Below are 72,089 nucleotides of genomic sequence, written 5' to 3'. Positions count from 1 at the left end.
CCTGCATCTTGTCCTCCAAAGGGGCCACACTCACCTTGTTCCGAATAACTTTATTTCTGATTTTACCTAACGTGATATGCCCGCATATCCATTTTCTAACTGCCCGCACAGACAGAAAATGAATTTTTTAAATATGTCATTAAAAATGGAACAAGGGTCGATACTTATTAAAAGAGAAAAGGAAAACTTGACGAACATTTCTTGATTTGAGCAAATCTAAGAGATGTTTTAGGTTGATTTCATTTCACTTGGCATAAATAATTAAGCATTAGTATGAATTAATTGCATTGTTATGAGAAGGGACGCATAAGAAGACACTATTTGCTCCTTTTGTTTTCGTTTTTGAGTTTCATTATTAAATTAAGGAAAGGGAAGGGGATGCTATAGCTACATGATGATCACCCCAACTATGAAAAGAAGGAGCTGACCTCAACCCTCGCTATTCGCTCCCTTAACTTACGAAATACGAAGAAATAGGAAAAGAAAAAGAAATCGTAATTACCAAATTTCATATATATATAAACACTATTTTTAACGTATGTTGTCTTGAAAAATAATTTCCTATTGTTTTGATGGTCAAGAGATTTTGTGATAGTCATATGCGTGAGAAGATTTCTCAGTGCCTCAATTTCCATAATTTTTAGCAACATATATATGCAGTAGCTTATATGATTGTAGACTTTTGGAGGCATTAGTAATTCATTGTTGATTTTTATATATTTATTGCAGATAGTGATGTGGGTAGCGATTCCAGATCTACTGGAGAAAGGATCTATAACAACAGTGATGACAGTGTTGTTAATAATGTTTCTGTTTCAGTACCTGCCCAAAATCTATCACTCCGTTTGCCTATTGCGGCGGATGCAAGGTCTCTCCGGCTACATATTTGGCACTGTTTGGTGGGGAATTGCTCTCAACTTGATCGCCTATTTTGTCGCTTCCCACGTAAGTACATACCTATTTTCTTTTCTTTTCACCACTCCCAGGACGCAAGTATCTACTTACTTAGTATATATATTACTTTATGATTATTTATTGAAACGTTACTCTCAATATATAATCATAATTCATATGGTATTTCTCGCTTGTTGATAGATGTATTCTCACGCTAAATCGAATTAGATTAACATGTTTTAAAATTAGTTAAATAACAAGTCATATGCTGCAATATAATTTTGCTCATAATTAAATTGATAAAGAACATATATATTTTAAGACTTTGGCCAAACTTCTATAAACTAATTTCTCGGAAAGAAAAAAGTGACAAATATTTATTCTTAAAGCGTCATATCGCATCCTCCTTTAACACCAATCTGCTCGTGAAATCTCATAGGCCTTTATCAAGATAGAGGACAATCTCTTTTAGAAAAAGAATTGGACATTAAAAGAAGAGAAAGAAAGATTACTGCTTAGAGTTGAAGATAACAGGAAGTTTAGTCAGGCATGATATATGGTCTTTTTTGTGGTCCAAAATAAGTGATTTTTCCAGATTTCAAGAATGAATTAATTATTATTTTTCTATATTGCCCTTGGAGTAAATAATGTTGGTGTATGTGTTTGGGGTGTTTATGTGAAGAGATAGGAAATGTTAATATGGTCAATTTCATTGTTAATTAAGATTAAAAGGTGAATTTCTTAATTTGTATGAAAACATCCAAAAAATCACTTATTGTGGATAGGAGGGAGTAGTTATTATTTCTCGTTTCTTATATCTACATTGGGCTGGACTATATCGGATATCACTCCGCCTAACCCATTAAAAGCTTCAATTTAGTTCGATAACCGATAATTAATTGTGTAGGGAAAGTTCAAAGGTCAATATCTTTTAGCAGGTCAAAATTATTAGAGAATTTGGCATACCATATATATGTTGGAAAAGGATATCTAACCGGGCTCGATTAGTCGGTTAAAGAATCTACTTTTCTTCATTTCCAATAATTAAAAGTTAGATAGTATGCTTTCAAATGTTTATCAGACGGAATAGAATTACGTACAACGGCCATATTTCTTAAATTTCCTCATCTTGCATCCTACTAGAATTTGTATAAAAGGAAATAATGAATTCGTGCTATCAAGAGCAATCAACTGCGCATATAAGTTAACTTCAGTATTATATATTTAACCTGTTAGAATATGCTAATTACTAGTTTAGCAGCGTACAAATTAGTGTTTATCAGTAATATTTATTTTATTTATAATTTATCTCATTAGTTAGTTCATGATTGTATAAATACTTGTTAAACCATCAATATAAGCAAACTAATTAAGACTCCATTAATAGGGGTCATTTGATTATTGGTATTTACTAAAACCGGTATAATTAACTTTTATACCATAATCTTGGTATTATCTATCTCATATACATATAGGATGCTGGATTATAATCCCGGAATATCCTTGTTCTGGACCAAACGACCCCTTATTCATACGCTGAAAAGGAACTTAACTATAGTAGTATATAACATGGGCAGGCTGTGGGAGCATGTTGGTACTTGCTAGGAATCCAAAGGGCTGCGAAATGTTTGAAACAACAGTGTGAAATTACAAAAGGTTGTGGCCTCAGAATGTTGGCCTGCGAAGAGTCAATATATTATGGAACAACTACTCTGGTGAAGCACAAAAGTCGACTCATATGGGGTGAGACCAAACTTGCTAGATCGACGTGCCTATCCTCTGAAGAAAGTTTTGACTATGGAGCTTATAAATGGACTGTTCAACTTGTCACTAATGAAAATCGTCTTGAGAAAATACTCTTTCCCATTTTCTGGGGTCTCATGACTCTCAGGTATTCTTATACAATTAATCAGCTTCTTTTTCTTTAATTATCCCAAAAAATAATTTTCTAAATTTACTCGGTAAAATATAGTTGAAGTGAATTAATCCAGTATATTGTGTCTATACGGATATTTTACAGTACTTTTGGCAACCTGGAGAGCACAACAGATTGGCTAGAATTAGTATTCATAATCATCGTTCTTACTAGTGGGCTACTTCTGGTCACCATGTTGATTGGTAACATCAAGGTAATATTAATTAACTCTCCTAATTAAACACACAGGAAAATGCTATAATTAAGGGTCTTGTGTATATATATGTTGGTACATGAAATATGTGCAGGTTTTCTTGCATGCAACGACATCAAAGAAACAGGCAATGCAACTTAAGATGAGAAATGTAGAGTGGTGGATGAGGAGAAGAAGATTGCCACAGAATTACAAGCAAAGAGTGAGAAACTATGAACGGCAAAGATATGCAGCAACGCGTGGAGTTGATGAATGCGAAATGATACATAACCTTCCTGAGGGTCTTAGAAGGGACATCAAATACCATCTTTGTTTGGACTTGGTCAGACAGGTAAACTTCTCATTGCTTTAATTCGGAGTACAATGTATATGGACAGTATTAAACAAATAGGAGAATTCTGTCAAATAGAATAGTAATGAGGTAGATTAGGCCATTCTTACGCCTTGCGATTTGACTTTCCGACTATTTTAATCATATATGAAATTGATAAACGGACTATCATCCCAGCAATCATTAGGTTAGACGGTTAAGTTGTCTCCTTGTAGGTCACGAGTTCGAGTCGTGAAATTAGCAACTAATACTTGTATCAGGGTAGATTGCCTATATGGCTATATCACACTCCTTTGCAAACGCGAAATGCTTTATGCACCGAACTATACTTTTTTTAATTATATGAATCACTAGATAGATCTTTTAAAATCTTAATGATATATTGTGTAAAAAAGTTCGTCTCATAAATGCATAAACTTGAATTGTATAAAAGTTTATAGTAAAAGTAACATTTACTTGCAAGAATTGATTGGTGAGTGTATTTTTCGGATAACACGATAGACCTATTTTGGGCCATATCGGTCCATAAATGTTGCCCAAACTAACTTTTCTGCACATACTTCAGGTTCCTCTATTTCAGCATATGGATAATTTGGTCCTGGAGAACATATGTGATCGCGTGAAATCCCTGATTTTTACAAAAGGAGAAACAGTAAGTCCAAATGTCATGTAAAATTTAGACATTTGTATTAGGCAATACATACACTATAAAGAACGGGACTAGGAGTTGAAATATGTCTCATACCCACTACTACTTATGCATTACTCTATATAAAATCTCCATAATCTCCCCGTCTAAGATATATTTGCTTTTCTGATAGATAACTAGAGAGGGCGATCCAGTTCAGAGAATGTTATTCATAGTGAGAGGCCATCTCCAAAGTAGTCAAGTACTTCGAGACGGTGTAAAAAGTTGCTGCATGTTAGGTCCCGGAAACTTCAGCGGCGACGAACTTCTTTCATGGTGCCTCCGACGACCCTTCGTGGAGCGACTGCCGCCATCCTCATCATCATTAGTGACTCTTGAAACCACTGAAGCCTTTGGTCTTGAAGCTGACGATGTAAAGTATGTAACACAACATTTTCGGTACACATTTGTGGACGAAAAAGTCAAGAGAAGTGCTAGATATTATTCTCCAGGATGGAGAACTTGGGCAGCAGTTGCTATTCAATTGGCTTGGAGGAGATATAAACACAGGTTGACACTCACCTCGTTGTCGTTTATTAGACCAAGAAGACCATTATCTCGATGTTCTTCACTAACGGAGGACAGACTCAAGCTTTATACGGCTTTGCTTACTTCGCCAAAGCCTAATCAGGATGATTTTGATTTTTAAAAACAACAAAAGATTTACTTGTGGAACATATGTGTGGTAATATAGTTTGAATGTTCTTGTTACATCCCCCTCCCACTTAACTTCCTTCAATTGTCCCAACCTTACACTCTCAACAGTTCCTAAGCAGCTAAAATTGATGAGGATTTACTCACCTCGTGAAGTTACAACAAACCCAGTAATTTCACACGAGTGAGTATGGGGAGGGTAAGATGTACGCAGACTTACCCCTACCCTGAAAGGACAGAGAGGCCATGAAGTTATAATTTACTTGTTATATTTTCTTCTCGAAAAAATCAAAGAACCACTAAGGTAACACTCCAGCCATTTTTCTACTTTTACATGAAGAACTACATTGCCCTTCTCCAACATCCTTCCAAAGAAAGTCAAGTATATATAAAAGGTGTGGATCTGATTTTACATTACTATTCTGGCAAAAGATGAACTTACATAAAAACCCTTTACTGCTTTACACTGAATCCACTGCCTCAACCTGTTGCCGGGCAAGATACCTCTCCCTCCGCTCCTTCTGTAAGCATAGTGAGCAAAAACACATTGTTAGAGGAATGAAGTAGGCCAGGAATTAGAATGATGTCTTTACACAAACATCAGATATGCTTACCCATTCATCTACTATTAAACCTTCTCCCACAACTTTCGGACCTGTGTCAACTGGAGGTTTCTTGTCAGCTTCTGCTGCAGCCTCAGCTTGGGCCAACTGACGTTTTAGTTTATCCAGTGCCTTCAATCATTCAAATTACTTTGGTTGGAGATTGGACATTTGCACAATGTACAACAACAAAATATAATATGTCTAACTCTTACTGGAGAAGGGCGTTCAGGGTCCAAAAACACCACCCTTAGAGTACGCTCAACAGTAACTTGATCCTTTTGTTCATCGAACTGCATAAAACAACCAATGGGGGTTACACCACTAAAGCTCATTTTGCTCATCAAACTGCATAAAATAACCAATGAAAGTTATACCACTAAAGCTACAGTAGTACTGTGATACAGAGCAGATATTTGATATACCGGCAACCAAAAGCACACACCCCGTATATAATTTTGATACAGAACAGATATTAGATATAAGGGCAACCAAAGCACAGACCCTCACCTATGTTTTACCTCTTACACTGTAAAGTTTCTCCCAGGAATAGCACCCAGGTCAAATATAAGAGTCATACGGTTGAACCAAGACTATTATCCTAGGAGTATTGAGTGATGATAAAAGGAAAAAAAATATCGTAGATATGCAGAATGATAAAAGTTATGGCTGAACAAATTGGAAAGAAATGGATTATGTATGAAATTATTATCCTTCTCACTTTTAGGAAATTGAAGAGCAGGGGCGGATTTAGAGGGGCGGAAGGGGGTTCGCCCGAACCCCCTTTGCCGGAAAATTACACTGTGCATATAAGGTAAAATTTATTTTGTATCTCTATATATTATATTTTGAATCCCCTTGACACAACCCAAAAGCATAGCTTAGTGGTCAAGGGGTTCAAAACTTTTGTAAGGTCATTAGTTAAATTCCCACGGGTCACAATCTCTTTTATTTTGAACCCCCTTGGCGTTAATCCTGCCTCCGCCACTGTTGAAGAGGTGGAAATTTTACACTTTGGAGTTGCATGCAAAAGCAACTATACATCATTAAGTTTTAGAAGTTTCTAATCTCAACAATCAGCACTCTGTTTATCACAAAAGCCAGTGTTAAGATTTTAGCTGATTAAACTTTTGAGATTAGCCCAAAAAAAAAAAATAGATTACAAAGAAATTTATCATAAAGAGAAACTTCACAACAAGCATATCTGTCAGAAGTTTTGTCATCGTAGACATAGTCAATAATCGTTTTTCTGGGGCAAAGAACAACACGAGAATGTAGAGAGCAGAGAGGGAAATGTCCTGATTTAGATTAAGATTATAAACATATCTCTATGAGATTTCATCAATGCATTTTCTTTTCTGGAAATGAGTCGATACGGACATAGCACCCTTTCAGCCGTCACCCACAGAAAAGAACCTCTGCAGCAGTCAACGTTTTTCTAGAACCCCAACCAAGTGGAGCAACTCCTACATAAGTGAAGGGAAAAGAAGAAGCAATCACGCCATGCGAATTTAGCCAGCACCAATTATATTAGATTTAGATCCTCTGTGAAACGGATTTGTCTCGGAACAAAAGGGCATCAAATCCAGAGCTTGTACCCTCATTTAACAAATTACTAATATGTTTAATTGTAGATGGAAAGAAACGAAGATCTAATAAGATGTCAATATGGCCCAGCAACCAGTAGAATATTCAGTCATTAAACTTGACAGAACTCTCTTACTGAAGACTGCGCGAGCTATTTGTCTTAGTCATTGTTACTAAAATATATTTGAGCAAATTGGATTGGGTTCCATCCAAAGAAGATGCATGGAATAGAAAGACAAACAAGAAACTTAATGACTCTCAATACGAAGTACATTTAAGTCCACGATATAAACAATCCATCTAGAAATTTTCATAAATTCAAGATTGAAAATTTGCATTGCATGGATACTAATAAACAGGATTCTGTCAGTGACAAGTTCAATGTGTAACATGCGCCGAGAACAAAGTACACAAGCATATTTGCCAATGAATAGGGATGACACCGAATCATTTTTCTGGTCATGGAATGCAATATAAAGAAATTTGCCATTTTTCAACACCTAGTAATTTGATTAACTTACCAACTCAGGTACATAATCAGTTCCTTCTTTCACCTTCAAACTCACGATCTTGAACTTTACCTTGGTCTTTTGATCTACTATAGGCTTCTCATTGTTCTCAGGGAGCTCAATAAACTTGAAGACTGTCAACCAGATATATAATAGAAAATAAATGGAGGATGTACACTGAAAACAAATGAGATATAAAATTAATTGAAATAAAACTGAGGAAAAGTGAATACCAGTGGCAATCAGGATTTCACCAGGTGTAAGAATACCTCCAGGAGGTCGCATGTAGCAGCTTTTTGGTGCAGTAGTTTGAAACTAAAACATTCAAAAGGAACAACAAATTTAACTTAAAATTCGAAAGGAAGTGGAAACTTAGACTGCTGCTTATATTGTGTCATCCATATCAATTAATGATTTATGATGAAGATAACAATACAATATCTTTGAATCGAATTTTGCAAGATACATCACCAATTTTAGAACTTAAGAAAAGAAGTTATAAATCACTAAGCTTCCACGCGAAAAAATGGATCCAGAAAAGGTGAAGTCATTACAAAACAATGACACCTCATATTCAATGTCCGTTTTAACTAAATGTATAAACTTTAAAACTGCATTTGTTATGAATGCCAAAAGCTTCAAAGGTTGCAAGGATATATAGATGAAAAAAATCAACTAGCACAAAAGCGCTGAACAAAAATGGGGATTAGTAGTTTACCTTGAATGCAACATAAGATTTGCTTGTGTTCTTCATCCTTACAGCACTCTTCGCCTGCTTTCCGGGTTCATCTTCAGAACACAAAACCAAAAACAGGAACCAATATTCTCTGTCATTGTCAACATTACATAGCTAAACCAAAATTCTTTTTCCAGTGTTTGATTACCTTAAATTGTGGAAATACTTCTCCTAAAAAATTACTTTAACTAAATACCATTATCTTCCTTTCACGTATGGGCACGAAACCGTTTTGCTTTACAAATATCACAACTCTTACTACATATCACATGATACTATCATATACTTTCCTTCATCCCATTTTGTGTGATACTATTTTCTATTTAGTATATTCCTAAAGAATGGTACATATTTATATTCAGAAATAATTAAGGTTTAAACTTTTAATTACCGTTAATTAAATGATGTATAGGGATACAAATTTCTATGACTTGCCGCAAGTTTCAAAAGTTTTTTTTATTCACGTCTAATGAAACAACTTCACATAAATTGAAACAGAGGTAGTATCATCTCTTCATATAAAACGACCTAAAAATGGAATAACGAGAAGAAGTAGTAAACATGTAAGTAAATAAAGTCTACTCACAAGGAAAGTAGAGTTTGCTAGCAGGATCAAGACGGAGCCTACGCCTAAGCCAAGCCGGAAATATTGATTTAGTGAAGGGGCAGAGCCACCCGTCGGAGGGTTGTTGCTTATGGCGGTCGGCGGTAGCCATGGCCGGAGCGTAGTGGATTTCTGATGATAATATTACAATTTCAGACCATAAAAATTAGGGGAATTAATGTCGTCGTTTATGTGGGAGCTTTAGGTTGGTTGTAGAAGACTTTTAAGGTCAGAAACAGTGGTATTATATCAGTAGTAATAAAAGAACGGAAAAAATCCTTTGTTCACTTTTCTTCCAAATGAGATCTGAAGGAAACCTCCCAGCAAAATCCAAAATTTGTGGGGCCAATTTTACAAAGACATGGATTTAAAGAATTTAACTAATTTAATATTACAATTTTTAAAAGTGTTAAAGTATTTCTTGTACAAATCTTAAATTCACATTTAGTTTTAAAAAAAAGATTTTTAAAATTTATTATCTAAGATATGTTATAGGAGTAACATTTATGTGGCTATAAAATTTTTGAAATGTCATAACATTTGTGTGATTATAAAACTTTATAAATATATAATTTTAAATACTAAAAAATATCAATAAATATTTAAAAAAAGGATCATAAATACCTATTATTTACTATGCAAAAAGAATTATTTATGTCTTCTATTATACTTTCAATCCAATATTATACCTGACGTTATAGAATTGATGCAAAAAACACCTCTCCTCTACGAATATCATCCCATGTGGCCTAATATTTTACTGGCCAAAAGTTTTATCAGTCGTTGAAATTCTCTAGGTATACTAATTAAGGTTTACTAATTATTTGGTTGGCAGATCTCTTTACATATGCTATCCGGAAATACGAGGATTTCGATAATTATTCGTTCGCTAAATGAGTGTCGTAATAGGTAATATATATAGTATAGGCTGTGCCAATTTTGATCTCAACAATCTGACTTTTGGTCTAGTTATGAGTATTCCACATTGTACCCAAGCTCTAAAGTTAGGTGATTGGTTGTAAGTGGAAGTTTGTATTTTCCATCTTTCCACTTTTAGTTTCTCAATAGAGATAATGAGAGATTAATTAGGATAATAATTAATGGAGAAACTAAAAGGCAACAACATTCAGTTGATTTATCGTGATCATCATCAATATATACAGATAATGGGGAACTGAGATCGACATTACGAATTAGGCCCCCAACAGCTCAAGTACATGACATTTCTCAAAGACTCTTCAGATTGTTTCAATTTCTGCTCCCTCATCATTTTATTTGACACAAGTTTCGAAGATTGTCCACCAGAGAGTCTCTTAACTTGACGAGAATAAGGCCTCATGAGATTAGCCTTGGCATGTTGATGTAGCAACCTCATTGTATAATTCCATCTTGCAAAACCTTGATCTTTTAATGCCTCCACTGCTCCAATGCTTGTTGCCACTATCCAAGCTCTTCTTGACGAACTCATTTTGCTGCTGCTGCTTCTTGAATCTTGAAAAAGTTTCGTGTCTGATTTCTAAGTCGCTTGTGATTTTGGATGAAAATGAAGTGTTAGTGGCACTTTCTTATATAGGAGAATGAAAAGGAAAGCCGTAGGAAATTGTAATATGGGAAAAAGGCGGTTAGAGGCACCTGTCCCCTGGTTTTCAATTTTCAATGACCAGTGGGGGGTATGTACATTGAACGTGCTAAGAGAAAATGTTAAAGAATGGGCGGCGGCAAATTGTATATCTTTGTCCTCAACTCTCTTTCTTTGTTTAAGCCTTTAAGGACAGGACTGGGGGAGCAAGGGCGCACATGGTTTTCTCTTTGTCAATAGGCCTGGGGATGGATTCTTATCCTAAGAATATTAAAGGGAAAAAAAACAAAGAATAATCATATTTCAATTAAAAAAAAAACAGTCTGATGTGCTAAGTTCCTGTTATGTGCGGGGTTCGAGAAAAAGTCGGATCACAAGGGTCTATTGTGCGCAGTCTTACCCTACATTTTTACAAGAGACTATTTTCACGGCTCGAACCCGTGATCTTCTGGTCACATGGCAACAACTTTACTACTTACGCCAAGGCTCCCCTCCAATAATCATATTCCAATATCCATACTAATTTGTTTAGGATTTGTTTTTCCTTCTTATCCTGTTTCAAAAATGTTTACGTATTTTATATGTAAAAATTAATTAAACTTTAATTCTCGTTTTTTCATTGGAAAAAATTGTTATAGATTTTATTGAATACAAAATAGAGTATATTTTTTTTTGGTAATTATGCATTTTATTTATCAGGGAAAAAAGATATACAAACAAAACAAAATTCAAAAAGAGAAAGCTGAACAATCTCAGCTTCCTATAGCTTCCAGCACCTACCTCTCCCTCCACCCCCTATTTACAGCTTTACATTAATATCCTTAGGGGTAAAAATTCAAGAGTTTCAAATGTCTACATGTAAGCATAAACTTTAATGCATACCATAATCTTAAATATAATAATCTTACATATAATCATTATAGAAAACATACCTGAAGCGGAAGTGTTAATTGAAATTGGTTTCTCGCCCCTTGCCATAACTTTACGTTATCGCCGCCTTTAGTGATGGGAAAGAAGAATAGAATAGGTGGTAACCTTAATGGGTAGGGAGAGGACCAATTTATAGAGTAATTGACTTAATCTGGTACGTCCATCAAGTAACCGATCGAACAGATGAGATTTGCTCAGTAATTAAATATTAATTACTGGCCTTAAACCTATTGGGCCACCCATATACGTAGGAAAATCTTACATTCTCCCACTTGGCCCAATAATCACATAACATTAATATTTAATCATATAAACATTAGTTGCGCATAAACAAATCTCTTCTATAATGTCCATCATAAATACCATAATACGATAAACTACTAAATGTGAGTTATGGAGGTTATATATAATTTGTCTACATACTCCCTTCCATATACTACAATATTAGTAATTCATCGTACCAGGTCCATAAACTATAAAATATTATTATCCACAATAATGTCTGATTGAGACTTATCCTGTAATATTTCAAAACAATAATGTGTACACCATTATGAGAAACGAAAAATTGTTAATGTATATCATAAACACATAAATGAGCTCACAGTGTCAAAACATCATAAATACATCAATCATAAATACAGCCAAGGCTCATTCTATGTACATGTTCTTTAAATATCTTTGGTTGTAAACCTTTCGTTAACAGATCTACAATTATGAGATCAGTTCTAATATGCTCAAGTGACATTCTTTGTTTCTGAACTTCCTCCTTGACGGTAAAGTACTTTAATTCCATATGTTTGGCACATATGGAGTACTTATCGTTCTTGGAGAAGAATATTGTTGCACAATTATCACAATAAATTTTCAGCGGCTTGGTAATGGTGTCGACAACCCCAAGTCTTGAAATAAAGTTTCGTAGCCATAATGCATGAATAATGGCTTCAAAACATGCCACAAATTCTGTTTCCATCGTGGATGTAGCAATGGCAGACTGTTTGGCACTCTTCCATGGTATTGCTCATTCGGCTAATTGGAACAAATAACCAAACGTGGACTTTCTAGTATCAATACATCCAGCGAAATCTGAATCCGAGTATCCAACAACTTCTAAATTCTTGGATCTCATGTACATGAGCATGTAATCCTTCGTTCCTTTCAGGTACCTCAAGACTTTCTTTGCATCTTTCCAGTGATCAATTCCTGGGTTACTCTGATATCTTCCTAGCATTTCGACCGCGAAACTAATATCCGGTCTTGTGCAAGTCTGAGTATACATTAGACTACAAACAATAGAATAGTAAGGAATTTATTCCATTTATTTTCGTTCTACATTATTCTTAGGGCATTGCATGAGACTAAATTTGCCCCCTTTTTGAATTGGAACAATTCCTACTGAATAATTGTTCAAATTAAATCTCTCTAGAACTCTTTCAATATAGCCTTTATGAGATAATCCCAATAATCCTTATGATATATCATGAAATATTTCTATTCCTATCACATAGGATGCCTCACCCATATCTTTCATTTCAAAATTCTTCGAGAGAAAATCTTTAGTCTCATGTAATGTGCCTAAATCATTAGCAGCAAGTAGAATATCGTCAACATATAGGACCAAAAATATAAACTTGCTCCCATTGATCTTTTGGTATATACACTGATCAACGGTATTTTCTACAAATTCAAAAAAAATTATGGTATCATTAAACTTTATATACCATTGTCGTGAGTCTTGTTTGAGTCCATATATTGACTTCTTCAGTTTATACACCATTTGACCTTTTTCCTTTAGTTTCGATACCCTCTGGTTGATCCATATAAACTTCCTCCCCGAGGTCTCCATTAATAAAGGTAGTTTTCACATCCATTTGGTGTAACTCTAAATCATAATGAGCCACCAAAGCCATAATAATTCTTAACGAGCCTTTCTTTGAGACCGGTGAAAAAGTTTCTTTATAATCAATGCCTCCTTTCTGAGTATAACCCTTGCCAACAAGTCTGGCTTTATATCATTCAATATTGCCATTTGAATCGCGTTTGGTCTTAAAGACCCATCTACACCCGATTCTTTTAGAACTTTCTGGCAATTCAACGAGATCCCAGACGTCATTGCATTCAATGTATTTTAACTCTTCATTCATGACATCAATCCATTTGTCAGACTCATTACTTTCTATGGCTTGTGAATATGAAATCGGATTTTTATTAAGACCAATGTCAAAATCTGACTCTTGCAAATAAACCACGTAATCATCTGAAATAGTCGATTTTCTAACTCTTTGAGATTTTCTTAATGGCATTTCTTGTGGTTCATTTGTGTCAGATATTTGTGAGTTAGTTTCTTCATGAAGTGTTTTATCCAAATGTTGCTATGTGTTGTCAAAGTGTTCTGCAACAACTGGAAGAATATTTGGTATTTGTGTGAAATACTACAACAAATTTGATTATTAGTGACGAATTATTTTGTCACTTAAACATCATATTTCGTCACAAAAGGACTTTTGTGACGAAAAACAAATTGTCAATAGTTCGTCCCTGTGAGAGGGTCACTAAAAGTATACAAAGACAACTTAGTGTTTCGTCACTAAATAAAACTATATTAACAACAATTTTTTTCCGTCCCCAGATGAATAGTTTTAGTGACAAGCTTGTTTGTCAGAAAAAGTAAAATAAAAATTGTAGCTGTTTGTCAGTTTTTGTCACTAAAAAAATTATTAACACCGACAAAATAATTTTGTCACTAACTATTTAGCTTAATTAGTGACGAAGTCAATTATCTCTAAAATTGTGCACATTTCGTAGTTGTACATGAGTGATTTTGTCACTAAAAATCATCTTTTACATACGAATAAATATTTTGTCCCTAAATGTATGAATTAGTGACAAATTTTCTTTTGTAAAAATGGTTTATAATTTTGTAGTTAAAACTTAATTTCGTCTACAAATTTTATTTTTGCCGACCAAATAAAATTATCACTATAATTTTTTATGATTAGTGACAATTGCACTTGTCATAAAATACAACTTTAAGTTGTGCTCGATAAAAGCAATTCTCAGACAAATATTATTTTTGGCACTAGATACATTCAATTTGTGACGAACTAATATAAACATGATTGTCTTGGAAGGCATAATATTATTGTTGCTGAAAAATAAGGTTTTACGGGTATAACATTTTGTCAATACTTACAAAATTTGATGTCATTTAAATTCGTAGTAGTTCTATTTATAATTAATATACCCAGTTTTCCATTAATTGATAATTGATCATTTTACAAAGTGGAAATAACATAATAAAACATGAAAGGTAACAATAAAAAAATTCATCCATGATCATATAATTCTAAACAATTAATATTATATTTGAGATAATATCTCATTACAAAATCCATAAATTAAAATACATAAATAAAGTAAAATCTATCCAAATGAAAGTCTAATCGGATTACAAGAATAATTATAATTGTAACGATCCGACTTGTCGTTTTAAGAATTTACGCCCCATTCAGTGACTTAAGGTCCCGAGCAACTTCGTAATATGTAGTATGACTTGCTTGTACGGCCGAGTTTGATTTTCGGAAGATTTGGAATTTAATTGACAGAACAACTTTTATTTTTGAAACTTAAATGAAAAGAGTTGACCGGAGTTTGAATTTTGAGCAAATGACTCTAGAATAGAATTTTGATGATTCCAATAGTTTCGTATGGTGATTTTAGACTTAGGCGTATGCTCGGATTTGGATTTGATTTTAGACTTAGGCGTATGCTCGGATTTGGATTTGATTTTAGACTTAGGCGTATGATTCCAATAGTTTCATAAATATATGGTTATATTCATCACTTAATTCTGATTTAAATGAAAGAAATTGGGGGTTTTGCAAAATCTTTCAAAAACGAAAAATTTAGATTTGGAGGCCGAGTTGTTATCGGAATTTGATAAAATTGGTATGGTTGAACTCATATCGAAATGGGTGTTCGAATTTCGTAAAATTTCTACCGGGTTCCGAGATACGGGCCTAGTGTTGACTTTGCTTGACTTTTTAAATGTAAAATTCTAAGTCGGCGTTTTAGTATCCGGAATTATTTCTGAATTTTAATTAAGTTATACAATTAAGTTGGATAGATTTGAGATGTCCGGAGGTTAATTCAAGCAAGAAGGTGATTTTGGAATATCGGCCTAACTTCAAAAAGGTAAGTATCTTACCTAACCTTGAGTGGGGGAATTACCCCTTAGGCATTGAGTCTTATATGGATATTGTTGATTATAGAGAACAATTGTGCATATCAATTTTCTTCCATGGCTACAGTAATCCATAAGGTGGCGCGCGCGCGCGCACACACACACACACACACACACACACACACACACACACACACACACACACACACACACACACACACACACACACACACACACACACACACATATATATATATATATATATATATATATATATATATATATATATATATGTTATCGAAGATTATCAATTCAAATCTCAGGTTCATGATAGCACATGCAAGCATAAACTTTAATTCATACCAGAATCTTGAACATGATAATCTTATATATAATCGTTATAGAAAACATACATGAAGCGGAAGCCATTATCCCGAAGTGGAAGCGTTAATTGAAATTGATTTCTCGCCCCTTGCCCTAACTTTACGTTACCGCCGCCTTTAGTGATGGGAAAGAAGAATAGAATATGTGCTAACCCTAATGAGTGGGGAGATGACCAATTTATAGAGTAATTGACTTAATCTGGTATGTCCATCAAGTAACCGATCGGACGGATGAGATTTGCTCAGTAATTAAATATTAATTACGGGTCTTAAACCTATTGGGCCACCCATATACGTAGGAAAATCTTACACATCAATCTTGGCATAGCAATTAAAATATTTTTAGGGAAACTACCAGTTATGTCCATTTATAAGTAGTTTATTATAAAAATTGGCCAATTCATAAAATATTACTAATATTAGCCAATTCAGTATTTGTAGCTAAAAAAATGTTAAATGTTTGCTTTCTTTTGATGAGTGTTATTAGAATAGATTGGGTATATCTTAAGGAGCTTGAATCTCAGTTTTGAGATGATTTGATGGAGTTTTGAGGTGGTTTGAATTGAAAATTCGAAGTTGAAGATGAATATGAAAAAAATAATGTGTGTATCACATTTGTATCAAATGTGTATCACGTGTATATTCATGTATACCTATGTGTAGGATACATGTGTGATATATGTTCGATACAAGTGTCACTGAAAAAATTTTCAAACTCGATTTTAACTACGAATTTTAATACCAAATCAGTCCAAATTGCCTTCAATCTCCCTCAAATTTTGTGTATTGACTCATCTATATGTTTTCAATGAATTTCAACCATACCCATTGAAAAGTATCCCTTTTTGCTTCGATTTTTGGAATCTTGTATATATATTTTTTTGTATTTCATCACCTTATTTCCTACCTCATCCATGAAATTTTCTTTCCGTCTTGCATCTAATGTTGCTGATCACGCTTAAAAATATGGAAGGAGATCTTTGTGTGTGATTGTTGGAGAGAAAAAATCTTATTTATTTGAGTTTTTTAATTTTTATATGTGTTTGGCTAGTTTTGGTAAATCTATGATTAATGGCTAGAGGTTAGTAAGTTGGAACTTATTTGGGACATTTATGCAAGATTTTCATATTTTTATTACACTATATTATAGACTAAATAGAGTATATTTAGTAGTATTTAATATAAATTCGGTGTCTTTTTTTTATTTTCTTTATATTTTGTATTAGGTTTATAGCCAATTAAAATATTTTTATTACGCTATATATTATGTAACAACATTTCACTAGCTTTTTTTTAGAACGATTTTTTATGTTACAACTTTGCAATCTATTAATTGTAGGAAATATCACTTTAATACAATTTGTAAGTTCTAACAAGAAACCTAAAAATGTAAAAGACTCTTGTAAATTTGGAATAAGAAAAATTAAAAGATAAAGTTGGGGACTTATAGCCTGTTTGGCCAAGTTGGAGAAATCAACTTATTTTGAGAAGTGTTTTTTTCAAAAGTGCTTTTGAAAAAAATACTTTTGCATAGAAGCAGTTTGTGTTTGGCTAATCACTCTGAAAAGCACTTTTCAGCAATTATTTATGTTTGGCCAAACTTTTCAAAAAGTTCTTTTAAGTATCAAATTACGAATAAGGACATGAATAGATTTACTTAATAGTTAATATTATAAGTAAATTAATAATCTTAAAAATTTATTATTACATGCAGTAATTAAATCTTTTCATTTTATTTAAGTAAAATATGAAAATAAAATTTAAAAGTACTTAAATCTTTTAATATAAGTTAAATATATTAAAAAATCATTCAACAAATATAAAAGCATTCACCCCTAAAGTCACTATATATTGAAAAGTTATCCTAAAAATAATAAAAAATATTTATACATTAATATCCTAAGTATTAGGTTTAACGATTATTTTGGTATATACTATATTTTGTTAAGGGTATTTTTGGTAAGAAGAAAAGTCAAAACTGCTTCTGCTTCTGCTTTTGGGGAGAAGCTATTTTTCTGCTTCTCAGAAATTGCTTCTGCTTCTTCCCAAAAGTACTTTTTTCCCACAAAAAAGCTTGGCCAAACACCTCAAGTTAGGGGGGAAAAGTGCTTTTGAGAGAAAAAAAAATATTGTTTCCACTTGAGAAACTTGGCCAAACATGCCATTAGTATTGTGCCATTTTGTCACACATTCCACCTTACTGTCTTTGGTCAACTCTACCACGTTTTGATTATCATTCCAATACGGGGTCTAAACGTCAAGCACATATCACACTGACTGTGACAACTGACACCAACATTTTGCTTCAAGCAAGTATAGCAAATCACCATTGCATAAGATATTATTATGAAAATCCAGGGCATTAAGTTGTTACGCATTACATAAAAGTGAGACTAGAAGCAAAGTGGAGAAGGTGTTACTGGAAGTTGTTGCTTACATGTGCACTCTAAGAACCTGGTAATATGCCAGTAATGTAAACTACTAACACTAGATATTCTTCCGAAGGCCTAAACCAACTAGTAATGTAAACGACGAGCGTGTGCATACCTCGACTATATTATCGGGTACTTGCTACCTTCTATCAGCGGAAGTATTGAATAACTCTACTCACCAAGACCTTCAAGAGTAAAACGCCTAACTAAAGATGTGTTATGTCAAAGCCATCTGGTATCCGGAAAGTGTCAGCTGCACCCAACTTTCTCCTCTCTTCTGAGTCGTCTTCAAAATCTTTTTCATGATTGTTGTCTTTCTCTTCCTCCTGAAAGTGATCTGAAGTAGGCGCATTGATACTTCTGGATTGGCAATGTGGACTGGCGAGCATGTTCACTTGACCAAAATGGGATATTTCTATGACCTCCGTGTCATCATCCGCGGGAAGACGTTGCTTCCATGGTTCCCCATCCATCCTCATAAATGTATGCTCACCTGCACCCTTCTGAAACTCAAACCGGATTCTCTTTGCCTACAGATATAAAATAGAGAACAACATTAGCTTCTCTGTATTATGAGCACTTATTAACCAAAGAACTTAACAAAATGCACCAGAGAAACACATTGAATTGATCAAACATATTTCCATCTTAAGAATTTTTCTTGATCAAACAACCTGTGCAAGGCGTGTTCCGTGCCCTCCTGGAGTAAACAAAATAAGTCCATGCCAAGCATCTCGGAAACCAACAACCTCAAGCAGACCATCATCAACATATGGAGGAGTAAGGTCCCTCTGTTAAAGTACAAACATAAAAGCAATACAGAAAATGTTTCAATAGAAGGATCCAGCCAACTTATCTTATTAACATATGGCATTCTTATATTAGATTCGGGCATAAGGTACTTAAAGAAAATAGAATCTGACCTCATGCAACTTCTTCTTGTTAGGTCTTCCCCAAGGATTAAGTCCTCCAGAAAAGCTGGGCAAATTAAGGCAGACAATAGACCTAATGCTGCACATACAACCATGAACTATTTGTGAAGATTACCAAAACTTATGTCATCTATTCACCTATTGGAGATTTAAAAGTAAAATGCAAATGGTGCAGGTTATAGAGCGCCATATTGCTACCTTCTAGGTATGTGGAGGTCTATCCATTCTCCTGGCCTTTTCATTATTTTGACATTTGCTAGCTGTCCCATGTTTCTGCAGAAAAAACGGATTCATTCAGTGTTTAGTTTGAAATGAAAGAGGCACTGTTAGTCTGTTACAACCTCATCCTCTTCACATACTAATGGAACACAGAACACAGATCGACAAACAAATATGAATAAATTCTTTGCAGTAGGTGACAAAGTGTTAAGATGCCAAGATCATAAATGTCTTGTTACATGACTATCTGACATCAAAGGCAAAATACAAAAGCATGAGAATGATATTGAGGATTCATAATGAGACTAAAATGCTGATACTATATCACAAAGTCCTAATAACATAGACTATGATATTTTGAAAAGTCCATTTCCTGGTATTTATTGCCATATAGTTCATTAAATATCTAAAATGTTTTGTCGCTAGGTCATGAGTAATGGTTTTATCTTCCTTCTTCTAGCACATGCAAAAAGAAACCTCTTGGAACTAACTATCACTAAAATTAATTCCAAATCATAATGATGTTCATACTAGCAGGGGAGAAAGGTAATGGAATGTGTTCAAACAAATAAAGAAAGACATGATACGGCCAGCGATATATACAGGTTAACCTTGACTAGAAGACTAACCTTGAAGATGGATGCACGAAAGAAGTGCAAAACCATCCTTGTTTACATACAAGCTTTCCATAAGTTCTCTAAGCAAATCGTAAACAAAGAGAAAGGACTATCAGAGAAGATTTCAAATAAAAGTAATTGAACAAATAGAAAACAAAAGGACCACCAGTAAGAAGCATAGATGAAAAGATAAAATTGAACAAACATCCACATGATCGGGATACCATTGGTGGCAGGGCTATCTTTAATTATATAGCCATATTTGACATGTCAAGAGACTTTGTAAGCTACTTCAGAACATAAAAACAAACCACAAGTAGGGAAATTTAAATGACACCATGTTCCAAATGACAGTAAGAGGACCTGATTAACTAACTGGTGTCTGAACTTTTCTGGATGTAGCTTCCTCTCGCTGTGAAATGCATATGAAACTTGAGCATCCATTCCTGCAAGTTATGGAAAAATGAAAAAAGTGAAAAAGATGAAAAGCTTCGACTCGAGAATGAAAAGAATACAACACTAGATAATGCAAAAATTAAGTTCTTGATAAAATCATGACACATTCAAATATGCAGTGCTTCTAGGGAATGTAGACCTCATGTATAGCTTTGCATTAGACAGAGAAGGGTGTCATAAACCAATTTGTCTGGATTGTTCAATAAACAGGCCAAATGTATACCACCCCATAGAATTCATTTAAGCTTCAAGTGCCAAAGTGGAGTACTTGAATACTACAATAACCAAAAAAAGATATATTTAAGATGAGGGATTAAAACACTTACCGATGCTGAAGTAGTTCCAAAATCCTCCTCGAAATATATGATGGCGTTCCTGAAAATAGGCATAATGCACCTTAAGGTAAAGCAATGCATGATAAGAGGGAGATAAATTCAAGCAGGTGAAATCAAATTAACTTATTCATTTCCTTAGCGAGAGTATCAGACATCTCAAGTAAAAGTTAGCAAGGTATAAGATCAACAAGTTATTTTTTAACCCAATCAATCAGATATCAGATGTATTCTAGCATCTAGAAAGGATGTTTAAGCTGGAACATCATTCTAGTTGTAAGATTTCATTTACTTAAGCACAAGAAGTAAATACTCATCACATTTCCAGTAGGCGACAGAAAGGGAAAATCTAGATACTCTCTGCTAGAATATATTTTTAGCTGATTTATACACTAAACAAAAGAAATAATGGACTGAACAGTTTGATACCTTGTTCAAAGTATCAGCTCGAGACACATGGTGAAAAGCATGCAATGAATGTGGTAGCTCAAGAGGTGTGATTGGAACACAAGAACCTTCTTTAGGAGCCTTCATTTTCATAAGAATACGCCAGCTGAAACGTAATAACAATCATGTCAGCCAAGTGAAGATTTTCAGGTTTACACAATGAAAAGTTGGTCTATGGCGAATGGGTCATCTTTATGCCAATAAACTTGCCCGTGCCTTGTAGAGAGCAAGAAATCCAGCCAACTAATAGAGGTAGCAAAAGTTGCAGTTTCATGTTATACAAACTAATATGTCAGAAAATGATAAGGCCTAATTTGCTTATCCAGATTTCGTTAAATATTTTCTTGCTAATATTATATTGATTTGCAAAAGCTTGCGCGCTGCTGGAAAATAACAACGGTTCTTTCAGATAAGCAGCATAATAAACAATCTCTAAATGCTTGAAACCGTGTCTTTTTTTCATGTAAGGTAAAAGCATAATCTCAATCATACTCTAAGATTCTGACCTAAATGATTAATCACTATCTGGACAGTTCACAATACTGGCTCAAATTTTCCTTCTCATTTTACTCCAAACTACAAATCTCAAGTGTAAGATGCAACTGGAATGGTTCAGTGGTAGAGATAGCAAAGTGATGCTTAAGTTAAATATGCAATAAAAGATGCACAAATTGTCGTGCTAAACGGCTTGAACATATTTAAAAACAAGTTCTTGATTTTATTTTGTAGGCACACAATCACGGATTTTCCTTCAAACAGCTTGCACATCAGTGTCAGTCAATGTAGAAAAGGTAAACCGTTGAAACCAGCTGTATTCAAAAAGCATAAGATAAATTTTCTCTGTTCACATATAATTACAGTAAAGTCATGATTTTAATAGAAACCACTCTTCAGGTTAATTAACACAAGATACTAGATGTCTACAAGTATATCATCCTGGTGGGATGTAGCAGGTATCTGATAGAATAGTTGAGGTGTGTGCAAGCTGGCCCAGACACGATGTTATTAAAATAAATCCATCCTGCTAGCTATAATGTTTAGATCAAGAATACCTAGGGATGGTGTCAATCTCTGCTAAGAGTTCTATTCATGATCTGATATTTTAAATCCAGAAATCAGGTTTTCTTCACTCTTAAAGCTGCCAGTAGAAACCCATAGCATTATTCAAATTAATGCAGTATAATATATGAGGAAGTATTGGACACTGTATGTAGTGAAGATTAATAGACAAAATGGTGTATTACAGGCCAAGACAAAGCAAATATTTACAGCAATAACTAAGGTATAATAACATCACTTATGTATTTGTTGACAAGCAGATATACAGAGAACCTTCAGATTCACCACTCAAGTAAAACCAAAATTACCTGTCAACTTTCATTTCTTTTCCATTTTTCACTTGATTCAGGAATGACTTCACGGACTGGCAATTAGTACCAGGATTCTTTTTCCCCTGCAATTATTAGACATATTCTCAAGCAGATGCAAAATTAAATGATACTACAACACCTACAAGAGTACTCTATAAAAGGAAAGTGACTAACATAGACATAAATAAATTAAGGATTTAAAGGCGGTATTGGAATTTTTATGCAAATATATATAGTTTGAGCCCTAACAATAGTGCAAGTGCACCCCCTGTTTACATGCTAGATCCGACTCTAAAGATAAAGGCCAATGTTCTGAAGTTAGACCAACACCTTTTTGATTTTATACTTGTAAAGAGTATTAGAATCACTGAAAATACAACAATTAAGTCAAGGGAGAACTATGGCAATGCTTATAGTATCATACTTAGAATAAGTTGTTCCATCAGATAATGTGATCTGAGTATCTTACCCATCCAAATGCAAAAGGTAGATTGTTTCCAGTTCCTAATGGCACAGTTGCAATTGGAGGTGGATGAGCCAATTTAAGATCTGAAACAACACCAAGAATCCACCCTGCTGTTCCATCCCCACCTGCTACCTGTGTGAGTGTGACTAAATAAATATACTTCAAACAAATAAAAGACAAGTAATACATACACACTTCAATTATTTACCAAACTCACAATGACTCTTAATCTCCTTTCAATTTCATGTGACAAGTTATCTCCATTTTGCTTATGCTTTTCTAAATTGGAGTAAAATTGGTGTAGAACCTTGTCAGGTGCCTTTTCACCCAAATCAAACACCTGAAAACAGTCATTCCAACCTTTGCATTTATACAACTTTCACAATTTTCCAACAATATATACAAGTTGAGTGACCCCATGTTCAATTAAAAACTACTGTAGTATCATATAACAGAGGTTTACCTGGTTTTTATTAAGAAGAGTACGGTATGTCAAAAGAAGTTGTCCTCCAAGTTGACCACCACTTTTCGAGTTGATGAATACAAGTACAGGACAAGAAGCTATGTCATAGTCATTCTGTATTTTTCTTTCTGGTATAAGTATGTAATCAGGAATGTAATAATCCTTCAAAAAGTCCTCAGCTTTATTACTGCAAAGAAGGGTCATATATGTGCTTTAAGAATTCAACTGTACGTAAATCGTCATAATGACTATGAAACAATAACAATTTCTACAAACTACATAAACGCCAACAAAGACAGTGCAGAATAGTGGAAATGGTTTCATTTCTATGGCCAATTTAAGTTTAAGGAGTTCATCCTTTATTCCTAACTTTTCTGCTTTTTAAAAAAAAAGTCTAATTTATTTAAATTCTAGGAAATTATATCTGCTTCTTGAGTTTTTTGCATAAACTTTCGTGTTAATTCAGCTAAGTACGGATTACTATAGGAAAAAATTGTAGTACTAACATATTTGATCTTCCTATTTTGTTAGGAATTATATACGGGAGAAATTAAAAAATAGCCAAATTTACAAGTGGTAATTGAAAAAAAGCTACAGTTTCAAAAGTAATCAAAATTTAGCCACTTTTCATGTAAAGATAAATCTAAACAAAAACACTGTTCAAAATATGAAAAATATTCCAACATAATATACTGGAGTTCCAGTATAATATACCGGTCCAGCATAATATGCTGGAAGTTCATACACATGTGCTTCAATCTCCAGTATATTATGCTGGAACTTTCCGCGTGTTGAAGTTCCAGCATAATATGCTGAAAGTTCATACACATGTGCACTAATCTCCAGTATATTATGCTGGACCGGTCCGTATTGCAGCAAAACAGTGGTTATTTTTCAATGATTTTGCAAACGTTGGCTATTTTTGAATTACCAGTCCGAAAACTGGCTAGCCCGTGATATTTTTACTTTATATACTGTCTTAGAAGTCCAGTTCTTGAGCTAAAGTCATACTCAACCAATCCTAAATTATATGATAAATCTTTTCATATGGAATATCATGATTTACACAAATAGCCACTTTTCGGGCCTTTTAATTAGAAATTGATCACTTTTAGGAATTAGAGCAATTGTCTGAAGTTCAACTGTGATCACCAGGTCTAAAGTTTAAAATTCAAAACTGTTAAGTAAGGTACAACTTACAAGTTTAAATTTGAAAAGGTGGTCAACTTCTAAATACAAGGTTGGCCACAAAAGTGGTCATCTGGTGTAAACAACACAAAAATGTCTCATGCACAGGTACTAATAATAAGATTTACTAATTTAAATACAAGTCAATTAACATCTTAAACTTCATCTAATTAAATTGTGTCTGGAAAAAGGATGGAGTATGTATCTATGGTTATTTTTCAAAAGTCATTGGTCCATATAGACTTATCACTCATGTATTATATTGGAGTTAGTTACTTTTGTAAGCATCTGCAAGCCAACCTTTTTCTAAATAAACATGAATGTTTTGTTCTTGTGTCAAACCTTTCATTTTCTTTTTATGATTTCCTTTAGTCCATTTGAAATCCTAATTAATTTAACGCCGCTTGCTTAATATTATTTAGATATAATGTCTTCATTCCTATATAGGTAATATATGGCACATGCATGGATCGTTTCGTTGCTACATAAAAGAACAAAAAGGGGTTCAATCACGAATAAACCAACAATATAGTTATTACATAAAGCTTTTTTTTATTAGTTTTATGTGGAAAAAGGAATTGTGTATATGTATGATTATGATCAAAATTAAAATTGATGCTGATCAAAAACAGCCAATGTCAATTACATCCCCTCCTCACCTCACTATCTTCCACAAATTGATGAAGTGGAAAGCAAAATATACTAGCAAATTAAAGGCAAAATTGTACTTCCTCCTCCCAAATGCTTTTTGTTCTCAGAGTTAATTTACTTTGACTAATAATACTTTGAAGTATTTTTGATTTACTATTTTAATATGAAAAAGTTTAAACTTCTAGATTTGATTCTGAATATTTGACTAATAAAAAAAAATATTCTATTATTTCTCTTAACTCTGAAGATTGGTCAAACTAATTAAAACCCAATAACCAAAAATTGACAAGATGGAGACAGATCATACAAAATGTACACATGCAATGGTAGTTCAGAAAATTAATTAATTAATTAGAGAGCATATATATATGCACCTTTTCTGGAAGAAATTGTGAAGTGATAACTTTGCAATATTCTTGACCATAGTTACGATCCTGTGGACTACCTGCTAATTTAGCAATATAAAATTATATATGTTTCAGAAACTCCACAAGAAGTTCTCAGATAGTGTGTAGAAGAAGCAACAAAGGAAGACGTAGAATCAGAGATAGAAGAAGATGCTTTACTTGGCCAGAAAAACAAATATGTTAATTACACGCAAAATTTGAAAAGAGAAAACCAAAGTTACTGAAAAACTTGCAAAGCTCATACAGTAAAGAATGAAGAAGTAATCTCCTAATTAAGGAAGACTTGAATGATCGTAATTCGTGTGATGATAAAAATATATATAAAGATAGGTAAAAGGAGAAGAAGGTTGAAAAATATATAAAGTGGATTATTAGCTGAAGGGAGTGATAAGCACATGCTGCACTTCTATAGGCCGTGGTAAAGCTTAAATAGAGAGGGACGGAAGTGAAAAGATGCATCCTATTTACGTCAATTAAACCTGTTAAAAACATTTACTATTTAAAACATAAGTGGATATTTCTTGTAACCCCTTAAAACTTTTGGATGAAATAAGATATACTATTAATTTAACATCATATTAGAACAACCAGAACTTTTAAATCCAAACCTTATAGTAAGTTATAATCAGTAATTATTAAAATGTATTTTGACATGTTTGGTCGGAAAAAAATACTAAGCAGTAAGCACCTTGTGAAGAGATGTGTTAAGACATAAGTAATTAAATAAATGAATGATGTATATATCCTTTAGCATAGTTGTTATATATGTTCACCACAGTGAGAATTTCAATGCCCTAAGTTGGTTAAAGAAGTGATCGCTCTTGTGAAGTTGCTACCTTTCTTAATTAACTACGTACTAAGTGGAGTTTTTGAATATTAATAACAATTTAATTAGTGATGATCCAAAAAGAAATTCCTAATGATAGCCTGGTTGACCAAGATTCTCCAAGGCCAAAATATTTTTTTTGTGTGTGTTTTCTTTTAAAAGTTGAAGTGTTTGGCCAATTTTTTAGAAAAGGTGTTTTTGAGTAGAAGCAGAAACAGTTTTGGAGAAGTAGAAAAAAATAGCTTCAACTCAAAAATACTTTTTTGAAAAGCATTCTTGAGTAAAATATATGTAAAAACACTTTCTAAAAGCCTGGTAAAAAATTAATTGTTGTTCAAGAGTGCTTTGCCAATTAATTAGCCAAACATATATTATTTTTCACCAAAAATACTTTTGAAAAAAATATTTTTAAGAAATTTCTTTTTAAAAAATAAGTTAATTTTAGAAGCGTGACTAAAGTAAACTCAATGAAAGTTATTACCAGGGGCGGTCTGATGGTAAGGCAACTCAAGCAACTGCTTGAGGCCCCATATCTATAGGGGCCCAAAATTTTCTAATATTAAATAGGTGCATGTGATAATTTTTTTAGAAAAATATCTAGTATATCAAAAAAAAAAAAAAGCACATTTTTCATGAAAAAGAAAATAAGAGATAATTTGGTAATAGAAATAGTTACTTTTGGGATTCAGCCCTAAACTTTAGGTGTGAATATGTTTCTTGCCTTCTTTATACACTATCATCATTATTATGAGGCCCATATTACTTTGATTACTTTATCTTTCTTTACAAGTCCACTATCTCATAAAACATTCCGTCAAGTAAGATAGCAAAAGGCAATTGCAACCATTTTTTGTCAAGCTATTGCACCAAAAATATTGAAGCAGCAAAAGTAATATCAAGTTATCTATGACTGTTTGTTAAACCAGGTTCAATTGTTCCGTACTTTTCTTATTACTTTGCATCTATAATTTATTATTTTTTGATATCTTTTGTTTGTAAGTATATGTATCATCTTTTTATTTATTTATTATGAATTGTAATATGTCAACAAGAAAATATGAAACTGCGTATTAAAAATGCCAAAAAATAGAAGAATTGGAACTGTAATACAATTCCAAAAAAGAGCGCTTGATAAATTTTTAGTGAACAATAAAAAATTTAAATTAAAAAAAAGGAAAAATATTGTGGTAGATGAACAAATCACTAATATAGTTGAGCTAGACGATAATGGAATCCAAGAAGAAGAAGAAATTGGTGAGTCACAGATTTTTTAGAAAATCAGGAAATCCTAAAAGAATTGAATAATAATTTCCTAAAAGAATTGAATAATAATCCTAGAAAGTGGAAACATATATAATCCTAGTCAAGAAATCGATTATAAATAAATTATTAATAATTTTACATCTCAAAAAATTAGAAAAATAAACTTTAAATAATATCTTACTAAATGAGTTTTTTAATACCGAAAAACTTAGGATCCCTCGTTAAAGTTTGGCTTTAGCCCCAAACACAATTGGGCCGCCGGGTGATTACACAATTCAAAGAAACTAGTACACGAGTTGTGTTTCCTTTTTCCTTTGGTAGGACTTTCGGTTTTGATTTTGATGTGTCTGCCGAATTGAGGCAAAACTTCTTTAACGGACAACGGCGTGAAATTGCGTGGAAAGTATCCTCTAAAGATCCAATGAGGATTGACAATTGACATCAATTGACAAATGATAGAAGATTCCTGTACGCGGTATAGTTCCCTTCTTTTTTGGAAACTACGCTTATGTCCATTTATAAAATATTACTAATATTAATCAAATATTATTAATATTAGCTAATTAGTTATTTGTAGCAAAAAAATATCAAATTTTTACTTTCTTTTGAGTGAGTATTATTAGAATAGATTGGGTACATCTTAAGGAGCTTGAATCTCAGTTTTGGGATGATTTAGTGAAGTTTTGAGGTGGTTTGAATTGAAAATTCGAAGTAAAAATTGAACATGAAAAAAATAATATGTGTATCACACTGTGTATCACATATATATCATATTTGTATTAATTGTGTATGACATGTATACTTGTGTGTGAGATACATGCGTGATACATGTTTGATACATGTGTCGCAGAAGCATTTTTTGAACTCGGTTTAATTACGAATTTTGATACAAAACCAGTCCAAATCACCTCCAATCTTCCTCAAATTTTGTATATTAACTTATCTATATGTTTTCAATGAATTTCAACTATACCCATTGAAAAAGTTCCTTTTTTGCTTAGATTTTTAGAATCCACTGAGTTTGTTGTTGTTGTTGTTGCTACCCGAGCTTATCTTATCTTGCAAGATCATTAGGACTGATGAGGCCAGATGAAGATCTCGGCCGGTGATTGCAGTAATGGCATTGCAACTATCATATTAGTCATCGCACCAGAAGTATCAGAAGGACCCTCGTTGTTGGAGTACGGAAGGTGGGGGAAGAAGCTGTGATGGTAAAAGGGTTGGTTCGCATCGTATGGAACTCCACAAGGATAGCGGAAACATGGGGAATTGGCCCGAAATTGATACAGAAATGGCTAGTTTTGGTAAGTATATGACTAATGACGAGAGGTTGGTAAGTTGAGATTTATTTGGGATATTTTTGTAAGTTTCCCTTCTTTTTTCTTTTTCTCCGAGGTTAAGTTTATCCAAAGATGGGATAATATTTTTTTCGCCAAACATCACTTTTACTTCTCATAATTACAAAAATGTATAAAATTTGTATATAACAGATATATAAATACATACAAAATATTACACCAAAATTCAATTATATGGTTGCTTTCCAAACATGCCCCTAGTGCTATAGGTTGGCAGTAATCTATTTGCACATAATTTTAACAAGTCTTTCCTCTAGTCAGAAATATCTTCGTATTTTATTAATTAGAATCATTGAATTTTTTTCTTTTGTTTGGGGGAGGGAGGGGGGAGGTGGTCACTAATTTGTACGAGTATAATATTAACTACATGTTGCACCAGCCCCCTCCCGCATTCGGATTATAGTGGGTATTGCCTATACAAATCCTTCCATTTTCTTAAAATGTATTTCCACCAATTTCAATTCTCCACTGGATAAAGGGTTGAAATTCTGTGAATAAAGCATAATAGACTTTTGTTGAAGTATCATGGTTTACAAGTATGGGCCCCTAAGCTAGTACTCTTCAATTTGAATCCGTCAAACTAGTGAAATTTCTTTGACAACTTTATTAGTTCAAAGATCAAAACCCCAACAAAGAAAAAACTAAATTGAAATACCGAAAAACAAAGAAAAGTTATATAATTTTTGCGACTTGCGAGGCTCATGAATTTTCAACAATCTCTTGGATCTATTTCCTTTCTGCAATCCAGAGCATGCTCCTTTCTAATTTACCTAGTGCATTCAGTTACATAGTAAGGTGCCAGTAACTCAATATTGGGGCATGTGGACAACATGAACTGATTAGTGCGTTTGGTTGTTTTCAGTTAAATATGTTAGGGATAAGTTATGTGCCTTTTATATTTTGATGATTTAACAAACTTCAAATGAGAGCTTGATACAAAGCCTCAAAGTGCTCAGTATAACAAGTCACAGGTCTGGCACAGATTCCAATGACATCAGTCAAATGAACATCAGAGGGAACAAATGACTATAAGTTACTCCGGTCATAGTACAAGTCAATTCTTTACAGCTGTTAAAGCTGCCGCACTATTACACTGCAAATGCAACAGTGCAACAATCACTTTTTGAAGCATGTTGTATATGGGATACTTGTTTATATCATCCCAATGACCTCACTTATATATTACCAACATGAGGCAAGGGATCACACACACTTGCAAACCCTAAAACATTAACTCTCTCTCAAGTATGCAGTCGCCTTCATTTCACTCCAAGGCTTGAAGAACAAAGTAGCAACAGAACAAAGGACCAGATCCTAACACTGAGTTCATCGTGTGTCCTTAGTATTGTTGTATCTTTGTTAATGTTATTTACTTTTAATTCCTACTCAGCTTAGTTATAAGCATCTCGTAGGATATCTTTGTAAACCATAAATCTTGTGTTTGTGTTTGACTAGAGTTAGTCAAAGTGATGAGCTTTGTAATAGAGTTATTACAAAGAGGCTTGCAATAGAGTTATTACAAGTAGGTAAGAGATTAAGAGCTTAATTCCTAGATTACAATAAGTTGTAATCTAAAGTTGCTCGGTTAGTGAAGTTGAAATCTTACGAGTGTAGGTCGTGGTTTTTAATCCCGTGAGCTGAGAGTTTTCCACGTAAAATATTGTTGTGTTATTTACTTACTGTTGTGTGTGTGTGTGTGTTCTGTGGGAACTGATAGAGAACCCGGTTCTCTATACAGTTTGGCGGACTCATATTTTACACCAATTGGTATCAGAGCATGTTCTTTCTATAGGGCTAACACCTAGAAAGGATCCACATGGCTGCTCCACCAAATTTTGAAGAAGGTCAATCAACCTATAGACCACCAAGATTCAATGGACAATACTATAGCTGATGAAAGACAAGAATGCATGGTTTTATCATGACTGAAGATTCAGAGCTTTGTGATGTCTTTTGTGATGGACCCTTCGTCCCTATGAAGACTATTGGCGGGACAGTAGTGACAGTCCCAAAGACAAGGAAGGAGTATAATGATACCGATCGCAAAGTAATGGTAGGCTAGAATCACGTATTTTAGTCATAATTTTCACTCTAGTTACTGTATTTTACTTGTATTTGAGCTTAAATGATAGTGAATTGTACTTATTTTATGTTTTATACCTTGCAGGAAATGATTCCAAGCTATTAAGATAATTTGGAGCTAATTTGAACAAGTTGGAACTTTGACGTCTGAGTAAAAATCCAAGAAATTAAGTCGAGATCACGTTTGGGGATCGAGGACCAAGTCTGAATATCAAAAAGTGAGAAAACAAAATTACTCTAAGAAAATTGCACTACCGCCCCACGCCATGCGTAACGGGGCGCACGGCGCTAGTGCAAAATTCCTGCAGAGTGAAAAATAATAAAGCAAAAGCAAATCAATTACATTAAACAAACGCTTAAGGAAACAATTCCAAATAATAAAGGTCGAATTTATAATTACACCCCCGAAGTCAACCAAAAGTCAACATAGGGCCCACGTCTCGGAATCCGATAAAAATTATAAAATTCGAATACCCATTCAACCACGAGTCCAACCATACCAAAATTAGTCGAATCCTATCACATCGGCCTTCAAATTCTCAAATTAAAGACTATGAAGTTTCTACATTTTTTTCCAAATTTTCATCTCAAAACACTAATTAAATGATGAAAATAATGGTATATTCATGTATATTAACCAGATCTGAGTTAGAATTACTTACCCCGATGAATTTCTTCAAAACCTCGCCATAAACCGAGCTCTCTAGGTCCAAAAAAAAAAAATGAGATAAAACCCTCATTTATTTGGTACCACATATGATCTCCCAAAGTGTTGATCGCACATTTTTTTGTGGTCCGCACTTCCAAGCTCCGCGGCTGTGATCCACATTGTGTGGCCGCACTTCAGCACCATATACACTACCAGGATTTAATAAATTGACCATAACTTTCTGTACAAATATCCAAATGATAAATGATTTAACTTTGTGGAAACTATACTCAAAGGGCTACAACGTTCATTTTTAGGTAATCTCCAAATTCCTTATATATTAAAAGATATAAGCTTCCGAAGCTAGACCATCAAACCTGCAGATTTCCCCTGCTGTGGTCCTCACTTTTCCTCTGTAGTCCGCACATGAGGCTTTGCCTCAGCACTCCAAAATGTGCCCCGCACTTCAACCGCTCCAGAACCTCATCAAAGTGCCGAAATGCCCAAACTTGTTCAAAACTCACCCGAAACACACCCGAACCACTCGGGACCCCGTCCGAATATACCAACAAGTCCCGTAATATAACAAGGACCTACTAGAGGTCTCAAATCACACCTAACAACATCAAAATCAGGAATCGCTCCCCAAATCGAACTTAATAAACTTTTAAACTTCCAACTTCTAAAACTCGTGTCGAACCATATCAAATCAACCCGAAATGAACTCAAATTTTGCATGCAAGTCCCAAATGATATAAAGAAGCTATTCAAATTTCCGGAACCATAATTCGAATCCGATATCATCAAAGTCAACGCTCGGTCAAACTTATGAACTTTCCAAACCTTCAAATTTCCAACTTTCGCCAATTAGTGCCGAAACCTTCTAGAAATGCCCAAATGCAAATCCGAGCATATGCCCAAGTACAAAATCACCATCCGGACATAACAGGACCATCAAAACTCTGATTTGAGGTCGAATACTAAAAATTCAAACTTTGTCAATTCTTCCAACTTAAAGTTTCAACTATGAAATTCATTCTTCCAACTAATTTCGAACCACCTGAAAATCACAACCGACACACACATCATAATAAATCATATGAAGTTACTCGAGACTTCAAATATCCGAATGAAATGCAAATACTCAAAACGATCGGTTGAGTCGTTACAAAGAAAAAGGGAATGGGGATGGAAGTGGGGAATTACTACCTCAAAGTTAATTGGTACCAGCTAGTACTACAGGGAGACAACAGAGGGACCTGCTCCCTCTTCCCAAGAGGAGAACTCTGCTCCTACTTGGGATGAAACTCCATGCTCCACTAAAAGGCCCCTGGATAGTACTGACCCTCTCATTTCTCCTCATCTAGATGCAGTTATGTTAGATTTTGTGATTCCTGAGATGAAGCCTTTGTTTGAAGAAGAGAATGATGAAAGTGAGTAGGATTATGATGATATTCCTATAGCACAGTTTATAGCTGCTAAAAGTGGTAGGGCAATCTCCAAAGAGCCCGTTCTTAGAAGACCCACTACTAGGCAGCAAAAGAAAGAAGCACTTGAAAATGCTTTGAAAAAGAATAAGGAGAAAAAGAAAAGAAGAAGATTGGTGAAAGGCGGAAAATTGGTGAATGGGGAGGATCTGCTTCCGGCCAATATTGTGAATGTTAAGGACGGAGAGGTGAATGAGGAACATGCTTCCCTTATTCGTAAATCCTCTAAGAAGTTTGTGATTGCGAAGTCCAAGAAAGGGTCGTCTGTGAAAAGTGTTGAGAAGAAGAAATCTCAGAAGAGAAAGGCAAGTGAGTGTGAGGAACCTGGTTCCTCCAAGAAAGCTAGGGTGGACGAAGTGTCTGAAGTTGACAGAAGAGAAAAGCTAAAGAAACAAAAAGTGATGTGGGGCAAAGTGTTTGATGCTAACATTCTTGACATGTCACGCATGAGACAGCTGGTTAAAATTTGCGAGTTTCAGAAGTGGAGTCATCTATTTACCGTTCAGAGTCCCAAAGTCTATGAAGAGGAAGTTCAGAGTTTCTACGCGGATCTATTCACTGTGGAAGACGAAAATATCTGCCTGAAGGTCAATGGAGTGGATTTTGTGATGGATGAAGCTGTATTGGGGAGTATCTTGGGTGTGCCCACTGAGGGGCTCTCGTCTATTGAAGGGATCTGTTCCTCTAACTTTAGGAAGGTCATTCTAAAGCATCGGGTTGTTCAGAGAGGGGAACGGGTGCACAAGAAGGTCTGCTTCCAGTATATCGGCTAATGTTTGAGGTGGTGAACAAGGTCATGCTCCCTTGCGCGGAAAGGCATTCCATACTTCAATAGCGGATCGGTTCGTCTTGGAAGCATTGGATGGATACACTATTATCAACTTGCCTGGAATCATGATTGAACATATGAAAAAAGGTGGCAGACTTCAAGGATGGGAACCATGGTTTGCCTTATGGGCTCCTGCTCACTAGAGTGTTTGAATAATTCAAACTTTCCTTGGTAAGAGCAGTTGTGCGAACTCGAAAGCAAACGTTCTCAATGACTACCTTGGAAGAGTGCGAGTGTATCAACAAGAAGGGGGGAGTTGGCAGCAGTTCTACGATTTCTCAGCTGATTGATACTCAGACTGTAGCTAACGAGGAAATACAGAGGTTGAAGGATAGGAATGCCATTCTTGAGGACAGCTTAGTCATGCCAAAGAAGAACCTGGTTCTAGCAGTGCACATGGTGCAAAGGTTGCTCGCTTGACAACTGAAAATGCAGACCTGGGGAAAAAGATTGAGAACCTGAAAGAGCAGCGGTCTGCAAATGCTCGAGTGTGCAAATGCTCGAGTGTGCGGTATGCAAATGCTCGAGTGTGCATCCCAATGACCTCACTTATATATTATCAACATGAAGCAAGCGATCACACGCACTTGCAAACCCTAAAATATAAACTCTCTCTCAAGTGTGCAGCCGCCTTCATTTCACTCCAAGGCTTGAAGAATAAAGTAGCAACGGAACAAATGACCAGATCCTAGCACTGAGTTCATCATGTGTCCTTAGTATTGTTGTATCTTTGTTAATGTTATTTACTTGTAATTCCTACTCATATTAGTTAGAAGCATCTCGTAGAAAATCTTTGTAAACCATAAACCTTGTGTTTGTGTTTGACTAGAGTTAGTCAAAGTGGTGAGCTTTGTAATAGAGTTATTACAAAGAGGCTTGCAATAAGTAGGTGAGGGATTAAGAGTTTAATTCCTATATTACAATAGGTTGTAATCTAAAGTTGCTCGGTTAGTGAAGTTGAAATCCTACGAGTGTAGGTCGTGGTTTTTAATTTCGTGAGCTGGGAATTCTCCACGTAAAATACTATTGTATTATTTACTTACTGTTGTGTGTGTTTATTCTGTGGGAATTGGTTCTCTATACAATTTGGTAGACTCTTAGTTTACATCAGTCAACAACCAATTTTTCTCTTTAATTAATCTGGAGCATATGAAGAATTCGTTAGTCTACCAATTTGTCTAAATTTTACCATCTTAGTTGCTTGCAGTCAAATTGTTCCTCTTTTGTTGACCCATCTATCAACATATTCTTTCATGTGCAGCCCTATTTTTATTAAGTTAGATAATTCATTCTTTAACGGAATAGTGCAATAACTAAGCATAATTTATATTGTAATATCAGGAGTTTAAATTCTGGTTATTTCTCAAACTTTGCCAAATTGGAGAAATAAAAGATTAATAACAGGAAATGAAGAACTATAGCCCCTATATATAATATATCACCCAGTCATCTTCCTTGAGGAGTGGGGGTGGGTGGGTGGGTGGGAGGGTGGTATAACAGAAGACGGCATGGCTTATGAGATATTTCCTTATTGGAGGAAATATATAAAAAAGTGCATTATTCCCTCGATACAATAACTTGGAGTTGATTTACGCCTAATATTCGGCCTTGACAAATTGCCTGTTATTTTTTTATTTTTATTTTCAAATTCTTGGACAAAGATCACTTTTAGTTCTCGGCTAAAATTATTTATATCAGATAACAGTAGAAGTGTATAAAATTTATATATATTTTATGTATAAGAAATATATATACTTATATTTCTTATACTTAATTAAAATATATAAAAAATATATATTTTTCAGTTATTAATTTACGAGCGACTATACAATATTATTTTTCCAATCTCTTTCCACTTTACCCTTGTGCTTCATTTCTTATGTTGCGAGAAGTACGATTCAATTTGGCCACTCTCCAATTGAAGGATTATTTGCACATAAATATCAAACTGTAATGACAAAATTGCTAGAAACTAGAGAATATGAAGTTGTAACTGAAATGGTCAAATAAATTAACGACGACCATCTCATCAGATCAATCTATTGCTTGAACATTCTTGATATATTCACGTTTCCTATTCGAATCATAAGCTAGAGAATTTGTCGTGCATAACATGCATCTTCTTTAACTTGCTCGGCCATTTGACCCATACTTTTCTTTTCAATTAACAGATTGTTTCACAAGATTGCCTCCAAAATAATTCAGATTAAGACCTTCTCGACGCTTATTGTTGTCTTTTCCTTTTTAAAAAAAATAAGAAAGTGACCAGATAGACACCTATAGTCGGGAAAAAAAAATGTAACTCGTGAATGCCTGATGCTGACATGACAAAGGAACTTCTCCACAAGTTAATTTCTAATGACCAACTAATTATCAATTAGAGACTCGGTAAAATCTACCTAAAAAATGACAATTAATTCTTCATTCTCCTGGAAAAATCAAGCCTCAGATCAAGGGAGAGGAAAAGATAAAGTAAAAAGGCATAGAACAGAATTAAATAAACCAGAAGAAGATCAAAATTCAAAATTTTCCACAAATATGGATGGATAATACTTCAAAATCCAGCGAATGATCAAAGTTCAGCTAATGAAATGATGCATGATCGGCATATCTGCACTAATTGTCGTATGTATTCAATCTGCTGGCAACAATTCCATCAATTTACCTGGTCCTCCGCCCTGTATCTCAACATTCATCTAACCTGCCCTGATCTCCATCTTTAACTCTCCAGTCTTTCAAAGAAGTACAAGTATCCCATGTCGAGAGGCGGATTTTTTGAAATCCCAACCTTTTCATCATTAAAAATCACCCATCTACCATCCTTGAGAATATGAGCTACATAATGGCCACAATGGGTAGAGGTGCCTATGTGGCTCACCAATCCAAGGAGCCTGTATCCTGTTTATTCAAAGCAAACTTTGTCAAATAACCAAGTAGCAAGAAATTACCTGAGATAGAAGCAAATATTTCACCAGTATGGATGAGTGATATGCATCATTTGGACCAAGAATATGATTAGCATTTCCCAGTATTCAATTTTCTAACAACCGAAATCTAGTTGTGAAACTCGGTAGATAATTGCCATGCCCCTCTACCCTTCTCCACTTAAATACCAGACTTGGTTCCTAGCAAGATTCGAGTGTGACGTGCGTCTACCACACATCTATTGTCATACTACATTTAGTATTGAACCAAAGCCCTGGGGGAAATATATTACGTATTATCCAACACTCAAACAGCTTATGCAAGCAGAACTAGGTGTTTTGCCTCAAATCTACAGCCTTAAGCCCTTAACTTGCTAAAGTCTTCTTGGACCATGCTCAGGAACATTCTCTGGTATTTGCAATTGGTCCAAACAAAAAGTCATGGGATCAAAGAAAGAGGACAGTCTCGATTGATCGCTCAGTCGAAAAGATTCCCATAAATGTGAACTCTTCTAATCCAATACTGAAAAGTTGTATCATGAAAAGCCAAGCACCTCCCCTCCAAAAGACTAGAAACAGCAAAATTTGTACACAAAGGGCAACCACATGTGAGTTGAGTTTAGATGCAAAGGAAAATTTCACAGTAGAAAAAACAATCTGTATACGTAATCCAAGACCAGGTGATTGACTATTATTACCAAATAAGTTCCTAGGCTCCTCAGTTAAACTACGAAAACATAAATAGGAATAGAAAACAAAAGGGCGCTCCTAGGCTCGCTTGTGTATTTTGTGCAAACATGTTAGATCTAAGTAAAATTATACGGCAACTAATAGAAGCAGGGATGGGGAACTAACTTCCTCCTCCATCAGGCAGCAAGGTATCGACCGCAGCTCCACCACTAGTTGTAACATCCATATCTGATGCAGCAGAAGCACTAGGATTACTAAATATCCATTCAGCTGCTTGCTCAACATTACCACCCTGGAAACACAAACAATAACAGGGAAAAAAGATGAGACATAGTAATTGCAACACTTAATAAAAGAGCCTAGCATATAGCTTCTGAAAATCTTTGGAATTGAGACTTACTGATGCCTTCAGCGCCCTACAAGCAAGTTCCTCTTCAAAACCAAAGGAAACCAATGTATCAATTTTTGATCGATCAATATGTGGAGTTTGTACATCTTGGGATATTGGAGAATCAATATCTGGAAAGAACATAAAAAGCAATATTCTCATCATCTAGAAACTTCAAAAGCTTGAGCAACTAAAATAGACTCTAACAGCACCTGGATCATTCATGTGAGCAAGCAACCAGTTCATTGCTTCCTCAACTCCACAGTTGGAAGTATTGATTGCAGCCTTCTGACAATGCAGATAATTAAATCCCATTGAAACAAGTTGTGCAACAATAACCTCATCAGCCAAAAGCTTCGGAGATTCCTCACCATCTCCAGCAGCTGTCCACATGGATCACGAATGAGGTTTATTGAATACCCAGAAATTTTTAACACAAGAGTCGGAACATTCAGAACATATATAGACTTGGCATACAAGTAGGGAAATACATTCAGCGTGATGTACAATTGTCATTCACAAAAACAGAAACGCTAACAAGCTGATGACAAAATGTCTTACTAGAACGGGTATAAATATGTCTTGGGGCATGAGAATCAAAAATTATAAAAGCTTCAGAAAAGTTACCAATTATCAGGGAATTGATTAAATGGTGATCAGAATGTTTCAATTTCAAATGGCAAATCATTGAGGTATTTAGAATCTGTTTCTATCCCTATGTATATGCAATGATATTTTATCACAACTCCCAACAATGAAACAACAAGAACACATAGGATATTGATGTTCGGCTAAAAAATGCATATATTTAACCATTGTTGCCTCACATTCTAATATAATACTTTTAATCGTCTTTTGAGTATTAATTACATTACTTTGTGCTTAATATTATATTTTAACTGTGCAGGAATAAAGCGATGTGAAGATGAAGAGATTTGGAGCAAAGTTGAATAAAACGCGGAAGAAAAAAAAAAGAAAATTAAAAGAATAAAAAAAAGGAGGGACACCCTTTAGGTTGTCCCCCCAATGGAAGAAGAGTAAGCTATGGAATGCAAAGCAAAACGCAGCAAAGAAGGATTGCAAAACGTTATTGGTTTCTGCGTCAGGGCCAGCGCTAGGCGCTGGTATGGATGTTGGAGGCGGGATTTTTCCTATTTCGCACGGGACAAGGTTATTTCGGTCCTATACGGCCCCAACTTGTATAAAGGGGGTTCTAAACCTATTTTGGAGGGGAGAACGTTTTTGAAAGGAACTTTTGACGAAGGGAAAGCACAAAGCTGCTGTGGAGGCTGGGTTTCATCTTTTCTTCCACCAAAACTTAGTAATTTTTATGTTTCTTTATATGATTTGTCGTTTGGCTATCATGTCTATGTAGAGCTAAACTTCACATTCTAGGGTTGTGGTTCTGTCATGATCTCTGTTTTAAAAGGCGTTTCTGGGGTGAGCCCCCGGGCGAGGCGTACCAAAAACGCCCCGGGGCGATAGTGTGGGGCGAAAGTCTCAAAAGGCGTACGCCTCGCAATTCGGGGCGTTCGAGGCGCGTTTTTTTAGTAAGGAGTAAGCCCCAGAGACTTTTTTAAATTAAAACAAAATTTGTTGAATTAGTCCTTCATATAATACCCAAATTCTCAAAAGTCAGTTTGTTAATTACTCAAAAGGTTTAAAAAGGAACTCAAAAGTATTAAATTTAAAAGTAAAGACCTTTTTATTGATTTAAGCCCTAATTCATGATTTTCCCAATTTTTTATCTTGTCCGCTAGTCTGCTAATATCTCCCAAAAGCAACGAATATTTAATTTTTTTTACAAATATAAAGAGAACTTCATTCTTCTTCATAGCAGCAAATTCAAAGTTCAAATTGCAGGTTAATCATCCTTTTTGTTCCTCCATATAGAAAACTTTATTCTTTTAGACTCAAATTACTTATGCTTGTAAGTAACGTATAATAGATTATTTTGATTAGTTTTTTGTGGGGATGGAGCACACATATATATAGTTTTCTTCAATTTTTATGCAATTTTACATGTTTATAAATATTTACTGTCATTATATTATTTTATAAAATATTAAAAATTAAATACCTATGGGGCTTACGCTTCGCTCCTCGGGGCTTACGCCCCGCTGAGGCATATGTAAAAAGCCTCGCCTTACGCCCACGCCTTTTAAAACACTGGTCATGACTATTGTTATTCGGATATTGATTTTGATTTCTTATTTATCATATTGGTTTATTTATTCAATCTTGCGCTTAATGATTTGATTGCTTGATCTTCAATTAAGTACTATCTACGAATCTAGAGTTGAACTCGAAAGTGAGAATTCTAGGTTGCATATAGGATTGAGTAGAGCAAGTTCTTGAACCCAGGCATCAGAGAACGGATTCGCGGATAGGATAGACATATACCTAATTGTCTTGCTTGGTTGATGTACAGGAATTATAAATGTGTTCTTGCTAGTTCTAACTTCATAGACATATAGGCGTTAGTTAGCTTGAATAGGCGAGTAAGAACTCGACAAATTCTTATGAGCAATATTAACCCTGTCAACCAATAAGCTAGATGAATTAGTTAGTCAATTCAATTGAAGAATACAATAGGAATATTAGATAGCCCATAACTCGGGATCGTTTTCATTACATTGATAACATAAAAATTTGTTCTTCCTTTGTTCAGAGTTCATTATTTATTTTCTTTTTAGTTTAATTACTTTAGCATCACTACTTTTGGGTTCAATTCTTGTTTAGCTAATTGGAATAGCTTAATTTAGTTGATAGTTGATAACAAGTTCTCGTGGGTTCGACACTCTATCTTATCACTTTATTACTTGACGACCGCGTATACTTGCGTGTGCGTTTGGCCGCAACAAGTTTTTGGCACCGTTGTCGGGGACTTAGTTATTGATTGTTTATCTAAGTTAAGTGTGATGTACAATTGTCATTCACAAAAACAGAAACACTAACAAGCTGATGACAAAATGTCTTACTAGAACGGGTATAAATATGTCTTGGGGCATGAGAATCAAAAATTATAAAAGCTTCAGAAAAGTTACCAATTATCAGGGAATTGATTAAATGGTGATCAGAATGTTTCAATTTCAAATGGCAAATCATTGAGGTATTTAGAGTCTGTTTCTATCCCTATGTATATGCAATAATATTTTATCACAACTCCCAACAATGAAACAACAAGAACACATAGGATATGACTTTCAAACCAACTATAAAATATTTGAACTAGAATTAACTGACTGGCAAAACAATTCAGTGTAAAAATAACAAATCCAGAGATAACCACAGTAGAATATGCCTTTCAAAATAAAGGACATGAAATTTTGTTTTTCTTGTTAGAACTTTTAGACAACAACAAAAAAAAAAAAAAACAAAAAAAAAAACAGTAGTTTCCCACAAGTGGGTCTTGTTAGAACTTTTAGAGTTATAAAATATATTTTTTTGAATTTTCCAACTTTTTTCGAGTTACTGAAATACTTGAATTTAGTATTTACACTGGGTATCTATACTTTGGGTCAAGAACTCACAAGGTGAAATCTACTATTAATTTACTCAACAGACATGTTGATTTAGAGAACAATCCACCAACTTGGTTAAGAGCAACCACACTGCAATGCTAATAAAAGCAAAAAATAGTCTAATGTTTTTCTACAAGGTGTGAAGGGAGAACTTATTTGTACTTTTTAAATTTATTTGTACATTTTATTTTAATTTGTACTTCATATTTTTATTTGTAATTTATATTTTTATTGTTATCGTTATTGTACGTATTGTTTTTATTTTTAGTTTGTATAATGTTGGCCTGGGATGAATTTAAATGGAGAAACATGGTCAGCGAGGATTAATACAGTTGAGCACAACTCATTTAGAACTGAGGCATAGTTGTTTGTTGTTGGTTTGCAAAGGGAGAAGAACTTAGTAATGAGAGATTGAAACAATCGCGCTTAACTGCAGTCTAAGAACAGGAATACAAACTTTGAACACTAATGAATCAATAAAACATGTGGGCGAGGAAGTCTTCCACTTGGTAACCTATCAGCCAGGGTACTTGCAAGGGGACCAATGTTTTTTTACCAGAAAGAACTCATCCAATCACTTTCCTTCAAGTTGATTCAATCAGAAGCCAGTATAACCACTTTAACACACTTCTTCTCGCTCACAAGAGGCAATGACCTCAACATCGAAATAGAGGCATGACAGAAAAGATGTAAAGCAAAGCAAGGCTCCTAACAAAACTCAAAAAGTCAAAGCAATCTGCTCAGCAGAGCAGTAGACCAATCGCTCCCGTAGAATGGATAAATGAAACTATGAGTAAATTCTTTTGATATCATCACAAACCTAGCTATTTCACCTACAGTTCTGATCTATGACTTTCCATCTTCTTCTGTCACATGCAATATTTTCTGAAGGGACCTGGGGTTTTGAAGGAGTATGAATATAAATTCTTGCAAAGCATGACTGGCATAAAAAGGTAGGCAAGACAAGGTATATGGTCAAACTCACATTAGCCAAGCACACATTTATACATAGTCACATGACATTATTTGACATATATGAAGTAGAAAATTATCAAAATTATATCAGTGACAAGGTAATCATACCAGTCTCAGGTAATAGCTCTTCCCTGGGTTGAAGACCATTACTGCGCATATTACTTATGTCAATGATGTCAGGGACATCTACATAGACATCTGCATATCAACCACCCCAAAAAATAAGAGTAACAATTAACAGGAGAATTTAAAGCAATAGACTCCATCAGAAATATACAAAGCTATAGAAAAAGCAACATACCGAGTTTCTTTGGCACCCAGCCTTCCTCCATGACGAATTTTCGCATGTGCAAGACCAGATAATCAGGAAAGGAAGTCAAACCTGCAGTTCTATTAGGAAAGAAAATAGGAGATGTCAGGTAGAAGGATGAGCAAATAGAGAAAGGTGCTTATTACAGGACATCATGTTCTTGCTAGGCATCGATCATTTCCTCACTAATTGTAACCAATTATTCAAGTTGTGAGAAACTGAAGAAGACAACATACTAGGCAATAGCAATAATATTTTTATAGCCTACTGCAAACAAAAAAGTAATTGCGAGGCGAAATAAATAGTAGCAGCCTGCAAGCGAAGTAGACAAAATAGAATAAAGGACTTTAAGGGACGTCAGAAAACTTACTTGATTGCAGTTGTCCTAGCCTTTAAAGCCGTGCTGTAAAAATCATGCACCTCCTCAGGAGCTGAAAAACAATCCAGGCAATCCTTTAATGGAACCCTTGGGCGGACAATTTCATCTGTAGACCTACAAAAGCTATACATTTACCAAGAAAGTAGAAGAAATGGAAGTGTGTAGCAGACCAGCCGAAACTCACACGTCCTTTCCTTTTGCATCTCTCTCAGCCTTTAACTTTTGAAAGTCTGCTAGCTCTCCTAGAATACCATACCAAATGAATTATAAGATAGAAGCGCAGGCAGGGGAAATATAAAGTACGACAAAAACTCACTTTTGTTTACCGCCTTTTCTAAAGGAATATTAAGAGAAAGAATATAATCTTTCCTCCCGTTGTAGGCCACTTTTCCTGAGGGACATTGGAGGCGTTCTTCAATTCCAAACTTGAAGCTCCTTGAAGGATCAAAATTAGGGTTCCCGATGTTCATCCGATCAACTTGATCAATGAAATGTAGGACAAACTCTAATGCATCCTAGACATAAGCTAACATCAATAAATGTACTGATGACAATAGCCATGATAATGACAACAAACCAGAACGAACATAGATGAAAAAGTACAGAAAGACAAAAACTAGTGAGCTTCAAGGGAAATGAAAAAAAAACACGACGTGTGAGCATGAAATCAGTTATAAAACATCAGTGGGAGGTGAAACAGTTATGGAATAAAACAAAGTTGTTATAAGAACCAGCCCAGATACACACTTCATTACCTCAACAGGAAAGAGCTATATTGGATGTTTCGTGGCTTGAGATGTAAAAAAAATAAAACATAATAGATTTCAGGATTTTATTAGTAGCGAACAGCATTATCATGTTTTAGGTTATCTCAAATGGAAACATCTAATGCTTGAATTAGATTCCAGATACCTGTTGTCTCATAGTAGAAAATTCAGGGTGGCTAGCAGCAATAACTGACTTGAACATGCGGGGATGGATTCCCTCCTGTTTTTGAAAGTTAAGAAAAACAAAGGATTTATAAAAAGTTGGGAGAGAAAGAGGGGTAAAAAATACAATGTCAAGCACACAACCTGATTTAATAGGTAAATCATTCGGCCCAAAGTAAGGCTAGAAATGCCTCACACCATGAGAGGAATGTAAAAGCCCTCTATCTAAAGCTTTAGAAGATCATTGTGAAAGCTAGATTAAAAGCATCTAAAGTTTCAACTTTTAAAGCTCACATATATTATATAACAAATCGCAGTTACTCATGTTATAGAAAGAGCACTCCCCCAACCCCAAATTATAAGCATTCGCAATACCCATTCGACAAGAGTGGGTTGCTCTAGTGGTGAGCACCCTCCACTTCCAACCAAGAAGTTGTGAGTTCGAGTCACCCCAAGAGCAAGGTGGGAGTTCTTGGAGGGAGGGAGCCGAGGGTCTATTGGAAATAACCTTTTTCCTCCAGGGTAGGGGTAAGGTCTGCGTACACACTACACACTACACACTACCCTCCCCAGACCCCACTAGTGGGATTATATTGGGTTGTTATTGTTGTTGTTGTTGTTGCAATACATGCCCGATAAAGAATTAGAAACTTAGAAAACAATTTTGGCTAACACCAGGGAAAGCTTTCCATGAACCAGATGCAACCATTTTTTACCACAATCCTATTTTATTTACGAGCTTCGTCATCATGTTAACTTCAGAGCAGCATAAATCCTACCACATGCCAGTAAATTTCCATCAAAATATTTGATTAGCCTAATAAAAGCTATGGAGTGAGCTAAGATTATGTATATTACATGCAAACCAAAAGAAAACATGAACTTCTTCATATATGAAAGTTTACCAGTGAACTTGGAGCATTTGACTTGTCATCATCCTGAATCACAAAAAATAATTGTTATCCACCAAGAAGGCAATGCACAAAGAAATAATTTTTCCAGACACATACCTCCAGAATAGGAACAGAATATTTTCCAGAAAGCAAGCCATGAGCTAACTTTGTTCTGCCAAAATCAGTGTAATGTGTCAACAAGTTAAGGGCACACACAAAGAAATCATAAAAAGCAAAGCAATATTCATCATATCTGCAAATTGGAGAATGAAAAGCGCTCCGCTACAGGCGCTCAGTATTTATTATCGTAGAAAATTCAGAAAATTAAAAAATTCTAACACAACAGAAGTAATTGTCCTGGTAGAGCATAGATTGGACTCACAGGATACAAACTCAGGATATTCCCCGAATTCCCCCCTGCCCACAAAAGAAAGGTAAATATAACAAAAAAGAATAACTAAGAACGAACCATCTATCAAGTAAGAAATAAACCTTGTATCAAGCAAAAGCATCTAGCAATGGTAATGCAAGTCAGGCTATAACAACTTTTTATAAATGTGGTATTTCGGTCAGCTTGCATGCACCTCCACTAATTCTATGGGGTACTTGCTACCTCCCACCAAGCACAGGTACCAAGTAGCCCTGTCTACCAAGTCTTGAACAGATAGGAAAAAATCACCGAGTGTTTTTGCCTCGGCTGGAATTTGAACCTGAGACCTCATGGTTCTCAACTCACTTCATTGACCATTATGCCACACCCTTGGGTGCAAATTCTTTTAAAATATTTACTTTCTTATAGAAAGTACAAATTATATGATATAATTGACATTTTTCCATTCCACATTTTATTGGTTTTACCTCTTCCATCAAGCTTTACTTATTAAAAAAAATGGACATTATTTCATTCCACTGATGGTTATACACGATTAATAAATGTGTTGCTTCATATGACTTTGCCTCCACTAAGTTAGGTTTCTAAATTCTCCGTAGTTGATATGTACATTTGTCTTTGATAGGTAACACATATGTTAACATTATCTACATTGTTAAAGGTTTCCTAACCTAAACATTCGAGGACGAGCTTTAGAACTATTCATGTCATACCTTATTCTCCATGCCTGTGTTGCTAAACCTTAGCATGTTTTGAGGTTCCTTTTTTTTTTATGATCGTGATATTCGGGTCAGCTCGCGCGCACCTCGACTAATTCCATGGAATACCTGCCACCTCTCACCAGCAGCAGGTACCAGGTAACTTTATCCACCAAGGCCTGGACAAATAGGAAGAAATCACTAGTGATTTTGCCTCCGTTGGGATTTGAACCCGAGAGCTCATGGTTCTCACTCACTTCATTAACCACTAGGTCGTAAGAGTGAGGAATAAAATCAGTAAATTGAGGCTAAAGGAGTTCAACCTTGGAAACTCTAGCTAAAAATGTATAATTGGCAAGGACAAGATTGAAGAAGCTCCATTTAGAACCTAATATTTTGGTAACCCTAATAAGAATTACGGCTCACTACAAAATGAGCACGAAAAGAAGCTTCGTGTATATTACAAAGATCAGTCAGAAATTCATTTCACAAATTTACATCTTGTTCATTCACTTGCCCATAACAAGGTGGGTGGTTATTATTTTTTGATGAAAACAAGGTGGGTGGTTATCATTCATTTAAAGGAAGATTCTTGCCTGAGAATAAGAATGTTCTCCACAGGTTTCCTAGATTGTTAACTACATGAGTCTGAGAAAGGACATGATTCAGTTTGAACATATACAGTCTACATAGTGGTTACTGGTTAGCTTCCAAACATAATACGAAATATAAGCATAACTTAGTAAAAGCGTAACGAAGATGATGTCATTTGTTAAGCAGTGCAGACCACCTAAGAAATCTCGTTGGTTGAGAACTAATGGTGAACCAGAAAAATGAACAAATGCAAGTTACTCACAGCTGCATGTTAAGGTCTACAGTAGGATCAGCAGGAGCCACACTGAAAGCTGCTTTGAGACTTTGCTCCACATAGTACCTGTGGGGTATTGCACATCAGATGATAAGACCCAAATAAGAAGGGAAATGCTAAAACTACAAAGTAGAATTACGTGGAAACGAACTTCAATGCCATTTAACATCGAAGACATTTATCACAATAATAATCTCACCGTGAACAGAAGGGACGCATTGAGAACACAACCTGCATTGTCGCGGCCAAGTAGCAACTGAAAAAGAATAAAATGAGACAAGACTTCTGAAAATAAACATAAACAACGGCTACTTTGGCCAACTCACCTATTACCCAAATTGACTAGTCCAGTATAACCAGGTCCAAAAAGTGGTTCAACATCTTGACCAGTTTCTTGAATACGATTCCAGTCATAATTAATATTTTGGTCAAGTTCTCTTTCAGCAGTAGTCATTTCCGTCTGAAAATATTATTAATCAAAAGAACAATGTTAAACCACACTATCAATAAGAAGAAGAATTGGAGCAATCGTAGCTTTGCATCAGTAACAGCAGTGTTTTAAAAGGCGTGGGCGTAAGGCGAGGCGTTTTACATATGCCTCAGCGAGGCGTAATCCCTATAGGTATTTAATTTTTAATATTTTATAAAATAGGATAATTATAGTAAATACTTATAAACGTGTAAAATTGCATAAAAATTGAAAAAACTATAAATATGTGAAAGCTCTATCCCCATAAAAAACTAGTTAAAATAATATATATTATACGCTACTTACAAGCACAAGTAACTTGAGTCGAAAAGAATAAGGTTTTCTACATGTACGAACAAAAAGGATGACTACCTGCAACTTGAACTTTGAACTTGTTGCTATGATGGAGAATGGAGTTCTCTTTGTATTTGTAAAAAATAAATTGAATATTCGTTACTTTTGGGAGATATTAGCAAACTAGCGGACAGGATAAAGAATTGGGAAAGACCATAAATTAGGGCTTCAATCAATAAAAAAGGTCTTGACTTTTAAATTTAATACATTTCAGTTTCTTTTTAAAACTTTTGAGTAATTACAAGCTGATTTTTGAGAATTTCGGTATTATATGACGGACTTATTCAACAAATTTTGTTTTAATTTGAAAAAGTTTTTGGGGCTTACGCCTCACTACAAAAAAGCGCCTCAAACGTTCGGGAGTACGCCCCGAATTGCTGGGCGTACGTCTCCTGAGACTTTCGCCCCACAACATCGCCTCGGCATTTTTGGTGCGCCTCGCCCCGAAAACACCTTTTAAAACACTGAGTAACAGCACAATATGCTAGTGCCGGAAACCTTTATGCATACAACGACTATAGCTCCAGAGGAGAATTCTAAGTAAACTTGAAACGACAAAGAGAACAAACTTTGTTACAGGGGAAAAGAATCAAAGAAATTTACGGACAGGAAAAATAATCATTAGTAAGCAAAAGATTATCATTGTCTTAGTTGGCAACTTGGTAGATTAGGTATGCATATGAGTTAAGCCACCTCAGACACTACTGGAGTTGAGTTTAGTCGAAGGCCCAATTAAGATGGCTATTCCACACGGAAGCTTGATACGTAGCGAAACTAATTAATACGCGTTATACACACTTTTATAAGAGTGAATACAGCAGCTGCTAACCTTTTGCAACGATGAGAAGTCGATACCAAAATGTGCCAGATGCTGTCCTAAAAGTGGGTCAAGAACACTTTCATCCTCTGGGTAGGAGAAAACATCTGAGCTGCCAAACTTTGCAACTGGTTAGTATTAACTCAAGCCAAATGACATTTAAGCATGGTAAAATGAGGGGACATCATTGATGTAGTAAAGAATCCAGCATAGTTGAGTAGCATAGTTGAGTTACAGGGCCATATTCACAACCATGATATTTATCATACTAATGAAGGACATGTCCATCCAAAGCGTATATATGGCAATTTAATAATTGTTCTAAGGTTGAGAACTTGAGGTCTCAGGTTCAAATCCCAACAGAGACAAAAACACTAGGTGTTTTCTTTCCATCTGTCCAGTCTTCATAGATAGAGTTATCTGGTACATGTTGCTGGTTAGAGGTAACAAGTATCCCGTGGAATTAGTCGAGATGCGCACAAGCTGGCCAGGACATCACGGTTATAAAAAAAATACTCTAAGGTAAACAAGCAAGAAATCTACTTGATTCTAGAGTGGAGAAACCGAAGAACTTGTAAAGATATAGAACCACAACACAATCGTGTCATTCTAACATTAATGTGTTTCTATTTCCATAAATAGCCTCTCTATCTTCTCAAAGCGGGAGTAAGGTCTGCGTACACACTACTCTCCTCATACCCCACTTGTGGGATTACACTATGTGAGAAGGCACAGGAGAAAATATGTTATTGATATTGGATAATAAATACAATACAAGAGGTCCTTATTTATAGTTATACACTACAAGGAGATATTACTTCTCTTCCAATGTGGGACAAAACTACACTATACATATTTGAAAACTAACACTCTCCCTCAAGCCGGTGCATACACATCATATGTACCGAGCTTGTTACACATGTAACTAATACGAGAGCCAGTAAGAGACTTAGTGAAAATATCTGCTAGTTGATCATTCGACTTTACAAACTTTGTAACAATATCTCCTGAAAGTATTTTTCTCTGACAAAGTGACAGTCGATCTCAATGTGTTTAAGTCCTCTCATGGAACACCGGATTTGACGCAATATGAAGAGCAGCTTGGTTATCACACACTAGTTCCATCTTGCTGATTTCTCTGAACTTTAACTCCTTGAGCAACTGCTTGACCCAAACTAAGTCACACGTCGCCATAGCCATGGCCCGATATTCGGCTTCGACGCTAGATCGAGCAACTACATTCTGTTTCTTGCTCTTCCACGAGACCAAATTACCTCCTACTAGAACACAATATCCAGACGTAAAACGTCTACCAAAAGGTGATCTTACCCAATCAGCATCTGTATACCCAACAATCTGCTTGTGGCCTCGATCCTCGAATAGTAATCATTTGCCTGGAGCTGACTTTATATACCGAAGAATGCGAACAACTGCATCCCAGTGACTATCACAGGGAGAATCCATAGACTGACTTACAACACTCACCGGAAAAGAAATGTCAAGTCTAGTCACTGTGAGGTAATTCAATTTGCCAACCAACCTCCTATATCTCGTAGGGTCTCTAAGAAGCTTAGCATTCGGATCCATAAGAGAGTCAATAGGTCTGCAACCCATCATTCCAGTCTCCTCAAGAATGTCTAAGGCATACTTCCGCTGTGAAATAACAATACCTGAGCTAGACTGAGCGATCTCAATACCTAGAAAATACTTCAATCTGCCCAGATCCTTAGTCTTGAAGTGCTGAAAGAGATGTTGCTTCAGATTAGTAATATCATCCTGATCATTACCAGTAATAACAATATCATCAACATAAACCACTAGATAAATACACATATTAAGAGCAGAATGTCGATAAAACACAGAGTGATCAGCCTCACTACGAGTCATGCAGAACTCCTGAATAATTGTATTGAACTTACCAAACCAAGCTTGAGGGGACTGTTTCAAACCATATAGCGACCTGCGCAATCTGCACACACAACCATTAAACTCCCCATGAGCAACAAAACCAGGTGGTTGCTCCATATAAACTTCTTCCTCAAGATCACCGTGGAGAAAAACATTCTTAATGTCTAACTGATAAAGAGGCCAATGATGTACAACAGCCATGGACAAAAAAAGACGAACAGATGCTACTTTAGCCACGGGAGAGAAAGTATCACTATAATCAAGCCCAAAAATCTGAGTATATCCTTTTGCAACAAGACAAGCCTTAAGCAGATCAACCTGGTCATCCGGGCCGACTTTGACTGCATAAACCCAATGACAACCAACAATAGACTTACCTGCAGGAAGAGGGACAAGCTCCCAAGTGCCACTCGCATGTAAAGCAGACATCTCGCCAATCATAGCATGTCGCCATCCTGGATGAGATAGTGCCTCACCTGTAGACTTAGGGATAGAAACAGTGGACAAAGAAGATATAAAGGCATAATGAGGTGACGACACACGATGATAACTTAAACCGACATAGTGGGGATTAGGATTAAGTATGGATCGTACACCTTTGCAGAGTGCAATTGGTTGACTAAGAGAAGACAAGTCCCCAGTAGGTGCAGAATCTGATGCGGGGCGTGAATCACCTGGGCCTGATGCTGGATGTGGACGACGATGATAAGTCAAGAGTGGTGGAGCTGCAGAAGGTTGAACTGGATTATGTGGAGGAACTGGAGCTATAGGCGGTGGAGCTATAATCAGAGCTGTAGGTGGTATAACCGGAGCTATAGGTGGTGGAGCTACAACTGGAGCTGTAGGTGGTGGAGCTGGAGTGACTGAATCTCCAAAAGATGAAACTGGTAGTACCTCAGAAATATCTAAGTGATGACCTGAACCTATGAAGTATGATTGGGTTTCAAAGAAGGTAACATCAGCGGACATAAGGTACCGCTGGAGGTCAGGAGCGTAGCATCGACACCCCTTTTGTGTTCTCGAGAAACCCAAAAATATGCACTTAAGAGCACGAGGAGCTAACTTATTTGCTCCTGGAGTAAGGTTATGGACAAAACAAATGCTTCCAAAGATACGAGGTGGAAGAGAGAACAAAGGTAAGTGGAGAAACATGACAGAGAATGGAACTTGGTTCTGGATAGCTGAAGATGGCATATGATTAATAAGATAGCAAGATATAAGAACTGCATCTTCCCAAAAACGCAACGGAGCATGAGATTGTATAAGTAGGGTACGAGCAGTTTCAATAAGATTTCTATTCTTTCTTTTAGCTGCCCTATTTTGTTGAGATGTGTACGGACAAGATGTTTGATGAATAATCCCATGAGATTTCATAAACTGCTGAAATGGGGAAGACAAATACTCTCGGGCATTATCACTACGAAATGTGCGAATAGAAACCCCAAATTGATTTTGAATTTCAGCATGGAAGGTCTGGAAAATAGAAAACAACTCAGATCGAATTTTTATTAAAAATATCCAAGTGCACCTGGAATAGTCATCAATAAAACTGACAAAGTAGCGGAATCCCAAGGTGGAACTGACCCGACTAGGACCCCAAACATCTGAATGGACTAAAGTAAAAGGTGACTCTACTCGATTCTCAAGACGCCGAGGGAAATGGGAGCGGGTATGCTTACCGAGCTGACATGACTCACACTCTAGAGCTGATAAGTGAGATAAACCAGATACCATTTTCTGAAGTTTTGATGTCCCAACTGTTTATGTGATACATCTGGTGAATCAGTAACAGGACAAGTTGTAGAAGGAAGACAAGATGTGAGTCCATGTGATTTAGCAAGGATAAGGTAATAAAGTCCGTTTGATTCACGCCCGGTACCAATGATCCGCCCCGTACTGCGTTCCTGTATAAAAACATGGTCATCAAGAAATAAAACAACGCATTTAAGTGATTTGGCTAAGCGACTAACAACTATGAGATTAAAAGGACTATTGGGAACATAAAGGACCGAATCTAAAGGTAAGGAAGGAAGTGGGCTTGCTTGACCTATTGCAGTTGCCATGGTTTGAGACCCATTGGCCATTGTGACTTTTGGAAGAGATTGAGAATACGAAATAGTAGTGAAAAGAGATTTGTTACCAGAAATATGATCTGATGCACCTGAATCAATGACCCAAGACTCAGAGGATGAAGATTGGGAAAAACAAGTCACGTTATTACCTATTTGAACAACAGAAGCTATCTCAGAAGATGTCTGCTTACATGCTTTATACTGAAGGAACTCAATATACTCTGCTAAAGAAACCATCCGACTATTCAAAGCATCCGTTCCCATGTCGCTACAATTTGTAGTAGTAGGGTTAACTTTAAATGATGGAAATAAGTAACTCCTGTGAGAAAACTGAAGAAACAGCTTGAAAAACATTATTTACAGCAGGAAAACAGAACATTGTTCTGTGCCGGAAACACTCTAGCTCGCCGGAAAATTCCAAAGTTGTCGGAATTTGTCGTAATAGGATGGATAGACTCGGAATTCCTTTGCGAGCAAGCAGTCCTGAAGAAATGTTTTCAAAATATGGCCGGAAGGTCACTGTTCACGCCGGAAAAATATAAAAGTGGTCGGAATTTGATTTGAATTAGATGGGTAGACTCGGAATTTTGAAGAGAGCACACTGTCCTGAAGAAGCTTCGCAAAACAATGGCCGGAAAGTGGCCGGAACCCCGGCGCGTGGAGGAGCGTGGCGGCTTTTCTACCGGATAAAATTTCAGGGATTGGTCGTCGGAGGGTGATCTACCTCGTGGTGGTGTTGGTTTTAGCACAACACTGACAGAAAGTGACTTTCACTTAGACAAGCCTTAGGTCACCGGAAAAATTGCACGATGACTAAGTTCTTTCTTCCCGGTTAACGCTGGAATGACGCACATCGATCTTTTCTCACTAATGCTCCGATACCATGTGAGAAGGCACGGGAGAAAATATGTTATTGATATTGGATGATAAATACAATACAAGAGGTCCCTATTTATAGCTATACACTACAAGGAGATAAGACACTAGATTTGTTGTTGTTGTTGTTGTATTCCCACAAACCATGGCATATTGAAAGATACAGGAATTAGCCACTCTACATGAACTTTGTGCCCACTCTATTTTTGGTTCAACAAGATATAGGACGATATTCTGATACTCTTCAATTCTACTTCTCTGAATTGACATTGCTCATTGTAAAGGTAGGCATGGCCAAGAAAATGATCAAAACAAAGAAAAGACAACTTTTTGATAAGGAACAAGAAAGAGAATTTCAGACTACAAAACCACTGGACCCCACTTCCAATATCTAGGGAACTCAAATGACTACCATGCCACTGAGTCAATTCTTTAAAATCCAGAGCCTGTTAGTTTTTGGTTACTAAGTGAACGAATTTTAGAAGCCTCTCACGAAACCAAACTGAAATTTCGTAAAACTTAAATCAAAATCAAAAAATGACCAAAATCAAACAGTTCAGGTAGCCTTTCCTTACTATCCAAAACGATTGACATATTTGAAGAGTAAGTTACATCTCCCTCATCCTGAACTAAGACTTGAAAGATACAAAGCTTAAGTTGACTGAACACAAAGAAAATAGTAGTTCGGTAATCCATAAGGCAGAATGGCAGATCTGCATTACAAATGATTGCTGTGCTTAGAAATAAACCAGTAATACTCGACTATGAAAAAATCAAGACTTGATCTACACAAGAAAATTCAAAACGGAAAGGAGCTGAGCCGCAAGTTCTGATAACCAACTTCTGATCATTTATATATAAGATGGCATTACTTGTTTCTCCATTACAGAGTTACCAGTACTCTGTGGCAGTATGAAAGGACTCAGAGGGACAATGCCTAGGAAAACTGCTGAGTTGTTACTTGTTAGCACGTTGGAATGATCCAGGTAACATTGAGAGACATAAGAGATGATGGAGAATTATCCCTTCATGTATCTGGTGGACAATATGGAGGGAGAGAAATTCAAGGTGTTTTGAAGATGTAGCTAACTCTGAACAGAAGATCAAGATGAACTTTCGTGTAAAGAGGCCCTAGTAGAAGATGTATAATCAGTAGTTGACATCATTGGGTCCTTGTAACTATTGCAGGACTAGGTTTTTGCTTTTGGGGGGCTCCTATAACTATGTTTCTCTCACAATCTTTGTGCTAAGGGCTACTCTTTTGATTATTTATATAAAATCTGCTACCTTCTTCAAAACAAAAAGATGGCATTACCTGCCCCCTCCAAATCAGCAGTTATGGTCCCTAGCTTTACGGCAAGGGGGTAACCAGCTTCTTTGTAATGGTCAATGGCATGGTCATTACCACCAGTTCCATCCCAATTTCTCCTACCACAAAGGATAGATCCATCGGTTAGATTCAGCCAGAGATTTTCGGTCTTGTCACACTTGGCACATTTCCAACCCCTTGGAGAAACAACAACACCATTGTCGAGCTGCTGCAGATCCATGGCATATTTACTGACAAGCTTCTTGTCAGCAGTCCATGAAGCAACTTGCTCTTTCCTTTCAGCAGCTTCAGCCATTAAAGTAGCATCAACAGCCAACCTCACCTGCAAGTTGGAATGATATGGAAGTAAAAATGTTAAAACCATATTTAGTGTATAGCATACTCTATAAAAATGGATCGCTTCAGAAAGAATTTAATTGCAAAAGGTACCTTCTCAGGTAACTCCACAAAAGGGAAAGGAAGGTTTACGTAATCCGGCAATATAACAATTTCATAGCTTTCTTCATACTGGGGATCACTATTATCAAACCCTCCATCAATACCTGGAAACGGAAAGACATAACCAAATTATACATCAGAGTTTGTGTGGTAAGGTGCATTCAACTCATATGACTTATAAATTTTTATTGCCTATAGCCAAAAGCGTGGGTCTTTTTGATGGTCTATCTTCAGCAATTGTCTTCTTTGTTTGCTTTATGTGCAAATAAACTGGGTTCCCAGTCTTCTCGTAGTTCCAACCTACATAATCCCTTCCAAACGCAAGAAAGGTGTTCATATCAACAAACAGCCCGCCCTCGGATTTCTGACAAATGTTGCATCAGAAAAATCACAATCGTAACAAAATCAATACTAATAGCTTAACAAAGTTTCAATAGCGGATTATATATTTTCCAACTGAAAACGGTAACGAATTCAAACATTAAAGATCAACAACAACAACTACTACTACAGTGTAATCCCACAAGTGTGTCTAAGGAGGGTAGTATGTATGTTGACCTTACACCCACCTTGGCAAGGTAGAGAGGCTGTTTTCGAGAGGCCCTCGACTCATAAAAAGCATAGTCACAATATAATTGAAAAGAAATATTAAAGACCAAAGCAAAGAATCCAATGTTGGCATTATACCTATTTAACTGCCCTAGTAGCTTAGCCAAGCAAAGTATTTTAACAGTACTCCCTCTGTCCAAAATGTTTGGCATTTTAGCTTCTCGATATCAAATCAAGTGAATTTTGACCAAAATGTTAAAGAGTATAATTTCTATGCAAAAGGTGTAAAATATCCTTACACAATCATGTCATTTATTAGGTAATTAGACGTAAATCTCTTGATAAGCATTAATTGATAATCTGTTAAAAATGGTAACTAGTTTGCTATCACAAGTTAAAATTCACTGGTAGTGTAAAAGAACTACCGTATCAGCGTATATAACTTAAATCCTATTTGAGATATATCTTTTACCATTTTCGATATGAAGAGAACGGCAACTTATAGTACATTTCCTACAGTTTCAGAATAACTGGAGTTCAATTTTTTAACGCAAAAATGAATTAATATAGTCCAGTTTAACTCCAAAGATTAGTCATAAACCCTAGCAGACAAATGATAAACCCTACAAGGTTAAACAATCAAATAGCAGAAGCCAGTAACAATCATCAAAATTTAGGCAGACGATTCAAACTAAACTCTAAAAGCAAAAGAAACAATCTCCAGCAAAGAAACAAATGAAATGAAGTAGAATCAGAGAGAGAGAAATGCTCGAAGAGTAAAAACAAGTAGTTAGAAAGATTACGGGAGTATCAAAAGAAATGCAGCATTCGTGCTTGTAGATACGAGTTGTTGGTTCAGGAATTCGAACACGAGCGAGGTTCGATCGAAGGAGCTCCATTTGAATCAAACGCGAACTCAATGCGTATGAGATTACTTCGATAAAAGATTTAGCGACAGAGTGTAGTTATGTAGCACGCTTTCTATGCTTCTGCAAGACCCCAAGTCTTCTCACTTTCATCACTTCTTATAATCAGTCAGATGGAGGTTCTTATATACGATGGTTTGGTTGCATAGGGAAAAAATCCATATCAAATTACACATAACTAATACTCATGTAACAGGACATTTTCGCGTTTGGTACGAATTAAAATATTTTTCAAAAAATATTTTCCTATTTTTTCATATTTGGTTGGCTTAAATATTTTGAAAAATATTTTACTCATCAACTCATTTCATTTTAAAAGATTCTTTTTCAACCTTCTCTGCCATATTCCCCTTCCGCACCAACTCCCCCAATCCCTCCCCCACCTACCCACTCCCAACCCACCCCAACCCCGTCATTCTACCCCACCTACACCAAATATTATTAATATTAATTTCTTTTCATGTCATAGATAGAGTATTTTTTTTATTACAACAAATGAGTATTTTTCTTTCGCTCACCAACCAAACAATGGAAAATAAATCATAAACTCACTCATTTCCATTAAAATATTTTTTAGGAAAACATTTTTCATGGAAAATATTTTCCTTCATACCAAACAAACCCTTAAACTGATTGAGAATAAAGATTTATTTTCCATAGAAAATATTTTCCTATAAATTGTTTTCATGGAAAATGGGTGTTTTATCACTTATTTTTCCTTGTTTGGTGGGTGAATGAAAACTTTTTCAGGAAAAATATTTTCTAGTATTTGGTTAGAGAGTAAATTTTTTTTATGCTACTCTCTTCACCCCCTTTCCCCAAGTCCCTAATTTTCCTTCCTCCCCTCTCCCCTCCCCCCCAAATAACCAACGTTTTCATAACTCTATTTTGTTCAAAAATTTAATTATTCTTCTAAAAATTCACACTAACCCAAATAAACTAGTGTGTTGCTTTACTTTTTTAGGCAAAAATAACGTTAAAATTTGTGTTCCATAACTAAAAAGAAAATAGTTCTTTTTGGTTGAAAAATAAAGTACTCTTTCTACAATATGAAAATAAAGTATTCGTTTTATTGAAATAAAAGAAAATACTTTTTCTACATCATGAAAAAAAATATATACTCATTTTATTGAAATAAAAAAAATATATATTTATATCATAAAAAAAAATACTCATTGGTTGAAATGAAAAAATAAATCTATCAATAACATTAAAAGAAAGTACTATTAATAATAATTTTATTTAGTATGGGGTGGGTAGGTAGGGATGGAGTAGTGGTTGGGGTGGGGTTGGGTGGGTGGGATTGGGGGTGGAGGTGGGAGCAGATTGGTGGGATGAGAAATAAGGTGGGGATGGTTGAGAAGTAGTTTTGGAAAATATTTTTTCTTCTTTGATATAGAAAAATTGGAGGAAAATGAGTTAATGAGAACAATATTTTCCCAAACATTTAAGCCAACCAAATGTGAGAAAATAGGGTGGGGATGGTTAAGAAGGAGTTTTGGAAAATATTTTCCCTTTTTTGATAGAGAAAAATTGTTGGAAAATGAGATCATGAGAAAAATATTTTTCCAAACATTTAAGCTAACCAAACATGAGAAAAATGGAAACACACCCTAAAAGTAAAACTTTTCAAACTTATAGTTTAAAATAAGTTTAACCTTAAATTATTTCTATAAAGAAATCATAATTATTTTTTGGAATAGACTAATGAATGCAGGGGTAGATGTAGCGCATTATCTATAGGTTCAATTGAACTCATAACTTTTGACGCGGAGTAAAAAAATTATATCTAGAAATTCATTAAAATCACAAAAATAATAGATAAAAACTCATAACTTTAAAAATATAATGGGGTTAATGCTAAAAATTTTAAAAATTGAACCCATAAGATTTAAATCCTAGATCTGTCTTCATTATGAACTTATGACACATAAATTGAGACAGAAAATAATATTTTTGGTTTTTGGTGCAAATATTTAAACCTTAACTATTAATATCCATATGCAAATTTTATATATTAGTATATTCTTTTCATCAACATTACTACATGTATTATAAATTGTGAATAATATTATGTATATCAATGATTATCTAAAGAGGCAATTAACAACAACAATAACAAACCAGGTATCTAAAGAGGCAAACACTATATATAATCCTTATATTTTTACTCGCATAATAATTCGTATACTATTATTCATGGTATTACAATTACAATTTCTATATTAATTTTTATTGCATGATAATATATCCTTGATATAAATGAACAAATCAGAGGAACATATCAAAATTGTTTTTAAAGTGCTTACCTTTATTAAAATGGTCCGCAATGTTCTAATAATCCTCCAAGATTTCAAAATTATGTATACTTAATCCAGTATAACAAAATATATCTATATTTAGTAGAATAAACATACCATTTGGCTGTTTTAAAATATGGCATATTAAATTTCAACTTCAGACTTGAAATACATAGTTTGAAATTTAAAACACATATTTTGGGACCGTAAGTTTCAAATATGTAATTATCATCGTCATCATATCATCATGCACAAGGTGTAACTTCTTGCAATATTATACTTTTAAAAGTGTATTTTTGGTTCGCTGATGACTAATTTATAGAATTTATATTTTGCTTTAGTTTTCTTGCTTCCGAGATAATAACATAATCTTATAACCAACTTTTCCTCTCAACTACACTCGTAAAAGATCAACTAAGACGATCATTATAAGGAACAGAGAATAATAAATGAATACACAATAATGAAAAAACCAACTAAAACAATGTAATTGAATATACACATTGTATATGAGGAAATGTTAGGTAGTTGCGACCAAATGACATATTTTTACCTCATAAACTAAAATAATGTACAACAACAACCACCCAGTATAAAGACCTTACCCTAAGGTAGAGAGCCTTTTTCCAAATGACCCTCAGCAAATAACCCGGTTGGAAGTGGATGGTGCTTACCATCAGAGCAACCTACCTTGTCAATAATAAACTAAAATAATGTGATTATAAATAATAAACTAAGTTAATGTAATGGTTCATCTTTTCGGATAGAGAATGTTATTCAATTATTTTGAATTTGAGATATGGTCACTTAAATATCATATATTCTCACTCAAATGAGCTATAACTTTTAATATGTATGATTTCTAATAGTATATCAACAATATTGTTTGAGCAATATGTATGTAATTTAAATTTATTATATTTTATCTAACTTTTATAAAAATAACTTGGAATACGGGTGCGTTTAAGAAACTAGTTTCTCGGAAAACAAAATGAACTAAATTGCCTTGTGACAAAACAAATATAGTACTGTCTTTTGATTTTATTATTCCGTTATGTAATTATTAACTTAAGTACTTTCTACAGTGATCAGAAACCAGTTTGTGAAATTTTTGGAAGATTAGAAAATATGTTTGAAAATATTTTTGGAAATAATAATTCACATTTGTTATGCAAAAGCTCTTTGCTCTCAAGAAAAGGTCTCGTACTCTTCATTTCCGGCGACCAAACTGTATCTTTCTCCATTATCACAACTCTTAAAAGATACACAGCCCTTTCCCACACCACACTGTATGTATGTGTTACCACGGCAAATTCAATTGATGGCTCTCTACCCATTGCCATCCGCCATTATACTCAACAAACTCATTATTTCCTCAACTTCTTCTCTCCACTTCACTTGCCGCTTTTCCCCCAAACCGCTCATTCCTTCTCTCTTCTCCACCACCACCGCCGCTGCCACAACGTCGTCGTCAACACTATTTCAACACCATTCTTATGGCCCTTCACTCTACAAAGGCCACAAAAAACACCAAAACACTGATAACTTCGACGAAGAGAATTTCACTCGAGTCTTCGATATAACCGCTTTACGTGTCCCTTCAGAACACTGCTTCTCCCTTGAAAGCAAATTACGAGGCCACCTCTTAAATTGGCCGCGCATTCGTAACATTGCTAGGGTTCCCGGTGACGATATTGATGACGAATTAAAGGAATTTATCGGAAACAATAATGATGCTGAAACCCTAACCGCATTGGAGCGAAGAATTTATGGAAAAGCTGAAGGAGATGGAGAGAAAATGTGTTCGGTGTTGTACAGAGATAAACTTGCCAGAACTTTCAATTCGACAGGATATGTGAAGTTTCAGAATTTGGCTAAGTTATCTAGGCCGAAGAAGAGTAAGAAGAAGAGAGAGGAAGAGGAGGGAAGTGGAAGACAGCGGAAAGGGTTAGGGAGAAATGAGATGGCATTGGTGGAGGTGGTTGAAGAGGAGGGGAGTGGAGATGAGGATTTGAGTGGGTTATTGGGAGATGATTTTATTAGAAGAAGAAAATGGAGTGGATCGACGAGGTTATTGCTATTGGATGAGAGGTACGCAAACAAGGGGATAGAGGAATTGCCTGAGGCCATTAAGGTTTCCGTTTTTTGTTTAGCACTATGGTATTTTATGAGATGCATATGTTTTGAGTTTCATGAGTGATGTCTTCTTGGTACTTGGAATTGAAACATGGAGTGTTTTTGCTAAATTTTACCTTGAATTAAATTGTTCCCTTTATGTATGTTGAGGCCTTAGAGCTTTTGGTTCAACAAATAAAGTAGTGCTGCGGGGTATGTGTTGTATACACACCACAACTCATGAGTTCGTACCCTAGCTGGTAAACCAAGTCTCTTATTTAGGTAGAGGAGTAGAGTGGCAGGCTGATTTTTTGAAAAAACATCTTGCCTAATGTAGTTTGTTGTCAGGCACCTATTCTGTTCATGGTTGCAAATGGTGAAGTATGTTATGTTGTTTGTTTTGAGCTTTTGTCTAAGAGACAAGAATGGAACGATTGGGACTTAAAACATAGTTGGTCTATTGGTGACATAATACATATCAAGACCGTATTGTACATTAATATACTTTCTCCCTTTTGTCATCATTGATACACTCTTTCCTCCATAGTAGTGAATAGAATTAGATAGTTGGAGGGTATGAGTATCATGTAGTTTTTATCGAGAAGTCTACTAATTACTTGTCTGAACAAATCATTGAAGAGCATTTGTTTTCAGGATAATTCATCTCAATCTTATTTTTGACGAGATGCGCCAACATGTATTTAAATCTTTCGGAGAAGTCGTTTGATAGTGGCCAAGGGGGATGTGGTGTTTATAGAATGCTTGTTTTACTGATTCAAAGTAGTAGTTAAAAGCTTAGATTCAACTTTTTGCATATTTATGTAGGTTAATAGCTCCTCTCTTACGAATTTGAACTATGTTTGCAGGCAGTCCTCAAAGAACACAATGAGGAAAGTACAAGATTAAGTTTTGAAATTGTGAGATGCAAGTTGACATTATTTTACAATTATTGGCAAATGAATGAGGTATGTCCCTATGATATTCTTGACCATCTGCCATATTTTTTGCTATTAATATTACTTTTCTATGATGGATATAATATTAAAAAAAAGGACAGATATTTTTGTACACAGTTTAGCCATTTTAGCCAATCAAGTGTATAGCATCTCTTGTGCGGGTTATGTGAGGTTCATGGGTATCAACGAGTGTCTCGTAATTTACCAAACTTGAAAATATCATAACCAGAGCCTTCATGTATAATTGGGTGGGATTGAAGGCCCTGATGCATTTGTTTTGTTCCTATTTTTTTTGGTGTGTGGGAAGTCTTTAATATGAGTGAAACTGTCATGAATTTGCACAAGTTGCTGTTACATCTTACTTAAACGAGGAATGTGCACCTTGCAGGTCTTAGAGGTCTTGCTTCCACAAGGCATGATTGTTCCTTCAGCTTTTGAGACTGTTGGGCATATTGCCCATCTAAACTTGAGAGATGAACATCTCCCGCACAAGAAACTTATCGCAAAGGTACCTGATTTCTGCAAATCTACCACATTTTTTTTTGGTTTTACTAAATTTCACCTTATTTCTCAATAATCCATTGGCCGCTATCCCCCTTCATTTCTTTGGATTATCTTTTACCAGGTAGTTTTGGACAAGAACAAGCCGAAGATACAAACAGTTGCCAATAAAATTGATGCCATTCACAATGACTATAGAACAATGCAGCTAGAAGTTTTGGCAGGAAACCATTCCCTCGTAACCACTGTAGTCGAGAATGGACTCTATTTTGATGTTGATTTAGCAACAGTGTGAGTCTAAGCGAATAAGAATAAGTTAAGATGAAAATTTATTGTTTCCAGAATCTGATATTTTCCTATAAATTTTGTCATTTTCTGGTAGATATTGGAATTCTAGGCTGGCAACTGAAAGACAGAGGCTTCTTAGTTGCTTCACCCATGATGACGTTGTCTGTAAGTTCTCTTGAGCACTCTTACATGCGTATTTGAGTTCCAGACTTGGTGGTTTCTCTACAATTGCACTTAGATTTGTTTATTTTGAATTTTTTTCGTGACCTTTCCACTACACTCTCGCACTGTTTAGTCCATGATGGTGTCGGTAGTTTTCAATTAAAAGTCCTAAAAGAATCAGTCTACTTGAATTTTTTCTTGAATTTTAGCGATATGTATGCGACAGAACAATTAGAAATGATTTGAATTATATGCACACACATCGATGGCCACGATTCTAGTATTTATTAGTAGTTGGCACCTTGGAACTATGAAATGAAAAGAGATCATAAAATGTTCTCGTCAAATTCTATAATATCAAAAGTATGGTAGAATGGATATGCGCCTTTGAAATTGAGCACATTGTCGTCGATTTAGTCAAAGAAACTGACACTAGTTAAATAGTACCCAAACAAACGGCAACGAAGTGGTCTGCTCCACATTGATAAGTTTGCGGTTTGCTTATTATCTGAATTAGTCTCTATGTGGTGCCTCTTCTAACTTGTTTTATGTTCTGGCGATCTCTCTTTTGCCAATTGTTAAAATGTCAGGTGATGTTTTTGCTGGGATTGGTCCCATTGCAATATCCGCTGCAAAGAAGGTCAAATATGTATACGCTAATGATTTGAACCCTTCTGCTGTTGAATATCTAGAAAGAAACTCTGTCCGTAACAAACTCGAGAGGAAGATTGAGGTACAAATTCATCCACATACAAGTTATATTTTTCTGTTGTATGTCACTAACTTCTGTCAGACGCATAGGATCTGTATATATATATATAGCACGAAATTCTATTTTTTTTTTTTGAACTTTTTTTATTTAAAAGAATATATTTTTCCATTTCAAAAAATAAAACCTAATTTATGGAAGAATTTCAGATCTGGCGTACGCACTCAGTCATCTGACTTTTTTTGGTGGTCTTGATTGACAAATAAACGAGGAAAATAAATTAAAAGTGGGTTTCTTTGCTCATGCTACTTCTTTGGTTATGATGGAGTATCTTTAGGTCTTCTTACTGTTACACTTGAACTTATTATTTATGAGGCAATGCTATCACCAAAAACCAAATAATCATTGGAACTGAAAAGGTTCTTCTCCAAGACGAGTTCACTTATTTACGGTGTTGATCTTGCAGGTGTCTTCATGATTTAGATTCAACTTTTGGTTTCTTGAATTCATTTATCCAGTGATATATGGTGTCACAGCTTAGTGATTTCGTTTATCTTGTAGATTTTTAACATGGATGGGAGGAGGTTCATTGACAGTATTTTTGTGAGTGAAAAAACTCGGGCAATTACTCAAGTAGTAATGAATTTGCCAAATGATGCTGCAGAGTTTCTTGGTATGCTGTCTTTCTGTAATGTACTCAACCTTAAAGTTTGATAGTAGTTGGTGTTAGTTTTATCCATTAAATTTTCAATTGGGAGCACCAAGGATGTGGTGTGATTTAGTTGAGAAAATGTGCCCTCTGCTTCAAGTTTATTTAATTTATTCTTACTATAAATGCAAATATCCTGGGTCCAGTTCCATAGTTGTCAGATTGAGAATATGACTTTGATATTTCAACTGCACTTCTTGTTGATTGAGCACTTGGATAGGCTCCTGGTGGCTCAGTTCCTGACCTCCAGGAATGATGTAATCCAGCAGTCTCTTTTCCTTTCTTCTCATTTAAGTTGCTTTTTAGCATGTAAAATATCCTCTGTTTCTCTTCATTTACTGAGGAAGTATCCTGCTAGTGGATTTTTTGAAGGTTTGATGTCTCCTATTACTCTGTGGTTAGAGCTTCAGCAGCATTGTTGGTCTCAGTTATCCGTTTCTCTTGGTTGGACCTATGACTTCAGAAAGCTTTTCATTGAAAGAAGAATTTGCTACTTTTTGTCGATGCTAACTTGCATGTGACGGTGTAGTTGGACCGTAGAATTCCGAGTATTGACAGTAATTGTTGCAATAATGAAGCATGTGAAGCTTGCGTTTTGAAAATAATTGATAACCAAGCTTCTGGGGGCATCGAAAAAGCTTATGCAGAACACGAGAGAGGCTTGGGATTTTCTTGAATTTATTGATACAATTATATTGCATCCTTTTGTATCCTTTTCCCTTAGTTTTGTCCATAAATGTGTACTAACATGCTTGTTAGGCAATAGTTTGATGGGGAAAGAGTTTCCAATTTAGTGTTGGAGTAGATCTACTATGACATTTCACAATTGCAAGACACGATGATTCTATGGATTATCCGATGGATAATTCTTTTTTGAGTATTTCTACTGAGCAACAATGTCAATAGCATTTCTCGTCACTAATATTGTTGCCTTTATGAGTTCGTTTACTCCCATTTGATATGTATGATGCGGCATGACAGCACTTCGAGATTTCTCTCAGAAGGCAATATGCTGCATTACATTCTTTTTCCAGCTCAATGAAGGAGATGCGGTGCCCCCCAAAAAAACCAGACCTTCCATCCCATTTATCTAGACATATAGCCAATACATAAATGCTTTTCTCATGTTTGCAGATTCATTTAGAGGAATTTTCGGAAAGAGGAACAAGGGTAGGCAATTTACCTTGCCAAGGATCCATGTTTATGGGTTTTCAAAAGCTCAGGATCCTGAATTTGACTTTCATGAGGTCTGTTGTTAGCCTGTTCGCTATTACTTTTCATCTGACTGAACTTTTCTGGGCCAGGTATTACTGAGGGAATGCTGAATTTTTCTTCTTCATACTTGAACAGCAAATCAGGATTGCACTATCTGAGGTGGCTTTTGAGGTAGAGATGCGCAAGGTTCGCCTTGTTGCACCAGGAAAATGGATGCTGTGTGCATCATTTGTTCTGCCTGAGACAGTGGCATTTTCTAAATGAACTCTGTAAGTAATTTTGTATGGGTAATTGAGCCATTTGTCAACAATTACATGTGACAGTCCATCTCATTTTCCAGATAAATTTTTTATTTATCAAAAGCATATATAGGAGCAAAATTATAATGAGAAAGCCTTGCTAACTTCCCTTGTATCTTGTTCTGTGTTCTGTTTGAGGCTTCCTAGTTCTTTGCTTGTGGCTAGGCATTAGTAGTTCAGAAGCCCTTGGCAAGTCTACTTTTTTTTTGTTTTTCTTTTGTTTCTTGTGTACTGTTTGCTTCTCGAGGATGCTTGACTTTATGTTGACCGGTGAAGGTTGGGTTTTTTGTTTGGGGGGGGGGGGGCTAATTTGCTGTAAGTAGAGAAGGCTTCACGCAGGAAAGAGAAAGTTAATGGTACTCCAAGCGCCTTGCATCCTTGTGAAAAACCAACAGTAAAGGTTCACCAACCTTCGATTCAGAAGTATTTAAGAAAGCGTGAAACGCTATTTGAATAAACTGGCCATATCTATATCAAAGTGTTTTGTACTCATGAACCTGTCATTACCACTCTATCTTCTTTTACCTATTATGGACGCCCCTTGATTTTGTCCTTTAGTTTAAACACATGCCTGCTATTCTGGTCACTGTGCAGCTATGCTAATTTTTTGTCTTAACTTACAAATGTTGGAACAATTTAAACCGAAACATGTTATCTATTTTTTCTTCATCATCTTATAGCTGATTTAATTATGTCATTCTTCAGTTGTTAAAAATTGTTTGGTCTACAATTAAATAATTTAGAGATTATAATAGTGAACTGTTATAAGGTGAATCGTGATATGATATATATAGTTGGGTGGGAAGTTAAGAATCATCTTAATCTTTATATTGCTAATATATGTATTTGTGTTCTATCTTTAATCATCTTTAATTTGCATAAAATAACAAAGTGTATGGTTGCTGCATAAATGAAACAACATTTGATTAGCGGTATTAAGTGATACTCGCTTTAAGCTATATGTGAATTTGTGTATTATTTTATGTGGGAAAGTATGTTGAATAAAAATTAGTGTGTTACAATAAGGGGAATAAACTATTTAAAACAAAAAAAGTAAGCAATTCATGTGTAACAATTAATCGTTATACATAATCCCTCCACCCCCTTAATCATTGCATAAACAATTCCTGCATTATAATCTCCGCATAACTAGCAAGTAAACTCACTCCTAGCAGAATTGGCTCTTGCTGGTACATGTATAACGCTTCGTTTGCAATTTTTTCTTTCGCAACCGGTCAGACTGAAAATCTCTTCATGCACTAAATATCTGGAAAAATTGAAGCGAACGAGAGTTATTAGTTGGAGAAAGATAAAGAAGAAAGGAAAGAAGATGGGGATGGAGTACTCTTGGATGAAGATGTGAAGGTCTAACTGAGAATGGGCAGTGAGGGGGAATTGTTAATTGCTTTCCTTACAAGTGTTACAAGGGTCAAAGTGAAGAAAAAAGAAGAGAAGCAACCCGTTGGAGCCCTTTTAATAGGTCCTCTTACAGCTTGTGTTATTAGCTAGTTGTAACGCGTGATCTTAAAAATGTGAAGATTTTATCTCAAAATGTTGAGAGGAGTCGAAGTGCAGATTTAACGTAAATTAAATCTTGTGACAGCTGCATCATTCTTTTTTGAGAGGAGAGTAGTAGTACAACACTATAAATGGTGAGATTGATGTCCATTATAAATAGGTTTTATTAATTTAATCTCTTTAATAAGAGTTCGGTACTTAGAAACTTGTAGAATGATTACAAGAGATCATTCCTTTCATTAAAAATGTGTTTTTCCATGTGGCAATAGTAAGTTATAAAACTCTAACTGATCTAAAATAAAACCAAATGCTTGAGAAGAAGATGCAGTATCCAATCCTTTTCTCATGATCTTTACGGGTGCGAGTACAACGGAGCAGCGCCATCCTTCGGTCCTCTCTCTTGAGTCCACATCAACTCTATGGACTTCCATTTTCATGTTTTTGGTCCATCAGCTTTATAGGTTTCTAGTAATAAATGAGGAAATCTCATCATTTTACTCAACAGAATCTGAGTTGAATGATTCGCCCTCGCCAGGGGACCACAGCACGAAATGTACTGATCGTCCTTTCTCTTCAGCCTCGATCCCCCCCTCTTTATCTAGATTTATCAACACCTAGCTAGTGTCCTCAATTAACCAGTAAGTACATGATATTTGGTTTTTATGTACGATGTATATTAATTACAGTTAATTGATGTGTATTCTTATATTAATTTTTTTAAATATAATTTCCCGGTATCGCTGAGTGTGTTGTATTATCTTTAGGAAGGAGGGGGAGATTGCCTTACCTCCAAGATTACAACACTATAGAGTCCACCCTAGCCAAAATAAATAAAAAATACAGTGAGGTGTAAAACATCCTCTTGTGCCCAAAATTACAAGATTACAAGAGGCTTAACTCACAAAGAAATTTGCCTTATCATACTTTGTTCTAATGCTAGGTACTTGAAATTTATCTAAAATGAAAGTTCCCTTGATTTCCCTAGGCAAAAGGTAGAAAGACATGTATATCTTACTCTCCGATGTGTTGGAAGCCATTTTTGCCAAGTAATCTGCTAATTGGTTAGCTTCCCTATAGCAATGCACGTGAGTGATATTGGCTTGGTTCATACATTGTAAGATATCATCTATCGTGTTCTTCATTTTATAATTGTCAGTATGTCTTTCTTTGATCATGTTGACTACGAGCATAGAGTCAATTTCAAGCACGAAGTCTGAAAATTCATTCTGAATACACCGTTGAATCCCAGCCAAAGCTCCCAAAGCTTCTGCTTCATTGTTGCTTGTGCAGTTAGCTGACAGAGAGAAGGCCATACACAAATCACCCTGCTCAGTCCTCAAAACACCTCCAAGCCCTGCTTTGCTATTTCGATGAATAAAGCTTCCATCTGTGTTTAACTTGAAAGTTCCCTGTTGTGGCTTCATCCATGTTACTATAATGGTTTCAGGAATGGGTTTTAGTTTGACCATATCATCACAGTACTTGACTCAAGGCAATGTCATCTTGCATTTCGGAAAGGACCGCTGTACAACAGCCATAACATTCCAAATGATCCGTTGCTTCATGTTGTACAAGCTGAACTTCTTTTGATCTACATATTTATACGAGCATCTATTCTTCCAAATTTCCCAACAGGTGATGATTGGAATTATCTGCAGAGCTTGTTTGTGAACAACATTTTTAGACCTTTGTTGCCACCGGTGGTTGAGCCACCCGCGAATAGGTATGTGTACAGGCTTAATTCCGATGGGAGCACCTATCGCTTTCCAGATAAACCTTGCTGCATCACTTTCCATAAATACATATTGGATAAACTCATTGACATGGTTAGTACAACAAACACATGTAGAAATAATTTGTCTACCAAAGTTACGAAGTACTTCATCAAAAGGAAGTTTTGACAACCATAATCTTCAAGTTAGAAAGAAAATTTTGAAAGGAGTGCTAGAATGCCGTACCTTACTAAGGAATTGATCCTTAGTTTTAATAGCTCTGAACATGTTCTGAGTAGTTTTATTGGAGTACCTACCATTATCAGAGAGATTCCATATATCTTGATCAGGGGATGTTTGGTCTCCAATGTTGATTCCTTTGATATGGTCCACAATATCATCTGGGACTGTATCTCTGAGCTTACCACTGTTCCATTCACCATTGTGAATATATTCTTTCACAAGAGTTTTCGGATTCTTCCTTTCATTTGGGAAGAGAAGTGCTAAAGGACCCTTTCCTAACCAATTATCCTACCACATGTTAGAGTTGCTAGAATTTACTACCCAATAAATATGCGATTCTGCTTTGTCTCTTATTTTCCTCAATTTTTGCCATACATATGAATCCCCTGGAGCATATTTCTTACTCACTGGATGGGATCTTTGGCAGTATTTTTGAGTCAAGAAGTTAGCCCAAAGAGATGGAATGGTCCCGAGTCTCCACCACCTTTTAGTTGCTAAAACATTATCAAAATCAATCATTCTTCTAACACCTATGCCTCCTTTATCACATGGGAAGCATAGGTTTTTCCATGATCTCCAATGGTATATTCTTTGATCTCCAGAGGATCCCCAAAAGAAGTTAGCAAAATGCTTGTCAATCAAATTAAAAGTACTTTTTGGGGAGGGGAGGGGGAGGGGAGGGGGGGACATGGCAGAAAGGGTATAAATAGGAAGAGATTGAAGGACATGCTTAATTAAAATCAATCTATCACCATAAGATAAAATCTTACCATGCCAGCCATTAAGTTTCTTAATAATTTTATTAACCATATCATCAAAATATGCAATTTTTTTCCTTCCTACATAAATTGGGCAACCTAGATATGTAAAGGGAAAATTCTTGTCCATATAACCTGTAGCATTTCTGATTCTATTGATTCTATGTGCACAAGTATGTGGGGCAGTTAAGAAGAAGCTTTTATGAGTGTTGACCATTTGTCCAGAGTTATTTTCATAATCTTTAATGATCTTCATGATAAGATTAATAGAATCATTGTTACTACTAGTGAAAATAACAATATCATCAGCACAAGCAAGGTGATTGATCTGAGGACCTCTAGTAGGCATACTGAAAGGCGTAAAAGAGGCATCAGTGTATAAATCATTGAGAGAGCAGGTAAGTACCTCAGAAGCTAGGATAAAAAGTGTAAGAGATAAGGGATCTCCCTGTTTCAAACCTTGACTTGAGGTAAAAAAGTCTTTCCTATTACCATTAATAATAATAGAATACCAAATGCGAGACAATAGATTCATGATCATGTAGTTCCAATGTTCTGAGAAACCTAATTTCTTAAGAACTGAAATAACAAACTTCCAAGATAGTCTGTCATATGCTTTAGCCATATCAAGTTTCAAAACGACATTACCACCATTATTATTCTTAGTAATGTATTGAGCAATTTCCTGTGCCAAGAGGACATTTTCAGAAATAAGCCTATCTTTAACAAAACCACTATGATTAGCACTAATTAATCTAGGCAATAGAGGATTGAGTCTAATAGAGAGAATTTTTGAAATAATCTTGTTAGTGAAATTAGAAAGACTGATAGGCCTAAAATCACTAAATGATATAGGGGAGTCACATTTAGGAATAAGGATCAAGCAAGTATGAGTGTAATATTTAGTAAGAGGGGTACCTTTGAAGAAGTCCCAAACAAAGTCGTTGATATCATCTCTGATAATGTCCCAACAGGTATGGAAGAAAGTTTCATTGTATCCATCAGGTCCAACAGCACTGGTGGCAGACAAACTAAATACTGCATGTCTTATATCATCCACATAAGGCTCTTTATCCAAGTTGTCCCTGTCTTCTTGAGTGGTCTTAGTAGAGATGCAGTTCATTATAGAAAGGTCCAGCTTAGGAGTCCGAAGATTGAAGTTGGAGTTGAAATGCCTAATAGCAGCCTTGGCTATTTGCTTGTCACCTTGAACCCAATTGTCTTTGTGACTTTTAATCCTATTCAATTGTAATCTTCTTCTTTTTTCTCGAAGTTTGCTATGAAAAAATTGAGTGTTTCTGTCGCCTTTGTCAAACCATTGTATATTAGCTTTTTGGCTAAGAAGGGAGTCTTGCGTGTTTAACCATCTGATATATTCAGCATGAGCTTTGTTGGTTTCCTCCATGTCATCCTTAGTATTGTTGGTAATATCAATTTTCTCTAGATTCTGAATTTTTTCTTCCCATTCAAGGACATGAGCGTGAATGTTACCAATTTATTTCCTGGACCATTGGCTCAATCTTTTACTGAGTAATTTCAGTTTAGATTGAAGTCTCCACATGCTATTACCATTGATATCAGTATCCTATACCTCCATAATAATATTGAGAAAA

The 72,089-nt window shown here is 35.4% G+C and overlaps 5 protein-coding genes across 9 annotated transcripts in view; 2 read left to right on the top strand and 3 right to left on the bottom strand.

The window, feature by feature from the left end:
- Positions 1-4,753, top strand: part of LOC107784033 (cyclic nucleotide-gated ion channel 4) — a 6,997-nt gene extending 2,244 nt beyond the window's left edge. The window contains exons 2-7 of the mRNA XM_016605087.2: positions 730-945; positions 2,472-2,785; positions 2,915-3,023; positions 3,118-3,354; positions 3,920-4,006; positions 4,176-4,753. Of these exons, the coding sequence (XP_016460573.2) occupies positions 730-945; positions 2,472-2,785; positions 2,915-3,023; positions 3,118-3,354; positions 3,920-4,006; positions 4,176-4,691 (1,479 nt within the window). The 3' untranslated portion in view covers positions 4,692-4,753. The remainder of the gene's footprint in view (positions 1-729; positions 946-2,471; positions 2,786-2,914; positions 3,024-3,117; positions 3,355-3,919; positions 4,007-4,175) is intronic.
- LOC107784034 (vesicle-associated protein 4-1) lies at positions 3,714-9,014 on the bottom strand. Its single transcript, XM_016605089.2, has 8 exons — positions 8,717-9,014; positions 8,113-8,183; positions 7,628-7,709; positions 7,407-7,528; positions 5,514-5,591; positions 5,311-5,430; positions 5,139-5,217; positions 3,714-3,982 (listed from the first exon to the last, which is right to left on the bottom strand). Exons 1-7 carry the CDS (start codon positions 8,844-8,846, stop codon positions 5,158-5,160), a joined length of 663 nt encoding a protein of 220 aa, XP_016460575.1. The 5' UTR covers positions 8,847-9,014; the 3' UTR covers positions 3,714-3,982; positions 5,139-5,157.
- Positions 9,015-18,113: 9,099 nt separating this feature from the next.
- Positions 18,114-26,191, bottom strand: LOC107784031 (diacylglycerol kinase 5). Of its 4 annotated transcripts, none has more exons than XM_016605084.2 (14): positions 26,034-26,191; positions 25,757-25,827; positions 23,544-23,730; positions 23,289-23,420; positions 23,084-23,212; positions 22,612-22,697; positions 21,227-21,350; positions 20,792-20,840; positions 20,373-20,455; positions 20,022-20,089; positions 19,372-19,446; positions 19,165-19,252; positions 18,916-19,032; positions 18,114-18,771 (listed from the first exon to the last, which is right to left on the bottom strand). In XM_016605084.2, exons 2-14 carry the CDS (start codon positions 25,804-25,806, stop codon positions 18,448-18,450), a joined length of 1,512 nt encoding a protein of 503 aa, XP_016460570.2. In that variant the 5' UTR covers positions 25,807-25,827; positions 26,034-26,191; the 3' UTR covers positions 18,114-18,447. The 4 variants fall into 4 exon arrangements, with proteins under 4 accessions (XP_016460570.2, XP_016460571.2, XP_016460569.2 ...); XM_016605085.2 differs by having other exon boundaries at positions 25,757-25,830; positions 26,034-26,162; XM_016605083.2 differs by having other exon boundaries at positions 25,949-26,083.
- A 10,560-nt stretch (positions 26,192-36,751) lies between these two features.
- Positions 36,752-57,104, bottom strand: LOC107784029 (ubiquitin carboxyl-terminal hydrolase 14-like). Of its 2 annotated transcripts, XM_075241984.1 has the most exons (20): positions 56,869-57,104; positions 55,709-55,880; positions 55,508-55,620; positions 55,064-55,400; positions 48,905-48,999; positions 47,579-47,712; positions 47,452-47,508; positions 47,241-47,318; positions 45,413-45,467; positions 45,308-45,340; positions 44,386-44,460; positions 43,790-43,988; positions 43,658-43,715; positions 43,465-43,587; positions 43,086-43,174; positions 42,893-42,982; positions 38,498-38,668; positions 38,298-38,416; positions 38,063-38,189; positions 36,752-37,181 (listed from the first exon to the last, which is right to left on the bottom strand). In XM_075241984.1, the coding sequence occupies exons 1-20, from the start codon at positions 56,962-56,964 to the stop codon at positions 37,003-37,005; spliced, it is 2,400 nt and encodes a 799-aa protein (XP_075098085.1). In that variant the 5' UTR covers positions 56,965-57,104; the 3' UTR covers positions 36,752-37,002. The 2 variants fall into 2 exon arrangements, with proteins under 2 accessions (XP_075098085.1, XP_075098086.1); XM_075241985.1 differs by lacking the exon at positions 55,709-55,880 and having other exon boundaries at positions 56,869-56,991.
- Positions 57,105-60,450: 3,346 nt separating this feature from the next.
- LOC107763330 (tRNA (guanine(37)-N(1))-methyltransferase 1-like) lies at positions 60,451-67,847 on the top strand. Its single transcript, XM_016581808.2, has 10 exons — positions 60,451-61,425; positions 62,273-62,371; positions 62,751-62,870; positions 62,988-63,154; positions 63,246-63,316; positions 63,904-64,046; positions 64,584-64,695; positions 65,866-65,978; positions 66,082-66,215; positions 67,485-67,847. Exons 1-9 carry the CDS (start codon positions 60,583-60,585, stop codon positions 66,208-66,210), a joined length of 1,797 nt encoding a protein of 598 aa, XP_016437294.1. The 5' UTR covers positions 60,451-60,582; the 3' UTR covers positions 66,211-66,215; positions 67,485-67,847.
- The last annotated feature ends 4,242 nt before the right edge of the window (positions 67,848-72,089 follow it).

This window comes from Nicotiana tabacum, chromosome 21 (assembly GCF_000715075.1).
Source record: "Nicotiana tabacum cultivar K326 chromosome 21, ASM71507v2, whole genome shotgun sequence".
NCBI classification, from domain to species: domain Eukaryota; kingdom Viridiplantae; phylum Streptophyta; class Magnoliopsida; order Solanales; family Solanaceae; genus Nicotiana; species Nicotiana tabacum.
Note: the sequence above shows the minus strand (reverse complement) of the source record. Positions and strands in the feature narration are given on the sequence as shown.

Coding starts and splice junctions, on each gene's coding strand:
- LOC107784034 (XM_016605089.2), bottom strand. CDS start 8,846: ATGGCTACCGCCGACCGCCATAAGCAACAACCCTCCGACGGGTGGCTC. Junction 7,710..8,112: donor AATCTTATGTTGCATTCAAG/GTAAACTACTAA, acceptor TGAATGTTTTAG/TTTCAAACTACTGCACCAAA. Junction 5,592..7,406: donor CTGATTATGTACCTGAGTTG/GTAAGTTAATCA, acceptor TGTTTTATGCAG/TTCGATGAACAAAAGGATCA.
- LOC107784031 (XM_016605084.2), bottom strand. CDS start 25,806: ATGGTCAAGAATATTGCAAAGTTATCACTTCACAATTTCTTCCAGAAA. Junction 23,213..23,288: donor TAAGAGTCATTGTGAGTTTG/GTAAATAATTGA, acceptor ACACTCACACAG/GTAGCAGGTGGGGATGGAAC. Junction 19,447..20,021: donor TTCGTGCATCCATCTTCAAG/GTTAGTCTTCTA, acceptor TTTTTTCTGCAG/AAACATGGGACAGCTAGCAA.
- LOC107784029 (XM_075241984.1), bottom strand. CDS start 56,964: ATGGAGCTCCTTCGATCGAACCTCGCTCGTGTTCGAATTCCTGAACCA. Junction 45,341..45,412: donor ATTCTGTTCCTATTCTGGAG/GTATGTGTCTGG, acceptor TTTGTGATTCAG/GATGATGACAAGTCAAATGC. Junction 43,989..44,385: donor TTTCTACTATGAGACAACAG/GTATCTGGAATC, acceptor GCTTATGTCTAG/GATGCATTAGAGTTTGTCCT.
- LOC107763330 (XM_016581808.2), top strand. CDS start 60,583: ATGTATGTGTTACCACGGCAAATTCAATTGATGGCTCTCTACCCATTG. Junction 63,155..63,245: donor GATGTTGATTTAGCAACAGT/GTGAGTCTAAGC, acceptor ATTTTCTGGTAG/ATATTGGAATTCTAGGCTGG. Junction 64,696..65,865: donor TGATGCTGCAGAGTTTCTTG/GTATGCTGTCTT, acceptor TCATGTTTGCAG/ATTCATTTAGAGGAATTTTC.